Here is a 72089-nt window from a genome sequence, read left to right as displayed (position 1 = left end):
CAAGTTAGGTACAAACTACCAATTTTAAGGCACTTAAATAAGATTCAACCCTTGGCTAAGCGCTACACTTCTAGCGTCTATCGTTTTCAGGTGTAAAAGCACTAAGGGTTTTTCTTCTTTGACCATTAATCCTAACCTAAAAAAAACAAAAAAAAACTACCTATACCGGTTCAAGCTAAACCCTTGGAAAAAGAACCGTGGGTCCAAAGAAATCAAGGGGGAGTTACTACGCTACCTAAAAAAATAAAAAATCTTTTTGGTATTTTCTCTAGACTAAACTTCCCTCAAGAAAATTGTCTAAAGGATCCGTCATCAGGAAGAGTCTCTATATTCATAATAATTCTTTTTTCTCGACTTAGTCCCTCAAGAACCCGTCGAAAGGAGATCCGTCGTCGGGACAAATCACTTACTATTTCTACTTACTAATGAACTACTATTCTTAACACAAAACAATCAAAGCAAACAGTTAATTGTTACAATTACAAACATATAATGAAGTATCCCCCACCCCAACTTAAAATAAAGAATGTTCCCCATGGCTTCAAATGTAAAGAGCAGTGAGGTAAAGGAACTTTCCTGAGGCTCACTCTTGTCCAGTGAAACTGTGTCTGGGTTTCACGTGGCGCGCGACCCGAGCTCTCAACCACCCATGAATTTCTTTTCGACTTCACCCTGTCGGTATCAGGACCACACATAATAGGCTGGAGCTAATACTGATCACAAAATGTTCAGCGACGGAGGGTCCGCAAACACCGTCATCTCCTGCTTCCCACAGCTGCCATGCGAGTGTCCCGGCGTGGCTGTGATGGTCCTTCTCGTCGCCTCTCGAGGAGCTGTGATTTTCTCAGCAGCTGCCCTACAGGCAATCATCATCAGACTCATCAGCAGAGTCATCACTGTCCGGCACTGAGCTTCTCTCCCTCAAAGTCCATTTTTCTTTGCCCGAAATGGGGCCTTCAGAGGTAAACTTCCCATCAACTCGAAAGAATTCTCAGGGACCTTAGCAAGGCGGGCACAGTCGGTGTGAACTAAGCGAAGGGTAAAAGTAAGTGGACCCCTTGATTAGCTCAGCAGATCTAATGAACATTTCATCTGGAGGACGCGGCCCCCCGACCACAAACCCTTGGTGAGTCATAAAGCAGTAGATCATAGCTGCCCGTGGCCCCATTCACATCGGTGGTATTGCTGGAGTGGTAGCAAGACGGGTGTTGATGATCGTGATCCATACTTTTGCCTCAGTAAGAGACAATGTGAGTGTAGAGTCGCGCTATGCTACACATTTGGGCATCTGCCAGGGTATACAGATTACCTCCTTAAAATTCTAATCCTAGTTCAACCTCGGGCGATGAGACATGATGTAAGGATCGTCACCCCGTGAATGTTGAGGCGATACGCTCTGCGGATAACCTCTATAGAAGCATTAACCTGGGTGTTGCGCAGCAGTCACAACCCCATTCTCGTTTTCTTGGCAAAGTTTTGCAAGAAATTCTCTCACAGCTGAATATTGGCCTCCCTGGAACCTCAAAGAAGATGTCCACCTGACACATGGCACTGCCTTCACCAAATGCGTTCCCGATCGCTATGGACTCTCATCGAGCAACTTCTTTGTAGCTTTTCTGATTGTACTTGTTCTCCGCTGATTGAGATTACGACCGAGTGTTATCGAACTGAGTGCAGCTGGCTTGGCCCCTAGCTCGTGCAGGAAGCCTCCTGGAACATTAGCAGAGAACCCGGTGTTCGTCTTCTTACGAGATGAACTCATAGTACTGTAAAAACAGAGAAACGCTTATTAGGACGGGGCCCAAAATGTGTGACTATGGGGTGGTTACTCAGACTTTCAGCCAACAACCATGTCACAACATTTTCACCTTATATCTCATTGAGGAAATATCCCAAACACATTGTGGGCAGCAATACTTATCTCATATACATGGCCCATGGATCAAGAAAACTACCACCAATTCACATATTTCCACTACAACCCACACACCCCTCACACTTGCTACAAACAATCACCCACCAACAACACACTCTCAACATCCTTAACCAACATATGCCAACAAAAAAACAAAATTACACTAGAAAATAAGAAGAAAAAGCTAAACAAGATATCTTATCAAATAATACTACTTATAACATAGGAACTACATAAACAACAAAAAATATAGAAAGAAAGAGAAAGGGGAGGGGTCGGAACTCATACCTTAGGGGAAGAAGGTTAGGGGTCTTGTGGGGTTGAAGAAGGAGAAAAGGAAGAGTATGGAGGGGAGAGTTTAGGGTTTAGAGAGGGAGGAGATTGGGGATTTTGGGGAAGGGGCGGGTGTTTTGGTTAGGGGGGGGGGGTTTGATTGTCTTTAAAAATTAAAAGAAGAAGAAAAGAAAGGGAAGAAAAAATGAAAAAAAATACAATACCTGGTACCCCTCCCCCCCGCGGTCCCACCGCGGCCGCGGGGGCTTTTTAACATTTCGAGACAGTGTGTCCCGCGGTTACCGCGGGCGCGGGGAATTTTTTACACCCCTAAGTGATTTCTGCGGTTCACCGCGGTCCTCTTTAATGCCTGAAACAGTTGTGTCCGCGGTTGACCGAGCGGTCGCGGGGCCTCCCCCTGGCCACTTTTTTTTTAATGAAATTACAAGAACAAACTTACAAAACAATTCGTGGTTGCCTCCCACGCAGCGCCTGATTTAACGTCCGCAGCAACGACGCATGATAAGCGCAATTTAAAGGCCTCACTTGACCTCTGAGGTTCCGTCAGATTGTTTTCAGATAACTACCTTTGGCTCTTTCATGCTATGTATAACTTCATCTCTTGCCCTTGACTCTAAAATGTGGCTGAGTCTTCTCGAGGCAAATCTCCACGCTACTCTGAGGGGAAAACTTCTTAACCACTCGAAATGGAGCAGACCATCTAGACTTAAGCTTGCCCGGAAACAACCGAATCTTGAGTTAATAAAGCATACCATATCCCCAAGGTTTTTGAAATGTCGGCTCAACAATGTTCTGGTCGTGCAACCTCTTCATTCTCTCCCTTATACAATTTTTGTGCTTTCAAAGCAGATATCTTCTGGACTTCATTTCCAAAAAGTCCCTCTTTATTTTCAAGATGGAGTTAAGCTCCTCAATGAGGTTTCTTTCAAAGATTGCATTGAGGGGTGCTGGTGGATAAGAAGGAGGATTTCTGAATCCCGCTGCTATCCTTGCTAGCAACTTCTTTTTTTTTGTGGTGGAAGATGTTCCGCAAAGGTATGCCTATTCCAATTGAGGGCATTTAACCTTGAACAGTTGGTGGATAGGGATTAAGAGTAAGAGTCCAGGCTTGAAAGAGTCCCTAACTAGGTTTTGAAACTGGGGTGGCTACACCACATTATTCAAACTAAAGTGTTTATTGAGGGGACTAGGACTGGTTATTGCTTAAAATTGACAAGCCATGGGGCAGTGATCAGACTGGTTCCTAGGAAGGTGAGTGATATTTGCTTCAAGGGTACTCATTTAATCCAAGTGGTTATCTGAAAATATCTGTCAATCTCTTTTCAGTATTAGATAGGTCTGTTTTGTAGCCTCTTGTTTAGACCAAATTGTACTTGGTGCTTTAAACCCTAGGTCTATAAGCAGGTTGTTAATAAATTCAGAAAGAAGTTGCTTCTGTTGGTGTTTATAGGGTTTTCCCGCAAATTTGTCTTCTGTTTTAAGGACTTCATTGAAAGGTCCCACCTACAAACAACTTCCTTTGTGTGTTTTGAATTATCAACAAGCACTATCCATAGGCCCTCTTCTCTCCTCAATGTGGTTACTGGCATAGATTACACGGAAAAACCAAGGGGTGAGTTTAAAGGGTAATACCTTGACCATGGCATGGTACCCTGCAGAGTTGACAGCTACCTCATCCAAACTTGGAGGGAATTATCCCTCGGATGTTTAAATAAATATGGTGGAATGTTGGCTGACAAAACGATGATCTTGAAGTTTAATGTAATTGTATTAAAAGTGCTTAGGGAGGCTAGTCACTATATCCAAATATATCCTACCCGTCCCTTAGCCTACATTACAACCAAATAAAGTCCTATTGATCTTACTGAGTGGGGCTCGATTAGTTGAGTACTACACTACGGGCAAGCCTATGGTGCATCTTTGTGGCATGTGAATGTTCTTTTTGAGAGTGAGCGAATTTTGTCTATTTTAGTTCCTAATTGTTATCACTATCATTATATATGGAACTACTCTCTTGTATGATGTGAGGGCATGTGATTCACAAAGGAAAGGTACGTCTTGACTCTTGTGTAGAGTGGTTTGAGTAAGTGCAAATGTTACGGGGTATGAAAGATTTGATTCTTGAGGTAAAGTTTGCTCACTACTAGGTGTAACTTCTGTAAAATGTTCATGGTGTGAGTCGTTGAGGGAAAAGCTTAGGGAAGGAAGTTTGATGGAGTGTGGTGAATTGCTCGAGGACTAGCAATAATCTAAGTGTGGGGTGTTGATAGTAGGCTATATAGTTGATATTTACACCTTAATTGCTCATGCTTTGTTGTTGTTTTATAAGGTAAATTGCCAACTAAATGCTTTAAATAGTTATATTTGGTTTCGCGGGGAATATTATATGTGAGGAAGCAACATGAAGCGTTTGGAGGCAATAATGTGAAGAAAACACCCACTCAAGAAGTACCGAACACAAAGAGCAAAAGAAAATGACTGGACAAAAGTCCACCGCGGCCGTGGTGGACCGCGGTGCAGAGCGCGGAGACAAAACGAAGAAAATAAACGAGGTAGTGTTCACCGCAGTCTACGCCGCGGCCGCTGTGAACTGTTCACGTATCTGAAAATTGGGGGGCCAAAGTGTCAATTCGGTGAAACTTTTGTAAAACCCTTATAAGCTATAGAAACTCGCCCAAAATAGTTTAAGCTTGTTTTGAGATTACTTTTGGAGGAAGAACAAGTGTGAGAGATCACCCAAAACATCATATTTCTTTTATCTCTTTTATTTTCTTGCAATTTTTGCATTATGAATAATCTAGTAGTTTTCTCTTACGTTGTTATGAGTAGCTAAATCCTTTGTCTAGGGTTTTGATGGAACCTATTGAAGGATGAACTTCTTGATTATGTTAATATAGATTGCCAGTTTAATCTCTATTTGTTCAACTACGTGTTTGTTGTAGTTAATTGACAGGATCCTCAATTAGCTGTGCCTATTTAGTGTGCATAACTCGGGAGAGAGTGCATATTTAGGTAGTTGTTGAACAACATCACTCCCAAAGTATAACAGGGATCTATAACTGCGGGTTTAAAGGCGGGATTAGGGATAACGAAGCCTTGGGTGCAATTTAACGTGAGTTGTAATAAACTAAGCTAGCTAGTGTATCTCGGGAGAGTGCTTTTAGTAAATTATTGTGATTACTCAGGAGAGATTCACAGTAAATAGAGTGCTCATGATTGATAGAGATATGTTGGTTAATTTATACGAAACATAACCGGAAGTGATTCCATCAATAGGGGAAATCATAGCCTTAGAACCTTCTCATAATTGTTTACAACTCAAGCATATTTAGTTTCAGCTGTCTATTTACTTTTAGTCTTAGCTATTAGTAATCCCATCAACTGTGATTTATAAAGTTTGGGGAAGTTGATTCCATAGAATTGAGTACATCCAAAGACAGTAATTGATAGGTTAATTCCCTGTGGGTTCGACTCTGGGCCTAAATACCCAGACTATATTTGCAACGTCTGCGTGTCTTTTTATAAGGCATAGTTGGGCGTGATCAGTCATCAACTAATTTATAACCACTCATGCATTTTCGCATAGCACAATTGTTATCTATTCAATGACATGTAAATGTTAAGTATCATAGCCATTAATACTACGACCTATGTCAGAAGTGTAGAAACTCTACAATTTAAGTGGAAAAAAATAATGTATATATTATTGATATTCACTTTAAAATTAAAAAATATCATTTCTAACAATTGTTGTAGGAAAATCTTGAAAAGCAAAATTATACGTTTTCTTATATAACGAATAAACTCGTTAGATGACGAAAAACTAAAAGGTAAACCCTCTATAACAACCATTTTTGTTATATTTTTCCTAAGTTATCATTCTCTTCTCCTTCATCCTCGCTCAAGTTTTCATAATTACCATATTGTACTTGTATTACTTTCGTGATCTAGTGATTGATGATTAATGCAAACATCATGATAAATATACATTTCATCTATGTGAGTGAAATCATCAATAGGCTTAGGATTACTAGAACTAACATTACCCTTAGTCAATTTATTAAACACGTTTTTACAAATTTAGAAGTCATTTCTCAAAAAAATAAAAAAATAATAAAAACAAATAGCAATACAACCCAATATAAATACGAAAATTAGTAAAAATTGAAACAAGTGTACCAAACGCCTACGTATAATTGATGTTGATGAAAGAAAATTGCTTCAACTAGTAGTGATGTGGCGCCGTAAAAATATGTTACCGTATACTTGACGTTGATATTTGAAAAATAATATCAAGATAATAGAGCGCTATAACATTAATTGCAATTGGAGATAAAGAGAGAAAGAGAATTGGAGAGATAATAGTATGTATGTGTGAAAAAATGAATGTCACGACCCAAAAACCGACTGTCATGATGGCGCCTATCGTGGAACTAGGCAAGCCACTACTCAACATCTCAACACAGTAGAAGCATTGAAAATAAAGGCGGAAGCAATTAATATTTAAGAAAACATTTTTGAAACAGAAATAAATTCTCAACAAGGTACAATCTATCCCAAAACCGGGGTGTCACCGAGTACATGAACATCTATTCCAGAATACAGTCTACTACAATGTCTAGGGAATAAGAACTGAAATATAGATAAAGATGATGAAGGAGAGTCAAGGCGTACGAACGCGATGCAGCTACCTCGATAGTCTCCAAATCATGACTCCTCAATCAGCATCTGTCGTGACCGGAAGCACCTGGATCTGCACACGAGGTGCAAGGTCTAGCGTGAGTACAACCAACTCAATAAGTAACAAATCAACCATTTGGACTGAAAGGCAGTGACGATCTCAACCGACACAGTTCAATATAGAAATAATAGTGCAGAATCGCAGGCATGCTTTCAAGTTCAACAGATAACTCAAAACAGTAAAATAGATCTGGATGATATGACGAATATAACTCCTCGACTTCTACATGCCAATGCATATACTGTATGCGATGCACCATGCTGACAGCCTCATGTGCTCATAATCTCGAATGCTCAATCACTCGGTACTGTATATGGCCCATACGGCCCATAGAAGATCCATACTAGAATAAATACATCACTGACAATTAGTCACCCAGTACCGAGTATGGCCAATCCAGCCCGTGGAGAAGATCCATCTCCAGGTATATAATGCTTCGGACAAGATCCATGTCCAGGGAAGATCCATCCCTCAATAATATCAACCATGCTCACTGGGGTGTGCACAGAATCCGGAGGGGCTCCTTCAGCCCAAGCGCTATCATAAATTAGTATAACTGTTGCGGCGTGCAGTCCGATCCCATAAATGTCACTCATAATTGTCACACCTCCTTTTTTACACACCCGAAGGTAGTATAAGGGGGTTTTTCCAATTTAAGTGACATTATCCGAAATGGGATTATTTATCCATTTTTTGTTCAGAGTCGCCACTTAGGATGGTTTGTTTTCTGGCGTCCCAAGTCACCGATTTATTTTAAATCCCAAATCGAGGAAAATTTCGACTTTCCTTTTGAAGTCTGCGAACGAGAAATTCCGAATAAGGAATTCTGTTAACCCGAGGGAAGGTGTTAGGCACCCCCGGATTCTGTGGTTCTAGCACGGTCGCTTAAACTATCATAATTGGCCTATTATCTGATTTTAATACATGTTTTAACCTATGATGCCATTTTAGACTTATTAGCCGCTTTTGATTATTTTAAAGAAGATTTAACGTCGTCTAAAACATGTCTTTGGATCGCGCCACATGAAATGCACCCGCAATCCGAAACACATTTTATTGAACGTTGTTGAGATTTGGATTTGGGTCACATGAAATGCACACCCGAGTTTAGGAAGGTAACGTTATTAAAATACATGCCTAAAGCAACTCCGCGTTTTTAACTTTGCGAGGGCCATGAAAATTTGCTAAATGGCACGCCTCGAATTCTAAGTATTTTAAAAGAAATAATTAAATGAGGGCCACGCATTTGAGATTTTATTTGGTGTGGCGCACCTCGATTCCATTTTAAAAGGGTAAAGGTATTCAAACTAAAGCTCGGAGGGCCATAAACTACTTGTTTTATCTAATATGGTTCCCCTCCATTGGTTAATGGGCTTAATGAAATGCTTAAAGGCCAAGAAATGTTCTTCTCAAACTAACTAAAGGCTTATGGGAAAGAGTTAATTATTTTAAGCAAAGGGGCCGATCCAGCCCAAATAAACCACTGGCCCAATGAGAAGAAAGTAATCCGAGTCCCATTTGAAAGAGACTGTCACGCTTGGGCCCAAGAGTGAGCCCAAACTCATAAACTCGCTGATTCTGAGTGAAAGACTCAGTGTTGATTCTCCACAATGCACAAGCTGAAAGCAATCAGATGCCAAACGCATGCCAAATGAGAATTAAACCATTGCAAAATTTGGGGACTCAAAGCAGACCCATTTCTGATAAGGTGCTCGAGTCGAGTGTTGAGTGGGTTGCGGATCGAACCCATGTGACAACAAAGGCCCACAAGATTTAGAATGTGGCCAACAGGATAACACTACTGACCAACTGAGCAAACGAAGAAGAAAACATTAACTAACGCAGCAAAACAAAACTGAGATAAGCCTAGAAAATGCGAATGTAAACAAAAGAGTAAGGGGGGTTTTATATATTGCAAACCATTAAGCTATTGGGAGTACTTGACACAACAAACTAAAATGTTCATTTGATTGACCACTTCTAGAAATTGTTACATGATTACTCCACTCGCAGATTGAGATAATTCATCACAGATCAACAAATGCTTCTTTACAACTCATTTTCATGTTTTGAATTTTTATTCCAAATGATTCTAAAAAAACGAAATGTAACTTGCCAAGTAACAAAGAGGTTTAAATTAATACATCTCAATACCATCATGCTTAAAAGAAACTCTTCAAGACTCTACATCTACCATATTCTTTCAGTGACAAACTCCCAACAGTCCAGAGTTCAACTTCAACACAAAAACTTAGCTAATCAAACTGAAAATAACTAATCTACATTGAATCAAGTGACCAAGCGTATAAACATCGTGAAAAAAATGTAAATAAACAACACAAATTCGAGGCCATGTTTCAAACTTTCACTTTATCTTCATTGTGAAACATACATCCAGCAGAATTCAAGAGAATGTACCTGGAATTTGAAAACAAAAGCAGAAAATGAGGTATCAGCAGAGCAGTATCAAGAGTCAGCACCAGCAGAACCCAGAAAAGTGATTTGAAACAATTCAAAACCAAACCAATCGAACAGTAAACCAAGCTAACTTTAACACCAAGCTTTCAAGACCAAATTCAAACCATTTTAGCCCCAAATGAACCAGAAAATTCTTCCGGATTAGAAAACTTCAAGAAATCACCAAAGAAAAACCAATGGAACAGTGTTTTTGCTGGAAATTTTCAGCCGCCTTGCTTTTTGGATTTTTTAGCTCCCCAAAATCTGAATTGAGTCTCAAGTAACAATGCCTTCATAGGCAAGTTACTAGGGCAGCAGATATAAGCTAGGTTTTGCACTTTTAGACCTTTCTTAATCTTCCTTTTTGCTACTTAGTCCCTGAATTACTGACTTGCTTGCCAAGCAAGTCTGTTTTGCAGCTTCTAAGAAGCTTCCTTAGCAGTTACTTGAGAGATTCCCCAAGTATATTACCCAAAATACCCCTTAGTGCCATGTTTTTACTGTAGCGTACCACATGGGTCAAGTTGACCCAGGGTCCAGCCCCAAACCAGACTGAATTTCCCTTTTCTTTGGGCTTTTAAACTAACCGGAACCTAAAACAATTCAGTAATTCCCCACAGACCCAACCCGAAATTCAAAACAAAAGGAGTTGCAAACCAAGCCAGTCCATCATAGGCAAAAATGAAAACAGTTGCATACTTTCAGAACATGTATCAAATTAACATGCTAGGTTGATATATTAAAATTAAACTAAGAATTCGACACCAACCTACCTAAACTATCAGAAAATTTCATAGCCTAAGATAAAAAATCACATAAATATATGAAAATATTGACTAAAAGAAAGAAAAATTGGAAAGATGTAAAAGAAACAAACACACACACACATACCGACAACTGCCTTAGAGGGGGAGGGGGAAATGAATTCAAAATATGGAGATAGAACAGGAGAACCAGACGAAGCAAAATGAATAAAAATGTGAAGAAAGAAAAGGAAACTTACTAGTTTGGACTTGAAAACAACGGGTAATTCTGTTTAAATCTCGAAATGGTATAAATCGTCGATTCTTTGTCAGGAACGGACGAAGAACATCATCTCGAGATGAAACAGACTCTGAACAAATGGGGAACTTGGAGGGGTGACCTCACATGGAGATTCTGACTTCGAACCCTAGAACTCGAAACTTAGATTTAAGATTCGAGAGGCTTTGGGGGGATTTGAAAGAAATTGAATGGGGATTTGAGATGAGGGGAGTGAGGTGGTTGTAGGGTGTGATTTTGGTGTGGAAAGGGAGTGGCGCCGCCATGGTTTTGGGTGGTGGAGAAGAGGGCGGCTAGGGTTCTTTTGGGGGTCTCTGAAAGGGGTTTGTGGAGACGAAGCTAAGGGGGTAGTGGGGTGTCATTAGGACATATATATATATATATTATTAAGCTCCCCAGTTCCGGACTGTTGGATTAGTGAGATCCAACGGTTGTGATTGAACATGCCCAATACTGGGTCGTTTGGGTTATGGGGGTTCTCGATCGGGTTGGAATGATTGGGCCGGGTGTGGAGGTGGATTTGGACGGGTATTTCATGGATTTGGCCCAACGTTGGTCTTTAATAAACCTCATTTTTCTTTTCATTCTCTTTTCTTTTTCTTTTTGATTTTCAAATTTTTTGTTAAATACAAATTAAACTAGAAAGACCTGATTTAATTCCAAAACTAAACTAGTTATTTTTCAAAAATTAATTAAGTCCTAAATTAAGAGGAAACTATAATAAATTCGAAAAATTAAAAAGTCAAAAATGCAAAATGAACTATTTTTGTTATTTTCTTTCATTTTTGTAACACTAATTAACTAATAAACCTAAAAATATAAAATAAGGCCCTAAATACAAATGCAACATATTTTTGTATTTTTATGAACTAAATAAATTAAACATGCACACAAAATGCAAACAAACACAAAAATCATGCAATAATTCCTAAAAATCAAATAATTAAAAGAAAAATCCTAATTTTGGGAATTCTGTAGGAGTAATTCATGCGAGCGTGCTCACAATAATTAGGCTCTCGGCCTCACTCATTTATCAATCTCTCCAGTCTCACTAACGGGCTCACAATGTCATGAAACTAGCCCGAACATGATGAAATGATGTATCAATAAATAACAACAGAGACTGAGATATGATATGAAATGAATGAACATGACAGAATACGAAATAGCAATGAGATCAGTAAGTCAACAGCAAGAAACAGCCACTATGGGTCCCAACAGTACCAGCATATAGCCTAAACATGATCTCTAGCATGATTAACAGTTCAATTATCTTATCACATGGTGAAAATACGGATATCAACAAGATAGGACCACTTTACAGTGCCATGGAATCAACCAGGCCCCAATTTACACGGTGTACGCCCGCACGCCCGTCACTTGGCATGTGCGTCACCTCAATACCAATCACATAACACATAATTCGGGGTTTCGAACCCTCAAAACCAAGATTGAAAGTGTTACTTACCTCAATCCAGGCAAAACTCCACTCCAACACGCCTTTTCCTCTCAAATCGGTCTCCAAACGTTCCGAATCTAGCCACAAGCAGTACAATACAATCAATATAGGCTAATGGAATCAATTCCATAAGAAATATACGAATTATAAGCCAAAATCCAAAATCGGCTCAAACCCGCCCCCTGGCCCACACCTTGAAATCCAACAAAATTACAAAACCCGAAAGCCCATTCACTCACGAGTCCAACCAAACAATTTTTATCAAAGTCCCCCAAATCTACTCTCCAAATCCCTAGCCTCAAACCCCAAAATTTTACCTCAAAACCACACAATCTAGGTGGGAAAAACAATGGGGAAACAAGATTAATGATAAAAAACGAGTACAAAAGCTTACCTCAAGAATCCCCTCGAAAATCCTCTCTAAAAATCGCCTAAGACCGAGTTCAAAATGTTGAAATGAAGCCAGAATCGCGAACCCTCGTTTTTAAACATTCTGCCCAGGCTTTTTGCACTTGCGGCCACTTATCCGCACATGCGGAACCGCTTCTGCGGAATTCACTTAACCAGCTGACTCCGCTTCTGCCAGCACTAACCGCATCTACGCATATCGCAGGTGCAGAAAATGCCATCGCACCTGCAGATCCAGCCCACATCTGCGCCCTTCTGCCCGCTTCTGTGACCACGTAGGTGCGGAAAAATCTTCGCACCTACGACCTCTGCTCACCTCTCCCTTGGCCGCTTTTGCGGATCTTGCCCGCTTCTGCGGGCTCGCACCTACGGTTCCCACTCCGCAGGTGCGATTACACCAGCAACAACAAAACTTTAGCTGCTTCTCAAATCAAACTCCAAGTCCGTTAACCACCCGAAATTAACCCGAGGCCCCCGGGACCTCAACTAAACATACCATCAAGACCCAAAACATCATACGAACTTAGTCGAACCCTAAAATCACCTCAAACAACATCAAAACACGAATTTCACACGGATTCAAGCCTAATGAACTTTGAAATTTCCAAGTTCTACAAAATGACGTCAAAACCTATCAAATAATGCCCGATTGACCTCAAATTTGGCACACAAGTCACAAATGACCCCACGAACCTACTCCAACTTCCGAAAATCCAATCCGCCCCCCATATCAAAAAGTCCACTCCCAATCAAACTTTCCAAAATTCCAACTTCCTCCATTTCAAGCCTAATTCTACTATGGACCTCCAAATCACAATCCGGACACGCTCCTAAGTCCAAAATTACCTAACGGAGTTAACAGAACCATCAAAATTCAAATCCGAGGTCGTATTCACATGAGTCAACATCCACTCAACTTTTCCAACTTAAGCTTTCCATCAAGAGACTATGTGTCTCAATTCACTCTAAAATCTCTCAGGACCCAAACCAACTAACCCGGTAAGTCATATAACAGCTGTAGAACACAAAATGAGCAGTAAATGAGGGAACGGGGCTACAACTCTCAAAACCACCAGCCGGGTCATTACATCCTCCCCATCTTAAACAAACGTTCGTCCTTGAACGAGTCTAGAAACATACTCGGAGTCACAAATAGGCATGGATATCTGCTCCGCATCTCCCGCTCGGTCTCCCAAGTAGCCTCTTCGACGGGATGACCTCTCCACTGCACCTTCACTGAAGCTATATCCTTTGACCTCAACTTTCGAACTTGCCGATCCAAAATGGCCACCGAATCCACATCATAAGTCAAATCACCATCCAACTGAACCGTGCCGAAACCCAAAACATGAGACGGATCGCTGATGTCCTTCCGGAGCATACAAACATGAAATACTGGATGCACACTCGACAAACTAGGTGGCAAGGCAAGCTTGTATGCCACCTCCCCAACCCTCTGAAGTACCTCAAAAGGCCCAATGAAGTGAGGGCTCAACTTTCCCTTCTTCCCAAACCTCATAACACCCTTCATGGGTGAAAACTTCAGCAGAACCTTCTCCCCAACCATGTAAGACACATCACGGACCTTCCTGTCGGCATAACTCTTCTATCTAGACTGCACTGTGCGAAGCCGCTCCTGAATCAATTTAACCTTGTCCAAAGCATCCTGAACCAAGTTAGTACCCAATAGCCTAGCCTCACCCGGCTCAAACCAACCCACCGGAATCTGCACCGCCTCCCATATAAAGCCTCATACGGAGCCATCTGAATGCTCGATTGATAACTGTTGTTGTAAGCAAACTCCATGAGCAGCAGAAACTGGTCCAATGAACCCCTGAAATTAATGACATAAGCGCGTAGCATGTCCTCCAATATCTGAATAGTGCGCTCGGACTGTCTGTCCGTCTGAGGGTGAAATGCTGTACTCAACTCCACCTGAGTGCATAACTCTTGCTGCGGCTCTCCAAAACTGCGATGTAAACTGCGTGCCTCTATCTGAAACGATGGAAACTGGCACACCATAAAGGCGAACAAACTCTCTGATGTAAATCTCAGCCAACGTATATGAAGAATAAGTAGTACCCACTGGAATGAAGTGCACAGACTTGGTCAGCCAATCCACAATCACCCAAATAACATCAAACTTCCTCGAAGTCCGTGGGATCCCAATTACGAAATCCATGGCGATCCGCTCCCACTTCCATTCTGGAATCTCTATCCTCTAAAGCAATCCACCCGGTCTCTGATGCTCATATTTTACCTGCTGACAGTTGAGACACCAAGCTACAAACCCAACTATATCCTTCTTCATTCTCCTCCACCAATAGTGCTTCCTCAGGTACTGGTACATCTTCGTGGCACCCGGATGGATGGAATACCGCTAGCTGTGGGACTCCTAAAAAATTAACTCCCATAGCCCATCTACGGCCCTGCATTCTCAACACCCCATCATCTCCTATAGTAACATCTCTGGCATCATCGTGTTGAACCTTGTCCTCGAGGACAAACAAATGAGGGTCATCATATTGGCGCTCTCTAATGCGATCAAATAAGGAAGACCGAGAAACCACACAGGCTAGAACCCGACTGGGCTCCGAAACATCTAATCTCACGAACTGGTAGGCCAAGGCATGAACATCAACTGCAAAAGGTCTCTCACCAACAGGAATGAATGCAAGACTACCCATACTCACTGCCTTCCTACTCAAAGGCATCAGCCACCACATTGGCCTTCCCTGGATGATACAGAATAGTAATATCATAGTCTTTTAGCAGCTCCAACCATCTCCTTTCCCTCAAATTAAGATCCTTCTGTTTGAACAAGTGTTGGAGGCTCCGATGATTTATAAATACCTCACAAGACACACCATAGAGATAGTGCCTCCAAATCTTCAACGCATGAACAATGGCAGCCAACTACAAATCATGAACATGGTAGTTCTTCTCATGGGGATTCAACTGGCGCGAAGCATAAGCAATCACTCTACCCTCCTGCATCAAAACACACCTAATACCGATCCGAGAAACATCACAATATATGGTATAAGAACCCGAAGCTGATGGTAAAACTAGAACTGGAGTTGTGGTCAAGGCAGTCTTAAGCTTCTGAAAGCTCTCCTCGCACTTATCTGACCACCTGAAAGGAGCACCCTTTTGGGTCAATTTGGTCAAGGGTGATGCAATAGACGAGAAACCCTGCACGAAGCGATAGTAATAACCAGCCAACCCTAGAAAGCTCCGAATCTCCATAGCTGAGGACAGTCTGGGCCAACTCTGAACCGCCTCTATCTTTTTCGGATCCACCTGAATACCCTCACTGGACACCACGTGCCCCAAGAACGACATTGAACTGAGCTAAAACTCACACTTGGAGAACTCGGAATAAAGCTTCTTCTCCCTCAACCACTGCAACACAACCCTCAAATGTTGAGCATGCTCCTCATAGGTACGAGAGTACACCAGGATAGCATCAATGAACACAATAACAAACGAGTCGAGATAAGGCTGAAACGCACTTTTCATCAGATGCATGAACGTTGATGGGGCGTTGGTCAACCCAAAAGACATCACAAGGAACTCATAATGACCATAACGGGTCCTGAAAGCTGTCTTAAGAATATCCGAGTCCCGAATCTTCAACTGGTGATACCCTGACCTCAAATCAATATTAGAGAACACCCTTGCTCCTTGAAGCTGGTCAAACAGATCATCAATACGCGGCAAAGGGTACTTGTTCTTGATTGTGACTTTGTTCAAATGCCTATAATCAATGCACATTCTCATAGTGCCATCCTTCTTCTTCACAAACAAAACCGGTGCACCCCAAGGTGACACACTAGGCCTAATAAACCCCTTCTCAAGGAGTTTCTGAAGCTACTCCTTCAACTCAGTCGGTGTCATAAGGTACGGAAGGTTAGAAATGGGTTGAGTGGCCGGCACCAAGTCAATATTCCTGTCGGGCGGCATGCTTGGCAGGTCTGCAGGAAACACATCCAAAAAATCTCGCACCACTGGAACAGAATCAATATAGGGGTATCAGCACCAATATCCCTCGCAAAAGGCAAGTAAGATAAACAACCCTCCCCAACCATCCGTTGGGCCTTTAAGTATGAAATCACTCTATTGGGAACATAGTCTAAAGAACCTCGCCACTCAATCCGTGGAAACCCCAGCATCGCCAACGTCACAGTCTTAGCGTGACAATCCAAAATAGCATGACATGGAGACAACGAATCCATACCCAAGATCACGTTAAAATCAACCATACTAAGCAGCAAGAGATCAACTCTAATCTCCAATCCCCCAATAGTCACTGCTCACAACCAGTACACACGGTCCACAATAATAGTATCGCCCACCGGCATAGATACATGAATAGATGAAGCTAAAGACTCACGGGGCATATCCATATAATGAGCAAAATACGATGATACATATGAATAGGTGGAACCAGGATCAAATAATATAGAAGCATCTCGGTGACATACTAAGACAATACCTGTGATCATTATGTTTGAAGCAATAGCATATGGTCTGGCAGGGAGTGCATAGAATCAGTCCTGGATACCACCCGATCGACCTCCCCCTTTAGTGCGATCCCTAGCTGATTGAGATCCACCACGAGCTGGTTGGGCGGATGGAGAAGTAACGGGTGCTGAAGTCGTAGGCTGAATCCTCTGCTAAGCTGAACCTCCCGAAAGGCGGTGACAATGCCTCTTGATATGATCCAAATCTCCACACTCAAAGCAACCTCTCCCTGCGAACGGCGGTGGGGACTGAAGGGAGCCCCGAGCACTGAGATAACTGCTAGAAGGACCCGACATAGATGAACTCTGAGGTGATATTGCATGAGATGAACTCTAAGCTGGAAGGGCATTAAGAGATGAGTGACCCTGCTGCGAACTGTGTGAACCATGGATAGATGATGCACCATGGTGAACTGGACGAGCCTTCTGAGCATGCCTATAGGGACGACCCCTGTCATGGTAGAACTGACCTCCATAAGGAACACCACTAAAATCACTTGATCCACGAGACCTCTTGGCCTCTCTCTTAACCCGCTCCTAGCTGCGGACCAGCTCTATTTGCCGAGCAATGTCAACAACCTCATCGAAAGTAGCACCAGATACCCTCTCTCTAGTCATAAGCACCCGCAGCTGAAATGTGAGGCCATCAATGAACCTCATGATCCTCTCCTTATCAATGGGGACCAACCAAACTGCATGACGGGCCAACTCAGAAAACCTCATCTCGTACTGTGTCACAGTCATATCATCGTGATGTAATTGCTCAAACTGTCTGCGCAGCTCCTCTTTGTGAGACTGCGGCACATACTTCTCCAAAATGAGAATGGAGAACTCCTGCCATGTAAGTGGCACTGCACCGACCGGCCTACGCCTCTTATAAGCCTCCCACCAATTGAAGGCAGCTCTAGTAAACTGAAAAGTAGTGAACGAGACCCCACTAGTCTCCAGAATACCTCTTGTATAGAGAATCCTCTGACATCTGTCCAAGAAACCCTGAGCATCCTCCGATTTCATCCCGCTGAAAGATGGAGGCTGGAGTCTGCCAAACATCTCTAGTCTCCTCTGCTCATCATCAGTCATAACAGGAGCCACATGGGCCTGAGCAGCTGCTACCGGCTAGGGCTGGTAGTGTCCCTGGTGTCTGGAGTCCCTGCATCACCTTCTCGGGTGTACGAGCGGCGGGAGTCTAAGTACCTCCCCCGACCTGAGAAGTGGCTGCTGCGGCTGGAATAGAGACCGCCTGAGCAAGACTGGTGCATGCGGTCAGAATCTGAGCTAAGGCCTCCTGAATGCCTGGGATCACGATGGGCACAGCTGGTGCCTGAGCTGGCCCCACTGGCGCATCTACAACTAGGACTTGCTCCTGAACTAAGACAACTGGTGGATCTGCACGTGTTGCCCTAGCTGTTGTACGAGCTGCACCTCTACCCCTACCGCGACCTCGGCCATTCGTAGCCCTGCCTGGTGGTACTGGTGGTTGTCCATCCTGCCCAGTAGTACGTGTCCTCACCATCTGTGAGAGAATATAATAATAGAAGTTTAGTTACCAGAATCAACAGATTCGCACAAAAAGAATTCAAGAATGTGAAGTTTCCTAAGGGTTCGGCAACCTCTCGAAGATAAGTACAGACGTCTCCGTACCGATCCACAAAACTCTACTAAACCTGCTCATGACTCGTGAGACCTATGTAACCTAGGATCTGATACAAACTTGTCACTACCCAATAGCCTACTGTCGTGATGACACCTATCATGGAACTAGGCAAGCCACTACTCAACATCTCAACACAGTAAAAGCTTTGAAAATAAAGACGGAAAACCTTTTTGAAACATAAATAAATCCTCAACACAATACAATCTATCCCAAAATCGGAGTGTCACCGAGTACATGAGCATATATTCCATAATACAGTCTACTACAATCTCTAGGAAATAAGAACTGAAATGCAGATAAAGATAATGAAGGAGAGTCGAGGCCTGCGAATGCCATGTAGCTACCTCGATAGTCTCCGAGTCCTGACTCCTCAATCAGCAGCCGCCGTGACCGGAAGCATCTGGATCTGCATACGAGGTGCAGGGTGTACTGTGAGTACAACCAACTCAATAAGTAACAAATCCAACCTTTGGAATGAAAGGTTGTGATGATCTCAACCGACACAGTTCAATATAGAAATAACAGTGCAGAATTATAGGCATGCTTTCAAGTTCAACAGATAACTCAAAACAATAATATTGATCAAATCTGAATGATATGACAAATATAACTCCTCTACTTCTGCATGCCAATGCACATGCTGTATGCGATGCACCATGCTGACAGCCTCATGTGCTCACAATCTCAAATGATCAATCACTCGGTACTGTATATGGCCCATACCGCCCAGGGAAGATCCATTCCGAAATATATACATCACTGACCATCAATCACCCAGTACCGAGTAGGGTCAATCCAGCCCGTGAAGAAGATCTATCTCCAGGTATATAATGCTTCGGACAAGATCCATGTCCAGGGAAGATCCATCCCTCAATAATATCAACCGCGCTCACTAGGGTGTGTGCAGACTCCGAAGGAGTTCCTTCAGCCCAAGCGCTATCATAAATCAGTATAACCGCTGCAGCGTGCAGTCCGATCCCATAAATGTCACTCATAATCAGGCTCTCGGTCTCACTCAGTCATCAACCTCTCCAGTCTCACTCACGGGCTCACAATGTCATGAAACTAGCCCCGAACATGATGATATGATGTATCAATAAATAACAACGGAGACTAAGATATAATATGAAATGAATGAACATGACTGAATACGAAATAACAATGAGATCAGTAAGTCAACAGCAAGAAACGGCCACTATGGGTCCCAACAATACCAGCATATAGCCTAAACATGATCTCTAGCATGATTGACATTCAATTATCTTATCACATGGTAAAAACACGGATATCAACAAGATAGGACCACTTTACAGTGTCATGGAATCAACCAGGCCCCAATTCACACGGTGCGCGCCTGCACGCCCGTCACTTGGCATGTGCGTCACCTCAATATCAATCACATAACACATAAGTCGGGGTTTCGAACCCTCAGAACCAAGTTTGAAAGTGTTGATTACCTCAATCCGGGCAAAATTCTACTCCAACATGCCTTTGCCTCTCAAATCGGTCTCCAAACGTCCCGAATCTAGCCACAAGCAGTACAATACAATCAATATAGGCTAAAGGAATCAATTCCATAAGAAAAATACGAATTATAAGCCAAAACCCGAAATCGGCTCAAACCCGGCCCCAGGCCCACGTCTCGAAATCCAACAAGAATCACAAAACCCGAAAGCCCATTCACTCACGAGTCCAACCATATAATTTTTATCAAAATCCAACACCAAATCGTCACCTAAAACCCCTAAATCCAGTCTCCAAATCCTTAGCCTCAAACCCCCAAATTTCACCTCAAAACCGCACAATCTAGGTGGGAAAAACAATGGGGAAACAAGATTAATGATAAAAACCGAGTACAAGAAGCTTACCTCAAGAATTCCCTCGAAAATCCTCTCTAAAAATCGCCTAAGACCGAGTTCAAAATGTTGAAATGAATCCAGAATCGCGAACCCTCGTTTTTAAACATTCTGCCCAGGCTTTTCGCACCTGCGGCCACTTATCCACACATGCGGATGCGCTTCTATAGAATTCACTTAACCAGCTGACTCCGCTTCTGCGCACTGGACCGCATCTACGCATATCGCATGTGCAGAAAATGCCATCGCACCTGCAGATCCAGCCCGCATCTGCGCCCTTCTGCCCGCTTCTGTGACCACGTAGGTGCGGAAAAATCTTCGCACCTACGATCTCTGCTCACCTATCCAAGCGGCTCTTGCCCACTTCTGCGGGCTCGGACCTGTGGTTCCCACTCCGCAGGTGCGATTACACCAGCAACAGCAAAACTTCAGTTGCTTCTCAAATCAAACTCCAAGTCCGTTAACCACCCGAAATCAACCCGAGGCCCCCGAGACCTCAACCAAACATATCATCAAGACCCAAGACATCATACAAACTTAGTCGAACCCTCAAATCACCTCAAACAACATCAAAACATAAATTGCACGTGGATTCAAGCCTAATGAACTTTGTAATTTCCAAATTCTACAAATGACGTCAAAACCTATCAAATCATGCCCGATTGACCTCAAATTTTGCACACAAGTGACAAATGACCCCACGAACTTACTCCAACTTCTGAAAATCCAATCCGACCCTGATATCAAAAAGTCCACTCCTGATCAAACTTTCCAAAATTCCAACTTACGCCATTTCAAGCTTAATTCTACTATGGACCTCCAAATCACAATCCGGACGCGCTCCTAAGTCCAAAATTACCTAACGGAGCTAACAGAACCATCAAAATTCAAATCCGAGGTCGTTTTACACATAAGTCAACATCCGGTCAACTTTCCCAACTTAAGCTTTCCATCAAGAGACTAAGTGTCTTAATTAACTTTGAAATCTCTCCGGACCCGAACCAACTAACCCGGTAAGTCATATAATAGCTGTAGAACACAAACGGAGCAGTAAATAGGAGAATGGGGCTACAAATTTCAAAACGACCGGCCGGATCGTTACAATAAAAGAATGAAATGTGGTATTTTATAGTTTCTAAATAGGGTCAAAGTATAATATAACAAACTTAGGGGTTAAAATATAAATTAGAGGTGGGGGTGTTAGGGGGATAAGGATGCAAAATAACCGTTTCTGGCTGTTGCCAAACAGCTATTTTTTAAAAAATAACGTTGGCTAACGGCAAAAAAATGGCTACTTTAAAAAAATATATTAAGGGTACCAGTTCAAAAACTTAAGGGTACCAACCAAACCGGTTCTATCGGTACTTTGACCAGTCCCCTCCCACTCCCCTTCCCCTTATCCCCCAATCCTTCACCCCTACCCTCCAACTGAAACGAGGCGGAGCGATAGCGGTAGCGGTACAGACCGAACAAATTCCGGGTACTCCCTCTTTGACAACCCTAGATACAACCCATCCGATCCAACCCGCCTTATAAACCCTGCTCGCCTCAAAATCTTTAATTAAATCCGCACCCTCCTCTCGACCCTTCTTCTTCTTTATCTCACAAAAATTTCACCAACCACGCCACCAAAACCCGCTAAGATCTCTAAATCCAAATTGTCATAAACTCCTTCTAAGTTTTCTATTTTCTTTCTCTTATCAGTTTTATTCTATTTCTCTCTTCTCCTTTTTTCCTTTTTTCTTTTTCAAATGGCTCTATACTAAAGTGTTCGGACAAATTCGTCAAGTCACAAAGACAGAAAACGCGGCGAGAGACCAAAATTGTGGTCCGAAAAATAAACAGCGAACATCATAAGAAAACAAGAGACAAACAAGATTTTCAATCAGATTCCGACTAAGTATGGCTGTTAAATTTCAGTAACAATCTTCATTTCTCTCAGATATGAGAGATTAACGAGAAAAATATGTCAAAACAAAAATGATACTCATCAAAAAATATTTATGATCAAATTTGAAAAGTACTAGAAATTGGGCAGGGGAAGAAAGAGGTTTGTCGCCGCTCGCGAGAAAATATCTTCATATGGTTTTTCTAATAAAAACTTTGATGGTTGTGGGATAGTTAAGCCGTTGCTCCTCAGGTAGTCTTTGAGGAAGAAGACGACTGAAATGTTAAAGGTTCTCCATTTTTTTTTTAACAAACTCGGGTTATAGTATAGTTGAGGCAAGTCAAATAATATGACTAGTATATGGTGCGGGTTTCGGACATTTCGATTGTTATTAGCAGTAGTCTTGTATTCTAATATTGTAGATTTCTATCTTCATGTTGTTTCTTTCGCCTTATTTTCTTTTATTTTGTTCTCGTTATTTCTTATTGCTACTGCTCTTTTTTCATTTTTTATCGTGTTGAAGGTCTACTGGAAACAACCTCCCTACATTCTGTAGGGGTAAGGTCTGTGTACTATTTACCCTCCTCAGATCCCACTTGTGGGATTATACTGGATTTATTGTTTGTTGTTGTAGTATATTAAATCCGAATATAAAAAATAAAATAAGGAGTTACGTGACTCAATAATAAGTTGCCAACACACATACTCCATTTTTAGCAAGAGGGGTGGTTTTAAGCTAAAAAATAATTGTGGGGTAATTACGGACCAAAAAGTGGACGGACAATAAATTTAAGTAATTTCTTACATGATATGGATATTTTTGGCCATTCTTCGCTAACTAAACAGATAAATCTTATATTTGCTTTTCATATACGTAGTCTGTATAAAAGACTATGAATTGTTATCATTAATCATTTTAATTTTTATTACATCATGTTATTTTATAAGTTTTTTTAATGTTACACGTAAATAAATAAAATTGAATGATTTTTTCTTTTTACGTTGCGTCCAAATTATTTAAATACATTATTATGCGTTACAAAAAAAGTGCTCGATATACTGCTGATTAGCGGAAGCCTTTCACAGTAAAAATCAATTTTCCTTACAATGGTGTTTCCAATATATTTTTAAAAAGTAAAGAAAATTTTGAAAGCTCAATCAAATGGCTGAGGTCGGCACCTGAGTCTAAAACCGGGTCCGAACTTGGATCTAGCCCGTCTGTCATGTCTATTTTAGGGGTGAATATTTTACCCTAAGGTAAAGCAATTAGGCGGGAAAGTTAAAGCCCTCAAAACATCATTTTTCTGCAAATTTTCTCTCAAAATCCGATTTTCCTCATCAACTTATCGGCGACCAGCGGTTTATGACGAAGGAGAAAACGATTTCGACATGGAAATAGTAGATTCAGCGCCGGAGTTGACGTCGGAAATGGAACTCGTACGTTGTAAGCTACGTCAACGGTGGGAGTTAGCCTCTGTTTTAAACTTTCTCAACGTAAGATTTTAGCATTTTCAGAAGTTAATATTTTTGTTCTTCCAGAACTGCATAGTTGACTTATTTGCTTGCTATATACACAAAACAACTTTATATATCCACCTAATGAGCGTGGATGAATTGTACATGTTACACGCAAGGTTAAATGTGGTTAAGATGCCACTCGGTTCGATTTCTTTTCGTACTTGTACATGTACATCTATACACGTATATGTTTAAGGTATTTGAGGGTTTTGTGGAATGTAGATATATTTTTGTGGTTAATAAGTTTTGAGTTTCTGGGTGTGGGTGCTTCAGTCCATATGTACCCATATGGGCCTGACAATGGTGATGTGTTGTTATGATGGTTGTATGGCCTGCTAAATGAGTAGTATAATCGTTTGTTCCCTTTGTATTGTATAATGTTGGGATGATTTTTTTGATAACCGTAGTATTTGGGCCATCTTGCGCCCACGTGTACTAATCTCACTGGTACCTGCTACTTCCCATTAGCACAGGTACCGGGTAACTCTGTTCATAATATTGGGATGGATTTAAGTTATATACACTGACACTGTAAAGAATTTTACACCATCATTTCAATTTAAGTGGATATAGTAGGTTATATCTTTTTTAGACAATGTACTGCTACTTCAGGTTAACCATATCAAGCTTGCTATAAAGATTTACCTGTTGTTGTACGCTAACTTGGTATGATAGTATAATTTTTTTATATACATACAATGCAACAATAACAACAACTACGCCTTAGTCCCAACTCCCAAACAAGTTTGAGTGGGCTATATGAATCTTCACTTCTCTATTTAAGCTCTACTCATTCTCTATACATTGACAGTGGACAAAACTTAAAACTCTGTTGCGATTACTGCAATTTTTAAACGTATACTTGTATAAACAGTGAATGTACATTTTGAAGGTACTTGAAGGTTTTGACCTGCAACTAACAATTAATGAAATTATTTATTATTGCTATGTAAGATCACAATGACTGTTGAATGTTGACCTGGCAGTGGATATAGTTTGGTGTTGAGTGTAAAATTGCATGTGCATTTGAAACTTGCATACTGGGTTATACGAGCTTGCCTTTTTCCTTTTGATACTTGTACTTGTACTATAAGGGCACTCTGCTATTTATACCTGTGTACATCATATAAATGTGTTGAATGTTTAGCTTGAAGGTACTTGAAGTTCTTTTTAAATGTTGATAGGTTTTTGAGCCGGTGCTCGAAATCAAATTGAAAATTTCAGCCGAGGAGATAGAAACAGCCCTCATTGAGCCAAATGATACTCTTGCTCAGCTGCATATCATGCTTCTGAAGGTTTGGCTCGCACGTTATCTTTATTACTATTTGTGTGCATACAACTATGTGTTTGCACTTTAATTTCCACCATCTTTTTGATCTAGTAGTACCTTTAGTTCTGTAATACTACTTCAAGGTGGCTTTAAAGGAGAGAATGCACATAGAGGATGTCAACTGTCTTTTCTTACACTAACCTCAAGATTCTGAATATCCATGCCAAAAATAACTTCAGAATTCATGAGCAGCCCGGCACAGAAAGAAACTAGACAAGGTTACTTCCCATATCTGGTACACCATTCTAGCAGGCATTTTATAGAGTATAGACTATTTGGAGGGAAAGGAACCATAAAATCTTTTATGGCAAATATGAAAATGTAATTTGCCTTAAGCAAAGGTTGTTATCTTTTTGCCCTTTGGTGCAATATGGCTTTTGCGACTGATGTAGATGCCATGCTTGATTTCCTCAGCTCACTATTCTTCTTGTGAGGTAAATCCTAAGATGTAAACGCACCAACAACACCTCTCAATGCTGGTACACAACAATAATTTTTAAATAAAAATAAAAATGAGAGAATGACAAAGCTGTGAGTTTAACTGTGATAGAAGTGAGTAGTTAGAATTGTAAAGTTGTCCATGTATGTCAGAAGAAAGTATTGCTGCTGGATTTGAAGTTCAGCTACAGGCATTAACTTGGGCGTGCTAAGATCAACTATACTCTTTCTTTTCTTTAAGGTTGCTTCCCATGTTGACTACCTTATGATTCTTAGTTAAGTTTGTTGCTTTCTATAAATTTTAGCTGCAACTAGCAACCAACAAAATCCTTTTAAGTTTTGGAAATGTTCATATGTTAAGCTTATAATAGCCATGAAATCCTGGGCTGATATCAGACTGAGTTATGATGGTGGTTATATTTTCTAGTGTCTCTTTATGCTATGTGCATTCAGCGTAGATCTGTATATTTTCTTCTCCATGCATGCATTTCTGATCATCTTGATAATTGGTCTGTTCCAAAAAAGAAAGAATAATCTGATTTTTGATAAAAATTGCCGCAGTGATCTTGTTCCCGGAGGTATGATAAAGAATCGGTTTATTGGACTTGTTGCTTTTTGACCAACTTGATAGATTTACTTGTCATGGAATTGAAAAAAATTAGTAAAAGTTGGAGCAAGTAATCTTGTCCCTTGAGATATTACAAAGGAAAAATGCATTTTGCTCTTCACTGGATGGGTCTGAATAAAGTGTCATGCATGTTGGGTAGGGGTGGGCATAAAATCCAAAAAAGCGAAAGTAAGACTGGATCGAATTAATCCGGTATGTCGGTATCGGCTCTTCGGTATTAATTCGTTATAGATTTTTCAATAGCTCGGTACGATTCTCGGTATTGGACTTTCGTTACTTCGGTATATACCGAAATACCGAAATATGCAAGTCAGGTAGGATAGAGGTCGATGCTATTAACTTGATGAAATCCTCCACATTTTCAAATCCAAAGGCTATTGTTGATTGGTGGGCTGAGGATTTAACTGTCCTTAGAATTGATTTATTCCAAAGGATTCTAATTGCTATGATGGCTAGGGATTGAAACAGTATGCACCTGGACCAGTATTGATGATCTATTCACAGAAATCCCTTGGAAGTTTCGTGAGTCTTCTTGAATTTGGATTGTTTGGTTAGAGAAAATAACAAAATTAGTGATCTTTTATGTTAATCAAAATTGAACACTTATTGTCACCGTTATATTTAACGAGTGTTGTTGTTGAAACCGTTGTTAGAGCTTCTGCCAAGGGAGAAAAATCCCTTGTCAGTTAGCTTTCTCTCAGTGCTTCTCCGAGCTGCAATATCTAGAAACCACTGTTGCTTGTAGGGTAGATTTAGATAAACTGATCTTGTATTCTTATATGATTCCTAATGAATTAGAATTTACCACTTTTTTTTTCACAAAGACTTGGTACGATACCGAAACCGTACAGAACCAAACAAGAAAATACCGAACTGCTTTGGTACGGTATTCGGTATGCACAATTGATAAACGGAATACCGAAATACCATACCGAAATTCTTAAATACCGTACCAAAGTACCGAACGCCCACCCCTAGGTGCAAATATTTTGATGACTGGGTTGACAACTATTTTTTTCTAACGTGCAATGTGAGCTCTATACTTTTGAGGCTAAGTTTTTCCTAGGATACACACTACTAAAGAAAAGACATGGAAGTAAAACTTTGTACTCCAAGCTGTTAATTTGATGTGATGAGATGAACACTGCTTGATTCATGCAGACATTGTCGTCGCTGGCTCAGTATTATAGATAGCATAGCATGACTTGGGGACTGTATCATATGGCAGCCTGGATCCTTAAAAAGAGTCAAAGCAGTTTGTAGTTCAGACCGCCAATTTCATGACTTTGCCTGCTGGCATAAGATTTTCATAGACAATAGACAGACTCTTGAAAGAGAAATGATAAATGGGTGCTCTGAGTGATGATGTTGATGGCATTTCTGCCTTTTCAGAAGATACGATTAATTCATGCAATTGTACATATGCTGATTGGTGAAGAAAAGTTGCTTGCAACCATTTGTTTATCATGAGATAAAGCTACATAACAACAGGAACTTCCAAAATAAATAGCTCAGACAAGAGTCTTTAGAAATTTCTAAAAGGGGAATGTACACTAATCACTTTTAAAAAATTTGTAAGTTGTCTTAAGAAGGTGAGCAGTGCATTTTGTGAGTAACTATCCGATAAACTCTTAGTTAATTTTGCTGTTAAAATTTTTTGTCCTACTTTTTTTATTTCGATTGCCCCAAATTGTTGTCCACTTTCCTTAAACCGAACATTCAACTGCTTCAATGCCCACTTTATATCTTTCATCTTTATCCTCTATTATGTTCATTTACTATTGAAAAGTCAAACTATGACTACCCATTTTTCTCAACAAATGCTAAATTTGTGACAAGTCAAAAGTGAGCGAGAAAATTGGGACAGAGGGAGTCCTCGAAAGTTTTATGTCCCAATCCCAAATTTATCTTTAAAAGTTCCCACTCTATTTTCAAGTCAAAAATTCTCATATCTTCCCGGTTGTAGGAGACACTCTGGAATTATAAACTTGCTAACGTATTTATATTTTTTGTCCTGACTTTCTTGTTCTAACATGGTTTGCATATTTCTTCAGGGGATACCTCCTGTGAGTAAACTACTGAAAGATTCTAATGGATGGGTGATAGCATTAAGCAAGAAACTTGAAATGTGGTGGCCATGGGTAGGTGATTCTAGCTTTTGACTGGTATGTGTTTGATGCAAGAAATGAAGATTTCATTCATTCCTTTTGGCATTTCATTGCAGGTTGCTGAAGGGACTTTTCCATTGACTGCAAAAAAGGGGTACCATATTTCTCTCCGTCTTCCTTCCCTTCCCAAGAAATGTAACTGCTCTAAAGATTAGGTTTACTTTGATGAGAGATGTCTCTCATTCAGCTTCTGTTTCTATTTTTCAGAGAGGAGATGTCCACATACAAGGCGCTCGACCCGGCAGTTCGCCTGCTTATTCTTAAAGCACTTTGTGAATTTCGAGCTGATGTATTGCATCTGTGTTTCCCTCTCCTTGAATTCTGTGGTTTTTTTGTAGTGCTCACTCTTCTGCATCAACATGCAGCAATAGCAATCAAAAGTTGGATGAAACCGTATATGCTGTTGATTTCTCTTTAACATTGAATGTTGCTTTTAATGATGTTCGCATTTATCGTTTGTCTTTGCAGCAAGATGACGCCATATCTTACATTAACCATGAAACTAAAAGTAGAACTGATGCTTCCGCTTTCCGTAAGGAGAAGCTTGGGGGCAATGGAGATGAAGTTTCATTCTGGTAAGTTCTGAATGTGTAACATTACGCTATGCGAGTATGCCTTTGACAGCTCGACATTTCATGACAGGTATGATGGGAATGAAACTATTGGTCATAGATTATACAAGGAAGTTTGTCAAATTGAATCCATGTCAAAGGTAAAGGACAAGAAAAGCATATCAGCTATCACTTCTCAGTGGGAGACACTTGCTACTACGTTCGAAGAATTTCAAAATTTTGTGGTAAGGCAACAATTCTCTTTCCTTCTAAACGATTCAACTTTTCAGTAGTCGTCACATTCCTATTGCTATCAATGATAGGAAGAGTTTTCATCAAGTCAAGTTAAATGGGAAGCTGATGTGGGCAAGGCTGTTGAAGCTCATGCCATTCCTGCTCTTCAGAAAATTCAGAGGGTTAGTTTCTTTCAGACTGTTTATACGAGTTGTCTTTTTTCTTTTGGTTCTATAAGCTGAGGATTCCAAGGAAATTTATGCAGAAATATTTCTGCTATCATCATGAGCTCTTGATGCATATAGGTGTTTTCCTTTTACAGAAGAAAGATATGGCTCTGAAGCGACAGCAAAGAGAGCAAAGACTCGTAGAAGGCTTAAGAAACCTTGCAGTTCCTCGTTCTTGCAGGATGCGTAGGCCAGTCAATTACAGATGCGGTATATATGAATTTGTTTTGTTAATCAATCTTTTCTGATTGTATCATTGATTCCCTCATTGATTCCATACCTTAAGACAAATAAAGTTTATCTTGGGCCTGAAATTTCTGTGACATATTTGAAATTTTAGGGAATTTTATTTCTGGAAATTTTAGTTACACTTTTACAGAAAACGTGAACAGCTTTATCATTGGAGGTTCTTATATTAGTTCATCCTATTTCCGTAAGTTTAAAGCATGGTTTTAGCACATGGGATTGCCTATTTATGAGATGTAAGCCTCAAATCATGTTAGAAGATATCAATGAGACTTTTGTATGAGCATGGCACATAGGTAAAGCATGGAGACCTTGGGAAATATTTGCAGCATAATTAGATAGTATATAAGTCCAAATAATTTTCTGTTAGTGTTCCAAACTGTGGGTGCTTATGCAAGTGCAAATTCATATGCAGATGATTTTGATAGAGCAATCAATGAGGCCATACAAGTAACAAAGTAAGTCTTACTAGTATCTCATTGCTTCTTCATATGTTGGGTGATATCATAGGCATTGTCACAGTTTTTCCATGTCACTCAATCAACTACACTCATCCAACACAAAGGCTCTGTTTTTCTCTCTAGTTTGAAAATATCTATCATAGTTGGTATTTGGTAAGTTCTTGAAAGCTGTTAAAATGAGGTCCTGCTGAATGATTGGGCCATGGAGGTAACCAGGTGATTAGGTTGGAAACTTCCAAAAATTACTAGGATTAATTGCTGAATCTGCAAGCCTGTCCCGCTTGAAATGTGAATCTAATCACACTGCCTTACACCATGTGATGCCTTGTCATTTGTGGAACATATTCTGACACTAATTATGATCAGATCATTTGCATTGCCCCAAAATTTGATGAACTCCTACTGAAGCCACCTCAGGATCAATGCCTAGTTTCATGCTCCCTTTTGCCGCTACTATGCAAACCTACTTTACTAATGTACCCCCCTTAACTGCTTGTATCTCAATTGGTGGTATCCACCCACATATGAACTCTTGTCAACAAGAATGAGCTTTGCTTGTATGGTGCTTTTGCATGATCTGAGTATAAACTATCTTCTAAAGCATATTTTGAACACTATGAAACCACCTGCAGTTGCAGTAATGGTTCAGAGTTACCATTTTGTTTTGTTTTTTCTTTTAATTGTTTTTCATGTCAAAGCCTGTTTTGAGTTTTGACTTGAATCATTTCATCTACATCCCAAGGCTAGTTTTTCTTCCATTCATGACACAACTATTTTTATCCATTTTGGATCATAACCTTGGCTTACTGGCAAATAATTTGTGGTTTAGCAAACGGAAGGCAATTGAAGAACCAGCAAATGAAACTCAACTCAATGAGCATGTGCCTAGGAATGGAACCAATTCCCTGGATTCCTCTCCAGCATCCAACTCCATAAGCAGTGATGCCACAGACAGTGAAACTGAGAGTGATGAGCCTCAAGGAAGCAATGATGATGTTGATGATACCAGTGATGAAGTTGATGAAGCTGATCTTGATGAAGATGATACTGACTCAATGAAGGAATTTAACATAGCTGGCAATAGAAAGCAGTCAATGAAGGAGAATAGTCGCTTGGACTATAGGCCAAGCAGTTGTCGCTACAGTAAGCGGCTAGCTGGAGTTGATGGCTTTGCTGTTCCAGAAACAACTCATATGGGTGCGAAAAATAGGTTGAGGCAAAGACCCACTGTTAATACTGCTGCCGAGTCTGTTGTCGTTCCTGATTCAGAAGATGAAAACTGATCAGGATGCACTTGCAGCAGGAGGACATGCCATTAGAACCGATCTCTATTTTGGTACAGTTCGTTGATTATTCTTCCGAGCCAAATGAATACGGCTTTTGGAAAAGCAAATCGGTTGTTACCACCTTAGTCATAATTTTGCATATATAGTAATAGTGTCTGTGAACTTGGGCAAGGCAGAAAGTGTAGTTGTTTTGGTTCAAACAGTAACGTAGTTAATGCTTCATTACTTTTCTGTAAAAGCAAATCAGTTGTCGCCACCTTAGTCATAATTTTGGGTATACGGTTATCTAGCAACATGGCTTCAGAAAATTGTCTCCGAACTCATGGAAGGCTGTTAGTGTAGTTAATGCTTTCATTAGTTTTTGTAAAGCCATGTGCTTTTTTGCATTGTTGGTTGCTGGTTATCTGCGGAAAGAGTGTTTCCTGAGCTTAGGCTTGTTGCTGAATTTGCCTTGCACACACTGTTAAGGAGGCAAAAAATAAAAGGAAAATGATTCCATTCCACCAGTAAACAATTATCCCATTCAAGTAGTTCTTTGAAAACTCGTCAAAACGTAGGGAGTTATTCGGAATATGTACCTTGAAATGAAACAACACTGATTTTGCAAATTTAGATAATTAATTATGCTCACTATTGTTTATTCTCTTTTTTTCCCGTCAATAGGACTACTTTGATTTGGAAAAGAGACGTTGAAAGACTATTTTGATTCAAAGCTTGAAATTTAAAGGGAATCTTATCGGCCTTTCTCTTCAATATATATATATTTTTAACAAATTCAACTTTTATATAGTAAATCAATTATTTTTAATTAGCCCCAGGGCTATCAATAAGAAAAATATCTCCTCCAATTCCATGCAAGGAACTAGATGATTACCCAAAGAAATGAGCAGATCAATGCATAGTAATGACTTCTCTGAATAGCTTATAAATTTATCGCTTAATCTACTTAAGAACGCAATAAAATAGCATCTCACTTCATATAAGTGAAGTTCCAAACATTTTTTTTTTTCAAATACTAAAAGAATTTTTATCTTCCAAAAATGCTAAAAAGGCTAGGCCCAGTACTAGGTTGGGCTAGATTTGGGTTTTAGTGATTAAGGCCCAATTAGATCCCAACAGACCCTAGCCCATCCAGTATAAGATGGGAAATAGAAGCAAAGAATTAGGTGTTAGGGTTCATCAGACGCCAGCAACAATACAATGAGACCCCTGGACGAGGAAGAAACGACACACGTCTTCGAAAAGCTACACAAATTCGTGGGAAACAATCTGAAGAACATAGTCGAGAACCCATCTCACGAAGGACCCGACAACACTCCCGGTCGCTACTGCTTCCGTCTTCAGAGAAACAGAGTCTACTACGTATCAGAATCGCTGGTCAAACGAGCCACGAATATAAAGCGAGACAACTTAATTGCACTTGGAACCCAAATAGGCAAATTCACAAAAGGAGGTAAATTTCACCTGACTGTACAGTGCTTGGGTTTATTGGCAGGTCACGCGAAGCACAAAGTTTGGTTAAAACCCACATCTGAGATGAGTTTTTTGTATGGTAATAATGTATTGAAAGGTGGGGTAGGGAGGATTACTGAGAGTATTAGCGAGCATGATGGGGTGGTGGTGTTTTCAATGTCTGATGTGCCGTTGGGATTTGGAGTTGCGGCGAAGAGTACTCAAGATTGTAGGAAGATGGACCCAAATGGAATTGTAGTGCTTCATCAGGCTGATGTTGGAGAGTATTTGAGAATGGAAGATGAGCTCTAAATTAGATTTTTATTTTTTTTAATTTAAGGTTTTTGGACGGTTTATGCTTGTGTAATCCAATTTGGGTGTCGTTGTAGTAAGAGTTTTTGGTTTTGTGTTTTCACAGAACTTCTATATTGAATGAGATAATTGTTTACTGGTTAAATCATTTTTGTTCTGCTTAATTTGTCTTGCCTTAAATTCTGGTATAATAAATAAATAAACGGAGGCAGTCATGGTATGCTTCTGCCAATGTAGGAGCTTGAATTTGAGACACCAATCTACCATGTGATATTGCACATCTAAAGTTATAAGAAACTTAAAGTAAAAATACTCCCACGACTATATTTTCATGAGCCCAATAAATTGGAAAATAGCTTTAAAAATTTAACAAAGAGAGAAAATCAGGTGATATAATAGCATAAAATCTAGAGATTCCAATTCTCTCCTTCCTCTTTCTTCTTCTCTTTTCACCTTTTCTTGAGCCAAGTTTCTATCGAAAACAGCTGGTTACGTTGTTGTTGTTGTTGTTGTTGCTAGAGATTCCAATGTCTAGTCTCTTCCTGTGTAGAAAGGATATGTATGTCTACACATAGCATTGCTCTGTTAGTCTGTAGATCAAGATTCATGTTTATGAGCAATCAGTGGAAGAGTGGAGATTAAGCACCGAGTGCTCCGCATACTTGGTAAACTTTTTTTTTTTGGGTAGCTGAAGCTAAACTGTCTTCTCATTTGAAATTTCTGATAGCCTGTTATGAAATAGAGAGGTGTAAAGGTGGATGTATTGGCTGGAGAGGAATGAAATGGCTAACTGCTTTATGGAAAAGATGGAATGGAACTTTCATTTTAGAAGGAGTTTATGTGATTGGGAAATGGTAGAAGTTGCAGAATTTTTCCAGAAAATGCAGTATGTTGTGTTTAGTTAACAGGGAAGATATTATGGGTGTCTGTATATGAAGTTTTCCGGAGCAAACCGTGCTGAAAATTGTTTCTAAGTAACTGTTATTGCATAAATGACCACTAAATAAGGAGCAGAGCTAAATTATCAAATATTTGTTGTATGAAGATTAATCCTCAACATTGCAGCTTCTGATGAAAAAGATTTACTTGTGATAAAATGCATTGTTAGTCCAAGCCGAGTCATGGTCAACCTATAAAAGGAATTTTTGTTGGCTCAAGGTTTTTGGTCTAGTTGTAAAAGCGCAACATGTGATGTTTGTTAGGGGGGAGTAAACCAGCGGGCTCAATATATATCGAATTTAGAAGTGTGCGCCTATTTTAAAAGATAAAAAAAAGTAAAGGGCTTTTTGTTACTGGCATCAGTTGCCATTGTGTCACAGTTGTAGTGCATTGTGTCACCGTTGCTACTGATACAGTAGTACAGTACAGCTTCATAGCTATAATTTGGACCATGTGACATATGAAGAGTAATTGTAGTTTGATTCGGAAAACTGATACTTTCTTGTGTAACTGTCACTATATTTGAGTGAAGTCCAGTGACAGATAAGGTCAGGATGGCCGAGTGGTCTAAGGCGCCAGACTCAAGTTCTGGTCCTCGTGAGAGGGCGTGGGTTCAAATCCCACTTCTGACATCATTTTGTTGTTAATTTTAACCTTTCTTGTTAGTATTTACTAGTATCTGTACCTGCACGTTATTCATACATTCAAGTCATGAAGGAAAATCTTGTTGTAAATAGCTAGTGAAGACAACATTCGCAAGAAATGCAACCTTAGATGATAGATCATTTTTTTATTGTAAGACATTAATCTGATCAACCAAGTAACTCATTAATTAGTTAACTCCCACAATATAAAGCCTTTGCAGGAGGAGTAAATCGTAATTACGATGGATGTTCCCAACAACTAAGTTATCAATTAGGAGTACAACTTTGTATAGTAACCAAAATTCTGCCTGAGAAATGAGAAGTAATAGTATTAAGGTGTGAGAAATTCCAAAGCTTCATAAGGAACAAAATCACTTTTGTTGAAAAATATAATTATCTTAAATGCAACCTCAAACTGGTGACATGGTACAGTTTCACAATCCGGGTATCTGCATGAAGAGAAGGTCAAATGAATTGCCCGATTTCTCGAACTCAAGCAGGTCAAAATGGATGTGAAAGCAATCTCAGGTTCTTGTCCGAATATGCCTTCTGTTAATGCTCTTTTGTGGGATTACCTTCTGATGAAATATGGGCAGATCCTTGCTTCATGTTTGTAGGACTCTACTGGTGAAATACTTATGGTCTCGGAGTATAGTACAATAGCAATGCACTTCATCACAATTTCAAGGAAATAATGGCTTAGTATTACCAAACATCAGATTTGAAGAGTTTGGTAAGGCCAATCTTTCACATTTTGGAACACCAGAAAAGACTTTGCACAAGCAACATCCTGCAGTAGCAGCCCCCAACTCATATCAAAATTACAATCATTTGCATAATGCCCCTCTGCCAAATGTAAAAGATCACATAAGTAATTACACAGATATCTTGTCATCATATTCTTTTCTGGATAGGACCTCATGAGCAATATAAGCTGAGTCGCAACAGTTGATTTAGGCCTCGAATGCAACAGGGACGACTGCAATTGCAGGACGAAAACTATGAGACTTTCTTAGGGGGATAATAAGTCTATATATATATAAATACCCAGAACATCATTAAATTTTGAGTACTCAAAATCACATTTCTTCAAGCGTGGAGCTGGACTTCCATCAAGAAGGGTATTCTCCAGCTTCAAATCTTTATGGAAGTTTGAAGAAGATTAAGCTCCTTTAAACTAAAAAGATGGCACTTGGAATAAAATTTATACACATAAATCCAGGCTTAAGATGTATCTAAATTTCTATTCATATGTTCACACATAAAGAAAGTTTTTTTTTGTTGGTAAATTCTTCTAAGTTTCACCATTCTGTGACAGTAGTGGACTCCTTAAATAAGCTGCTGGAAAAAGTACATGGCCTAAAATGACAGCAGCAAGAAACCCGAAGAGAGAAGCATTAAAAATAGTGAGCCAAGGCTCTTAAAATCACAGCAATTTGACCTTTTAAAATCACAGACATCATTACATTTCTTTATTCTTAAGAATCCTTCTATATGGTAGTCTATGTGAGAGAGTGATTATTGACAAAGTTAAAATTTTAAAATATACATCATCTTCGCTAAACCTTCATGCATTATGAGTGCACTCAAACAATTCTCTACCAGCTGTATATTTCATAACAATGGCAAGTTAAGTGGGTGTCACTAACACCTGTATCTCACAAAACAAATGCACAACAATTAGGCCAACTATTCCTTAGCTTTTCTTGCCATTTTCAAAACAAACCAATATTATCAAAACATCATTGCAGAATAATAAAACATAAGCACGCAAACTTGCCTCCTTGAAGCGAATTATGTTTGGATGTCGAAGTGATTTATGATTAATGATATCCCTTGCTACATTCTCATCAATCTACAATAAAAGGTGACATCTCAAGTTCATAGAACATTACATGATATTGCTAATTGCATACAGGATCAGTAGTTTCCTCAACTATTGCCCTCTGCGTAAATGTCAGCCTCAAATTGTGTGTCATAGTCTTTAATTTTAAATTATTTGGTCCGACAACAAAATAGTGTTGGACTTTAAGCCATTGGGCTTTAAAGTAGAAGAAGTGTGAATTGGAAATGGAGGGAAATAAAATGGAGGGAAATTGAAAATTTGAAGAAGTGAACTTTTGTCTTGCACTTTGTCCCTCATTGGTGAGGGACAACCACATTTGTGTGCTTATATATAGAATCACTTCTTAAAGCTCTTAAAAGGAGTTGAAGAGAATGAACCCTCGCGATTTGGATTTGGATTTGGATTTGTCAAATGATCGATCGATAAGATTATTTTTGGACAAAATTTATTTAATTATTTAATAATTAATTAAATGCCAAATCACTGCTGAAAATACGCCAGAACCCTGCTGAAGGTTCAGAGGGCCTCTCTGGCCGCGGTTCTGCCGCGACAGCGGTAGAACCGCGGCAGGCAGGTTCAGAAAGCCTCTCTGACCGCGGTTCTGCCGCGACCGCGGTAGAACCGCGGCAGGCAGCGTATTCTTCTGAAAAGGCACCTTTTCCAGACACCTCTTCTGATAATTGCCTATAAATTCTGAGGTAAGGCTCCATTTTCTACACACGAAAAACACTCCAGAACTTCTTTCTTTTGAATATACTGCATCCTAATTCGCAGTCTCTCTCTCTCAAATTCGTAAGTGTGATTTTGCTCCGTTCTTTAAGTTCGTTGGTATCCTGTAGTTTGTATTGCCACTGTTGCAGGAAGGTTTATTCCGTTTTATCCTGGGAGGATTTAATCCATTACCTTGGCAACGTGTGAGGGGGTTAAAATTCCTTAAGGACACACAAGAAAATTGTGGACTCGGAATATTTCTTAAACTCTTCTGTTTTTCCAGTTTCTTTTATTTTTCTAACAGTTTTTCCTGATTTTTGGTTTAACACGGTAACGNACTTCAAGTAGGTAGTTTCATATTTTTGAGGATTGCTGGAAACTAATAAACAAATGGAAAAATAACGTTTGAAACAGAAGGAGCAATAAGGGTACTATGCAAATAGTTTCACGTAGAAATTTTCATCATTTTGAAAATTTTGGAAATTTTATGAATCATAACAGTAGAGAAAAGGAAGAAAAAAGTGAAAGCAATTAAAAATATGTTACCTTTGCATCTTGTAATACCAACTCTATCGAATAAGGTATTTGAGGCTTGTAGCGATCCAGGATTTCCCACATTCGAACTACTGTAACTTTTAAATTCTATTGCATGGAGTTGCTTGAAATTTGTCTGATGTCATGAAGTTTTGTAGCCATATTTGCAAAGTTCTTATTCTGACCAAAGCAAAAAGAGAATAGAAAAGGAATTAAAAAGAGCCGCATAAAACTGTTGATGTAGTTATGGAGAAAGTGGATAAGTTATGGATTAGGTTAGGATACCCACGTTTGGGAAGATGATCGTTGTTTTAAAAAAAATTGTTTCTTCCGGTTTATTTTTGAAATCTGTCTATATTGCAAAACGGCAAATTTCAAATGCGGGAGTCAACTCCAGACATGGATTAAAGTAATTTTTCTTTTTTGAATTTTCAGGCTTAACAAATTAAAAAAAAGATACCAACAAACTTGGGAGTCAAAGTAGATGTACACTAAATTGGAAGTTTTAAAGTTTGTTTTTATTTCTATTTTGACACTTGGCACAATAATATGATTTTGCTTCTCCTATTCTATATAGATAGATATAGATAGATTTTCCAACATGAGAAATTTCATTAGTATATAAAACACATTTTATTAATTAGTTAGAAAAGTAGTTTATTTTGTCTTAACAATGTCAGTTGGCTTTTTGTGGTTAAAACACTTGTCTTAATGTAGTTTGAGTTCTATTTATTAACTAAATTTTCTTACACGAGAAAGTAAATTAGTATATGTATTTTTACGATATCAATTGATTCCTTTTATTATTCTTCATTTATGACTATTTGTTTATTTTGATTTTAGTTATGTGTATATATACAACTTTTCTCATAATAATTCTAATTTATTTTTATAATTCTTATACTACATATATATATATATATAAATAATATTGTTAAATTGATGTATGAATTATTAATAAATTTCCAATTTAGTATAACATCTTTTTGTATTTTTTTTTACTGATAATTATAAGATATCTATATTTATTAATTCAAGTAGTGTAACCAATTAATTCAAAATTTAAAATTCAAAAAAAAAATTTGTTAGAAAAGTAGTTTATTTTGTCTTAACAATGCCACTTGGCTTTTTGTGGTTAAGACACTTATCTTAATGTAGTGCTTTTGCTTCTCCTATTTTATATAGATAGATTTCATACGTTTAATTTTAACCTTTCTTGTTAGTACTTATTCCATACGTTTCCTTTTGTCTGTTGTTGTTATATTTTATTAGAGGTTGATGATTCAGCCTAAGCTACAACCTTCTCTTGTTGATAACAAAATTACGGCTGTGCATGGATCGACTTGGATCAGATTTAGCTCATTTCAGATTCGGATTTTGGATTTTGGATTTCGGACTCTAAAAAATGCAATCCGAATCCTATCAGAATTAATATCGGGTCGGATCGGATTTTAAAGTGTGGATCGGATCGGATTTTCGGATTTCGGATAAGATTATTATGTCTCAAAGTTGCAAACTCATATGTATATTTTCTTTGTAAAGAGACAATACAATAAGAAAAATTCATGTTTCTGCAATTACGAGAATACTATGGTGCCAATATAGCTAAATCCATCAATTGTAAAGGTAATAACTTGGAGAAAAATGCAAAGGAAGTATTAACTATCCGAAATTAAAGTTTAGTATTTATATATGCCCTAACAATTTCGAATTTCGGATCGGATCGGATTAAAATTATACCAATCCGAATCCGAAATTTTAATAAACACAATCCGAATCCGATTTAATCTGAAATCCGAAATTCGAAATTGGACGGATCGGTTCGAATTTCGAATATCCGATCCAAATGAACAACCCTAAACAAAACTCCATTTTGTCAAAAGAAATACTCGTTCGTGTTAGAAGTTTATTTCAAACATATATACTTATAGAACTCAACTAGCATAGTAGCAAAGTCCTTTTGTCCTCAAAATCCATTCGGTTCTGGGTTAATTGAATCCGTTATTGGTAGATGGTTCTAAATATCCATTCGGTTCTGGGTTAATTGAATCCAGCAAATCTGTAAGTTGCAACATATCTTTTTGGTTTCTCATCCGGTGTTCGGTTCCTGCATTGGAGTTTCAACTAATTCGTTTTCGTGCTGCCTTGGACTTATTAAAGGGGAAAACGCTCTCTATCGGAATTTTTTTCCATTCCCAGAGCTCGAACCCAGAGCTTGAACTTGAGACTCTGATTAAAGTGAAGCGATCTTATCCATCCAATGCTCTAAGTGATACAACTTCACATGATCTTTTACTTATTGACCGATCAAGTTCCTTCTTTCTATAAAGAACTTCTTCCATTAAGGAACTGAAGACCATACAATTTGTAGTTAATTTGGTGCCAAATTCTGCATTTGTAGAAAATCCAGTGGCCATATTTCATTTTACTCAAATTTCAAAGCATTTTGGAGATTGCATTTTTGGTCCCCGAGACACTAATAGTATACAACTAAAACATTTATCTTGTGATTAATTGAATCAAATGTTTCTGGCCCTTATACATAGGACAATACCAAGTATGATGTATAACTAATACAAGTATATTAGTTATACACAAGTTGAAAAAATGTTCAAAACAAGGTATTAGTAGTGCATAGAGCTAATGCTTGCATTATTTTTTCTAATACCTCCTACCAAACGACCCCATACTGCAAATGCGGAGCTAGAGTGCTGAGAGCGGGTTCGGCTGAACCCAGTAGCTTTAGTTCGAACCTTGTATTTGTCTTAAAAAGTCATGGAATATGCATAAATTACTAATTTAGAACCAATAACTTAAAACGATTAAAATCTCGAGCCCATAAGCTTGAAATCATGGCTCCGCCTTTGCCATATTGTACTAAGGAGGAGGAGAATGAATAATACGGTGTACAAGAGAGTAATAATGGATAAGGCTAGACAAATTGGAAAAATTATAAGATAAGGGGTAATATCAAATATCAATTTCTTGCCTATTTGGTGCAAAACGTGTAATAAGACAGAAAGATGAAGGTTAAAATAGGAAAACTAATGAAAATGCATCTGAATAAGAAAAGAACTCGTCCCTCGACGATCCTTCAATTCTTTTATCCCACGAACGAATAATAATGGCGACGAACGGCAGAGAAACCCGACGGCGCCGTATTGTGGAACGAGGGAATGACCGATTAGCCCTTATCACCGGCAGGATCCCAACTCTATCATCGGAAACGGAATCGGGATCGGGACCGGGATCGGAATCTCGGCATTCTCACACCGCCTCTTGCCCTCCATGGATTTCTCGCGATCACCTCCCTTCCAATCAATCGTCTCCCGGTACGCACGCTTATATTCACATCAATTGTTTTGCGAATTGTTTGCTTGGTTTCATTTTTTAGTTGATTTTGTAAATATTCGATTGTAAAGAGATAATTCAATTTAAATTACTTTTTTGTCTGTTTTGCTATCAAAAGTTTCTTACTAAGAAAAACATCTACATCTTCTTTACATTGCCTGCACAATATCTGTTTTTTGGCCAAGTTTCTTGGCATGTTAGGCGGATTTAGGGACAACGGAACACATATCAAAGCTTCTTCCTCTTTCTTGATGAGCTTTTACTATCCAAGTTAATACCAGAAGTACCATAATAATAGAAAGTGACAACATAGATGACCATAGTATTCGTGCTGAAATTCTAAATGACCTGCATTGGTGCTGTACAATGTTGGAAAATGCTTGTTTTGCTGTGGAGCACTGAGTTAGGCTCAATAAATCAGGGAATATTTCTATCAAGTCTTGAATAGATCCAGTGTAACCGAATAACACCACAGATGAGGCATAAAATGGGAACGAATTATTTGTAGTTAATTGGTGTATTGTGTCCAAAAAAAATAGTAATTAGGATTTTGTGAGTTTTTCAATTAGAACGCCTAATCCACCGGGGGTACCTACTACTTCCTCCCAGCACGAGTAGCGAGTAATTCTGCCGAGCTTAGGCATTTGCCTCCACTGATAGAATTTTTTGAGTTTATGGAAGCTTCTAGAAGATTACAATTGAAGGAAGAACTAGAAATCGATGCTCAGTAAAACTAGCAATGTTGGTGTGTGTGTGTGTGTGTATATATACATATATATATGTGGCACCTGGAAAATGGTCCGATAGATTCTTAGGTCAAGGTGGGTCTCAAGTTCGTATCATTGAAGTATAGTAACATGATAAACTTTTTTTTTTCTTTTTTGAGAAATGAAATCATTTTATTGCATATCCGGTGAAACGGTGTTAACATTACTTAGTTTATATCCAATTTATGTTGATAGTATGTAAATATTGAAACTATACTCCGGCCACGGATTGGATTGAAATGGGTCGGTGTCATTAAGAGACATCGCTTAAAGCGATGAAACTATTTTAAGCGAGGAGTTATCAATTTATGAGTGAATCGATGCGCTTTCAAAAAAATGACACGCAAAAAATTGTTGGTTCTTTAAATCTCAATTTTGAAGAGTTGGATTCATATCTGCATTTTTGTATGCAGGATAATGAAATTAGTTATTTTAGTTACAATTTGATTATTGTAGGACTAAATTCATTTGTGTTCGATATTTTCTATTTTCTGTAATTGGAGCATTTCATCTCAAAGAAGCTTACTTCTTGCATTTTTCTTCCTCCCATGGACGTCGCCACTATTTTGTAGTTTTCTCTGGACAATTCATAGCATTTCATCTCAAAGAAGCGCGCACCTTTACTTCTTGCTCTTTTTGCTTCCTCCCATGGACCTCGCCCTCTTTTTGTGCTTTTCTCTTTTGAAAAGCTGGTTTTTGTTGTATGCTCTTATCTATTGACATAAGAAGAATCCCAGTAATTACTCCAATATTCTACGAGATAGTGCTAAGACGAGGGCTTTACAAGAGGAAGGTAATATTTATAAACAAGAAATAGAATGTATGCTGTGGTTTACAGGTGCAGAATATTGCATGAATCATGTTATTATTGTTATATGCTTCATCCTTCCCAGATCACCTGATTTGCCAAGGCTCAATTTTTAAAATTTTGGTGCTTATTTACTTTTCTTTTTTTAGAAGTTTGGATAATGGATACCGAATACTCCCTCCATCCCAATTTATATTTCATACTTTCCTTTTTAGTCTATTCTAAAAAGAATGTCATACTTTCCTTATTTAGAAACAATTTAACTTTAAAATGCCTATTGTACCCTTAAGGAGATGATTGAAAGTCACACAAACAATTATGACTTGTTTTGGACCACAAGTTTTAAAAGTTTTCCTTTCTTAATTTTCGTGTCTAGTCAAACACCGCCACATAAATGGGATGTAGGGGGTAAGTAACAATATATAGATTCTTTCACAGCAAAAATACTAAAGATATGTGTAAAAAACTATGGTCTGAGATAAATAGGTTTTATAATTGAGAAGCTAAAGAAGACATTCAATTAGTTCTCGTGTTGCATCCCTATTTTTGTATTTTTACTGTATCAGCTTGATACTGTTTTTGATAAAATCTTCACCTTATAAAAAAAAAAAGCGAGCACTGATGGTGAGGTTTCCTGTTATAGTACCTTTAATGCTGGATATTTGAAGAACTATTGGAAATGCATCTATGGAAAATATCCTTGATTCACAACTAGACTTAGAAACAAGTATAAATATTTGGAGGTAATGAAAGTCAGTACCCAGACTTCTAAATTAGACAAATTATGGCATGGATAAAATTATGACAATTGGACCAGTCTCTTCTGTGATTTCTTGCCAATAACTTTTCGGTTTAAAATTCTGATTTTGTCCAATTGGAAGGAATGAGTATGTGAGCTTGGTGAGAGTTATGTTGTGATGCTGTGGGCTAGTGCTTGTGTTATTAGTATTTACTTTCTTTTTCGATAAAGGATAGTGCTCATTATACTTGTCACTCATTTATTGCTACTTCACAGTTTCTGTTAGTGGGAGTGAGGCTTCTGGACCATTTTTGCCCGATAATGACCGTGGAATTGAGCCTGGTGAGCATAATGAATCTGATGGCAAAAGCAGAACAACTCCATTCATGCGAAAATGTGAGTCGAACATTGAAACCTCAAGTGCACCTGCCTTGGATCTTGATGGCAAAGAGCAGTTATTTCCGGATTCATCTCCTGTGAATCCTCCATGCCTTTCTGCTTCTGAGGGTGGTCAATTTTTTAAACTGAAGAGCAACTATCACAATATTTTCGCCCCAAATAAAATTAGTTCTGCAATTGCAGCTTCTGAGAGTATTCGCCTCAACTTTTCTCTTGTGGCTGCCATTTTGGTTCTTGTGTCCTATAACAGCCACTTCTTCAACGTGGTCATATTCTTTAGACCTCTTCTGCTGCTGTTGTTGACCAACATATCGATTGTTATTGCACGCCTTCTCGTAGAAGAAGAAGCAGGGTCCCAAAGGAATCAAAAAGCGGCAAACAGTATCCCTACTGCTGGTATGGTTGATCAAATTGGGAAGGCTCTGGAGCTGGGATTGTTATTGCAAAACGTTATGAATGCACTGTTCATGGATTGTAGTATCTACTCAATAACAGTCGTATGTGGCCTTTCAATAATCCAAAAGCTTGGCTGGTAAAGTTTTTTTCCTGGCTGGAGGATCTAAGAGGTGTATCATCTTAACAAGTTTGTTTTGTCTGTTTTTACGTTTTGTTGCTAACTTATTTTGAGAAACATTTTGCTGCTTGTCATTCCTAATATTCGGCCTCCTACAGCCCTACCCCAAAAAAGACGGTGATAGAAGTTGTCTTCATATCCAATTTTGTAGCTTCACCAGACAGAAAAAATCGACTTATGTGGATGTTTCCGAGTTTAAAGTATTTTTGTGAGATTGTGCCACATTATAGCAAAAGACTTCCTGCATCCTTTTCTTATGGGTTCATAGGAGTTTTGTCAAAATGCAATCATCAAAATAGCAGGGGATTTGTCACAAATGCGGAGAATGTTTGTCCTTAACATTGAATTTTCAGACAACTTATCATTCACACGTAATTGAAGCCATTTACACCTTGACATTAATACTGAATAATTTTGGGATGTTTGCTACAAACACACCCGAAAAAAGGACACATCCCAAAAGGTGAATGCTTTCCTAGGCATGTGTCGTGTATACATTTATCACTTGAAAAATGCACATGTAGAAGTACAGATCCAAATAGCTGAATAATTTCTCAAGGAAGTGGAATGTCCTAACGGAAAAAAAGAAGTTACGAATCATACTAAACCTTAAGCAAGAATAAGAAGATATGGCTCATAGCCTCATATTGACAGCTTTCTTTCATAGACAAAATTGCATTTTAATACTGTGTTCCAAGTCAACGACATAAGTTGTCAGCTAATGTATCAACTACACCGTTTGCGTTGTTTTGATGTAAAGGCCTAGAGGTCTTGTCACCTACTGAACTTCATCTGAGAATGGATTTGAATCATCAACATGAAAAAAATCTTGGCCACATTATTGAATTCTCTATGTTGCCAGGGTTACACTTTGGAAAGTTTTGTAGTATGATAATAGACAAAATATGTAGGAGCTTTAACTTGTCTTTGTTTACCCCTTAGTTTTCATTTGGGAAAGCTTCCAGTTAAAAGGTGAAATTCCAGCCATTATTTCAAGATGATTTTTTTTTTAGTATGTTGCTCTTATTTTATTATTCTATATTTGGTTTTGCCTGACAATCTTTATCAACCATTTATGTAACACTGGCCTCCAAGTAAAGAAAAACTGGAAAGCAGCTGGGAAAATTATATAAGAAAATCAGATCATTCGGAAAGGCTCACATAAGGAAGAATGTAAAGCAATTCATTAAACAAATAATTGCATCATCTCGTCATCTAACTCAACTCATCTCTAAGTAACTTGATTCATAACGTAGGATATTGAAATTATAATTCTTCTCTGTCCCTCAAACGAATTATAAGTATCAATGAATATGATAAAGATTGGATATCCGAAGAAATCGGAAGAGCAACTCCTAGTAGAAATTTCTTTTAAGAGAATTTATTTTTTGCTACTTTCTATTGTACATGTTTGCACGTATATCTCTGAGTCAATCACACCACTTAACAAAAGTATTGAAATAGTTGTAGCATTTCTCGTTATTATATCAAGAATAGCACCTTTACTAGGCCTGCTATCAAGGTAGAGAAGTTTACACAAAGCCAGATGCAAGCAAAATTCATGTTACTCAAGCTAGCCAGGAATACAAAACATTCTAGGACCAAAAAAGAAGCCCTTCACTATCAGGAAGCAGCTCAGAAACCTACAACATTTTGTCGCCCGAATGCTTTCAAGCATTGGCAACCATCCCTTCATGGAAATCAGATTGTAGGTTCCCTTCTCCATCAGTTCCTTCAGAATCTGCTTTTAGCTCGGATTTGGGTGACCAACCATACATCTTTCTCCTGGCTTCCCTACGGGCTGCTCGTTCTTCCAACTTTACTTCCCTAAATTGCTCTTCAAGTTTTGCTTCATCTTCAGGTGTAAAGAATACTACCTCCATTTTTCCAAGCTCCTCATACAACTTCTCAATCTTAGCTTTCCAGAAGAGGCCTAATTCAGTGTCCATCTCGTGGTAAGGTGTCTTCAGTAGGTACTCATCAATACCACCTGCCTTGTCAATACATCGAAGGGCATGAGTTGTCACCTTCACACGAATATGTCGATCTAGGATATAGCTGAAAAGCCGTTTCTCTTGCACATTAGGCTTCCAATTCCTCCTCGACCTGTTCATAAGCAATCACAGTTGTATTTTTTAGAAAAGTAAACAATAGCAGTTTGTTATGATTCACCACATAAGATCGGAATCAAACTGCAGATAAAAATTGACTTATGTTTTCTATCTATGGGACCTAGAGAAGCTAGAAACAACAATGATCCAAAGGCAGCAGACACTACACATTTACCAGAGCATCTGCAAGCCAACTAAAATCTTTAGAACTATAGGTAATTATATTTGAATTTGATGATAACCAGGTTAAATTTCCCTAAAGAAATCGAACACTCGTTATCTCCCTTGCTAAACCAATTCTCCACAATATCCTTTTGTTCAGGAATTTTTTGTTTTTTTTGATAAAGCAGTCTAGGAAAAATATCATCAGAATATAAGAAGGAAAAACATTTGTACAGATAAAATACAGACACTGAATGCCAACAAAGCATTGCTATTAAGACAGAACCCAGAGCTAAATAAGCAACAATGACACTTCAATTCCAAGGGGTCAGCTATATGAATCTTCACTATCCATGCCGCTCCATTTAGACCTGTCTTAATCCAATATTCAATAATTTAGGTTGGAGGCTAGAGGTGTTCCTGTGGTTTACACTAGGTGATTAAGGACATGTATGATGGAGCTAAGACCCGGGCGAGGACAGTGTGAAGAGACTCGGAAGACTTTCCAATTGTGATGGGATCACATCACGAATCAGCCCTTAGCCCGTTTTTATTTTCCTTGACGATGGACGCGCTGACGCGTCACATTCCAGGAGAGATGGTGCATGTTATTTGCATATGACATTGTACTAATTGACGAGAAGCGAGGCGGTGTTAACACGAGGTGGGAGGTTTGGATACAGACCCTGGAATCTAAAGGTTTCAAGTTGAGCAGGACCAAGACAGAATACTTAGACTTAATTCATGAAGTGGATGTGGACGTGAGGCTTGATACACAAGCCATCCCGAAGAAAGAAAGTTTCAAGTACCTTAGTAATCCAAAGAAATGGAGAGATTGACGAGGATGTCACACGTCATATTGGAGCGAGATGAATGAAATGGAGGCTCGCATCCGATGTTCTATGTGATAAGAATGTGCCATCTAAACTTAAAGGTAGGCTCTATAGAGCGGTAGTTAGACGGGGCAGAGTACTCCCACGTCCAAAAGATGAAGGCAGCAGAAATGAGGATGTTGAGATAGATGTATGGTCATACTAGGACGGATAAGATTAGGAATGAAGATATTCGGGACAAGGTGGGTGTGGGTGTGGCCTCCTGTAGAGGACAAGATGCGGAAAGCGAGGCATAGATGGTTCTGAAGAGGGAAGACACAGATGCCCTAGTACGGAGGTGTGAAAGATTGGCCTTGGTGGGTCTGAGGAGAGGTAGAGGCAGGCCAAAGCAGTATTAGGAAGAGGTGATTAGGTAGGACATGACGGTGCTTCATCCTACCGAGGACATGACCCTTGATAGGGGGTGCGGAGGTCAAGAACTAGGGCAGAAGGTTAGTAAGTAGTCGTCCATTTTCCTTGTCCTTACTAGTAGTTTTAGTGTTTTCCTTGTACTTTCTTGTTCTTTAGATTTCTATTACTACCCGTTGTTTCTTTCAGTGTTGTCGAAGGCTCATATAAGGCGCGCTTAAACCTTGAAGTTCAGAAAAGCTCAGGGAGGGAGCTTCGCCTTGCTTAAGTTGCGGTTCACTGTAGGCAAGGCACTAAGGCGTGTACCTCATTACCCCTGAGTGATATCTTGAATCAAGCGGTACTAAACTATAAATATAATAGGAAAAGAATATATTAATCACTAAGGAAAACATCATAAATGAATCTGTTACTTCTTTCTTGCATTACATATATATTTTTTACTTTTTTTTAATTGATTGCGCCCTTTTTAACTAAAGCCTACACTTGAACTGCGCCTTGCGCATAAAGTCCCCATAGACCTAGAGCGCTCTTTAGAGCTTTTTGCCTTTGACGAGACGTTTTCTTGTTATCTTGCTGATGTTACTACATGTTGCTACTGCTTCGTTTTTCGCTTTTCCTTGAGCCGAGGGTCTACAACCTCTTTACATTCTCAAGGTAGGGGTAAGTCTGCGTACATACTACTCTCCCCATACCCCAATTATGGGATTTACACTGAATAAGTTGTTGCAGTTTTTGATAGTTGGTATTCATTCTAAGGCTATCGAAGACAAACAACTTTTTTTTTAAAAAAAAATTAGGAACAAAGGTATGCAAAGGCAGAGAAGAGAAGTAATTATATGACTGAAGCACCAATTTGCTCAAACAATTACTTTTTAGAGTTTTGGCTATGTCCAGGTATATACGAGAATTCCAAAAATTGGACAGATGGATACTAGGTTGGATTTTGTCAATTATCTAATGAACGGGGTAAAACGAACCGGGAGTAAAATTTCTCTTCCGGGAATGTGTTTCACCTGCAAAGGGTAAAAACAAGGTAGAAACTAAAATAAAGATCAACAACAACAACAATAGCATACCCAGTATAATCCCACAAGTGGGGTCTGGGGAGGGTAGTGTGTACGCAGACCTTACCCCTACTTGGCGAGGTAGAGACTGTTTCCAATAGATTCTCGGCTCAAGAAAAGGTGAAAATTGAAACTAAAATAAAGATCATTGCTAAAATTGGAAGGTGCATACGGTAGCTAGAACCATTTACATGCTGATTTGATCATGCAAATAGAATACTTCATTTGACAAGTAACCATAATCATTGAATCCTATGACATTCTAAACAAAACAGGGATGATATCATTTACGCAACTCAGAAAAGCTAATTGCAGTCTCTTGTTTTTAGTCTTCCAGAAATTGGGAAACTCGTTTCAAGAGGAACATCATTTTTATAAGCTTGAGAGAAGTTACCCCACAAATTGTGGTGATCTTTTGAAAATGGGGAATCAATACGTAGTTTCCAGATATATTCCCGAGTGCTGACGACAAATTAAACAAGGCACTGCTGCACTCCAATGAGGGTAGCCCTTTGAATACGATCAAATCATCTTTTCTCTCCAGGGAAACCTGTTCTTGCATACATAATAACCCAAAAACATATACTCCCTCAATTTCATTTATATAATGGACTTACGGTGTTTGATTAGGCACGAAAACTAAAAAAAAGGAAGATTTTTGACACATAAGTAAATATTATATTACACATATAAAAGTAACTCATCATGCCAAGTTATTCCTATAGGAGCATGACACTAAACACCAAGGACAAAATGGGGATGTTAAAATTAAACCATTTCCAAATAAAAGTGGCAAAATGGAATGTGTATTAGGAAGGAACCCTTCTTTTTGTTTTTGGAGGGGTATCTTTGTGCATTGCCGTTTACATTTATAATATCTTTACTTACCAATTCAAAAAATAAAATGAATCCTTTTGAATGAACGAAAAACGGATCAGCAGTGTCATATAATGAAGCAAAGGGAATGTCAAACTTCGTGAGAATCTCTCTCCTCTATCTCTAGTTCTCTGTAGCTCGCAAGATGTAATCAATCCACCAAATCTTAACCCAGATCTAGTGCAATTTATTCAGCAAGTTAAAATGATTCGCGATGGCAGGAGGAGGTTGAAACTTGTACTGCAAGAAGAAGAGTGGGAAGAGATGTTTGCAATTTCTCTATCCTTACCTTATCCATCCTTCCACTCCCTACAAAGTTTACTCATTTTTTGTAGAAAGCTTCACAGTTTTATCTAAACTAACGTTTGAAAATGAGAAAAAGCAAAATTGGAGAATAGAGCACAACAATCAAAGGAGTTAGCGTTATAAGCAACTGAATGCAAAATTATTGTTGCAAACTAGTGTAGGAAACCCCACCCCTCCCCACACCATTTTCTCCCAAAAAAGAATCTTTCCAAATGACATACTCTAACAGCAACTTCTTTTCCAAGTTTTTTTCTTTTGGGGCTTCGCTGGGAGAAAAAGGAGGGGGTTGTGTTATTTTCTTCCAATTTAAAAATGGACCTCTTAAGAGTATGTAGGCCAAAATTGGTGCTCATCACATTGCCTACAATTCTTGCTTGAACATAAAAATAAGAACAGAAACCTAAAGTAACATTTAGAGAGTACTATTTTAAGAAATTCTTATCTAGAGGTTTCACCTTCCCAAAACATGGAAGCACCATTCAGAATCATACTACTCTCAAAGAAAGAATACTTGACAGTAGTTCAACAAACCAAACTGAGAAGTGTCAAAGAGCAGGATAGAGTTCTTGAAATAGAAAGAGATAGTCTGCTGCTAGGTCTTGCCTAATTGCATTATTCTCAAACTTTGTTCACAAAATTCGTATGTACTCACCTCAAGAAACTGATGTCTAGAACATAAATTTTGGTGATACACCAAAATTCTGATTTGAGAATTATCCTCAGAAGCCAGAAAACCAGAAACAGGAGAAGGATGTTTTAACTGCTGACGTGTACTTCAACCAAAATTTCAAAGGAAACAGACAAATTTAATAAGAACTAATAGGATCCAGTATTTTCATGTTCACTGCTCTTTTCATTTACTGGAACAGTCAAAACGAAGGGGATTCTTGAATCAGGCAATACAAGCAAACTGAAAGCGCAAAATGCACTTCTCAGATAGCCAAATGCAGCTCAAAATGAATACCCTTCCAAATTGTTATTACACATTAACCAAAAATTACAAAATTCTCATATGCGTCAGTTTCGGGTTACAGAAGCGCAACAGGCTCGTGAAGAACAAGGCATAAAACCATTTCAGGAACATTAAATTGTATTTTTTTTCTTTGAAGTGTTTGACGTTATAAATCTAAAAGATGATTTTTCATATCGACACAGTAACACAGAAGACGCGTTATGGTAACTTTTAGCCAATTACGAATTTTTGCTCAGTGTATCTGCAAAAGAACTTCTCAACATCTCACAATTAGCCAATAAATTCGTGGTCATAAACCCCCCCCCCCCCCCACCGCCGAAAAGAAAAATTGCAATTAAATTGAGGATACTAATAAGAAGAAGAAGAAGGAATGACTCACGTATTTCCACCCTTTTCACTAACACGATTGCCAAACTGAATGTGGCGGCCAGCGAAGAGGCCACGCTGAGCCCGACCCATCACGACTTTACTCTTTGGCACGCATTTCTCGAGCTGTTGTTTAACTCCAGATGCCAAGTTCTGCTCTCCGCCTATATTCTTCACTAGCTTTTTCATTATTTCTCTTGATCTGAACGCCATTTTCTACCTTCCCCTTCACAGTTCGCTTTCGAGGTATAAATCGTTTATGATCTTCTCGCTAAATCCGAATGAAAGGGAGAATTTTTGATAGAATTGGAAATGGGGTTGTGCTTTAGGGTTTTAGAGTTGAGACCAGAAAACTCATACTAGTAGTTTAATCACAAGATTAAGGTTTGCATTTGGCCAACCTTTTAAAATTAGCTCATTTTGAATATTTTTATTTTTTTCAAAAAGTGGTTTAAAAAAATACTTTTGTTAAGAAGCAATTTATGTTTGACTAAATAATTTAAAAAATATTTTTAATCAGTAATTAGTATTTGGTCTGAGTATTTTTTTTAAAAGTGTTTTTCAAAAAAATTATCTCTTGAGAATAACCTACTTTTTTCTATTTCTCTCAAAAGCATTAAAAAAATCGTAAAATTAGCATAGACTAGTCAGTTTTCGGACTTATAATTGAAAAATAGCTAGCGTTTTTAAAATTATTAAAAAATAACCACTATTTTGCTGCAACACGGAAAGTTTCAGCATAATATACTGGAGATTGGCGCACCTGTGTATGAACTTCCAGCATATTATGCTGGAACTCCAGCACATGGAAAGTTCTAGCATAATATAATAGAGATTGGAGCACTTGTGTATGAACTTCCTGCATATAATGCTGGACCAATATATTATGCTGGACCAATATATTATGCTGGAATATTTTTCAAATTTTGAACAGTTTTCGTTTAGATTTATCTTTACATGAAAAATGGCCAAATTTCGATTACTTTTGAAACTGTGACTATTTTTCAATTACCACTTGTAAATCTGTCTATTTTTTAATTTCACCCTAAAAAATCACGTTTAGGAGAAGAATATTTATGTCATTTCATTTGAAAACGCTTAACATATAAATAAATTATTAAATTTGTTTGCAGAGTTCCACATAACCAAGATACAATATGCTACAATATGAACGGTTGTCTTTCGGTACAACATAACACATCTGACAATAACATTGTTTACCTGTAAAATGGTACAGTTGAATTTATAACGTGGTTTAAAGATAACTGAATCGATTTGATCCCAAAAATAATAAATAAATTAAAAAAATGCAAGACTTAGCGTTGAAATCGAGATAAAACAGCAGATAGCTTGGTTATAGGAGCAACACTCCTGAATGCGGTGATACAATTATTAGTAGACAAGAAATAAAGTGTTATTGAGCTTTTGAATAGTATATATCACAAGTTAGTCACAAAGTTCGCCTCCTTACAATGGTTGTTGAAATCACTATTTAAAGTTACACCTAGGGAACAAGGTCCTAGGATCAAGCCCTCTTAAATGACAGTTGTGGGGGATCATTGAAGAACGTGTAACGGCAAGCTATGAATGCCAAAATTCTCTATAACGGACTGCGTATTTAATACTGCAGAATATTCTTCATTGAATGCTATCGGGTGACAGGCATTCGTTTGTCTTTATTAGCAATATTTCCTTCGGGGGCTTCCCGGTGGCAACCGAAGCTACTGCCCACGGTCTCGGTTTCCACCTGTCTCACTTTCTGTCTGTCTCTGATTCCACTTGTCACTCCATTATACAAGTATTTAATATGAACTGATTTTACCCTATACAGATAGTCCCCCTTCTTTCCGGTGGCACATCCTTGTGTTATCGGAAAGTTGGTGAAGATACCTTTCTTGGCGGAAAATTTTCTGATCCCCTCTGAAAAGTTTCTAACGCTTGATTATATGCACGTCTCTCCGCATTTAATGCCCCGAACACGCGTCATTCCACGATTTAGCAACACTTTCGCCGGTTCTCGAGGTAATCATAGCCACGATTATACCGCATATTCCTTTACTTATACGCCTCATTCTTCTTCTTTTACACTTCATAGTTTTTCAAAACTCTCTCAACTTCTTTGCATTCAACTCTTCCTTGTTTTCACTCCTCATTAACCTTCTTCTTCGAAGAGTTCTTACTTCCTTCTACTAACCATGACCTCTTCTTTCAAGAACTTAAGCTCTTCAAAAAAATAAAGAAAGCACCGATGATACTGCCCCTCCTACGGTGAGAACCTTTATTCTCAAAAGGCTTAGTACAACCAAGGACTTTGAAGAGAAGTTTTCTTCCGCTAACTCCCGCACATGGGCCGTTGGTGTGTACCCTTCTTCGATTTGTCCTTCTAGCGTTCCTGCTGTGAAGGAAGACTGTGGTTGCCATGTTTGAACATCATCGCTCCCGATTTGGCGGAGCGAGTAACCTTCACTAAGAAGGGTTTTACGTATGTTTACACGTTCCCCTTCACTTCGGACCCATTCTCATTGAGCGGGGGACTTGACCCCGTAATCTTGGAGTTTTGCTTCCGTTATCTAGTCTGCCTGGCACAGGAGAGCCCTTCTGTGTGGTGGACAGTAGCTTGTCTTCGGCGGCTATGCCAGGAGAAAGGGGAAGAGCTTTCCCTGGCTCGAATGATAAACCTATACTCGCCCAAGATTTTTCGTGGGAAGTGATAAGCTTTAGCAAATGTGGTCACGATTCTTTTCTCACCAGCACGGATGATGACAACGACCGTGGATGGATGGAGCGGTTCGTTGTAGTTTCCACCAGGGATATTATCCCGGCTACAACTCCATCCTTCCAGGAGTCATGGACTCGTACACATAAGTTCAACGTCTGCATTTTCTCTTGTTTCATGTTGTTACTAATCCTTCTCTCTTTATTATTTCAGCAACTCGGTGGACACCACTAAAGGTTGAAGGCTTGGACCACAAGGTCCAGAAGATTTCGGGTATTACCACGCCTGAGACCCGCTGGTGGAAAGAACTGGTCCTCAAATACGGGTGGAAGGCAATCATGGTAAGTTGATTCTCGAACTAATTTGTTTTTTACCTCGCGTATAAGAAAATTAACTAACTTCTCTTTTCATTAAATTCAGGTCTTCCGCAGGGCTCTGTTACCGTCCCCGAGGAGGACGCTTTGGCTGAACCCACAGATGCGGCGAGGTTGCTGCAGGAGGCTTTCACCCGATCGAGTGCCATTGGACCTGCTTTCGGTGCAAGTGCTTCCACTCGGAGAACAAGCAACAAAAAAGGCGACGTTCTTTTACGGCCGAGGGTAAAAATAAAAGGGAGAAGAACGTCGCGCCCGAGCCAGTCGCAGCCACTGTGGTGATCGATGATGATCGGGGAGCCAGTGATGAAGGGGCTTCTCTATAAAGGAGACGACGACCTTCATTATCTCAACAGAATGCTCAATCTGAAGAGCTAATAACACCAATCGAGGATGACGTCCAAGCGCTCTGGGGAGAGTGTGATATAGTGGAAGATGCCAATTCTCTCTTGTGAACCCCAGTCGCTGCTCCCAGTATTGTGAGGCTGGGTACCGGGCCTCTTCCATCTTCGGTTGTTGAGCAACCAAAAACTGGCACTGTTTTTGCCGCTGCTTCTTCTTAACCTACAATGCCATCAGCTTCCTCTTCTTCTTCGCTATTCATGCCTTCAGCACCAGCAACTGCTACATCATTCCCACCGACCGCAGACACCCGAGAGGAGGATGTTCCCCCTCCCCAGTCCTCGGACCATGGGAATTTGGGGCATAACTATTCGCCGCCCTCCGTGGATCCTCAAAGGAGGAGACATATCTCCCTCTCAATTTCTACCGAGCGCCATCTGCTTTCCTGGCCAGTGGAACTTGCTAATTACCTGAAGCTGCTGGCTTCAGTGAAGGATAAGAACAAAATACACTATCTTTTGGGGGAGTGTATGGTAAACAACGCCATGCACAACGCAGCAGCGGTATGATATTTGATCCTTTTATTGCTTCTTCTTGTCTTGTTATTATAGGGTTTGTGATTTGAGATTTTCCTTTGCAGGCTAACTTCCTTGCTTCTGAGGGCCTTCAGAAGTTGATCCTCAATAAAGAAATGCTCACATCCGAGCGGGATCAACTGTTGGCCGAGCGAGATCAAATTGCTGCTCGCCTCCCAGCACTGGAAGCACAAGCTGCCGAAGCTGGTGCATTGGAGGCTCGGCTGCAGCAGAGTGAGAAAGAGGTGATGACCCTCAGCCAAGAGGCCGCCCTGTTAAGGGTACAATTTCAAGAGGCCAAGGCAAAGTGGTCCGAGGTCCAAAATGATGTTCTTGCTGCTGCCGAGAGCGAGGCTGCCTCTACTGAAAGACTAAAAAATTAGGAGGCAGCCTTGAACTCCAAAGCTGAGGAGAAGCGTGCCTAGATGGAAGAGAAGTATAAGAGGATCATGGAGCACAATAAAGTTTATAACTCCACTATTCATGACCTTGATGTCAGCCTTCAGGCTGCAAGATCGAGGTTGATCACTTAAGACAAAGCTTCAGCGCCGAGCAAATTCCCTCATTGTTGAAAAAACATATTCAATGTATAGCATGAGGAGAAAAATCTTGGAAGAGGCCAAAAATGGGCGTCATTGATTTTGATGCCGAGATCGCCAAGGCCAGTGAGGTGGAGTCAACTGCCCGAAGGGGCCTCCCGGTTCAGCCTGATGCAACTGACTCTTCTGGTTCTGGTTCCACATTCTCGGGAACTGAGGAGGAACTTGAAGAGGATGATGAAGAAGGCCAAGGTTCCGAGCCAGTGGCAAATCCGCCTACTTCTCCCGGGGCGCATACGCTTCTCTTCCCCCAAGTTCTGGGGACGCATTAGTTTAGTTTTTGAAAGCTTGAGTAGAAAATTATTCTTCTATTCAATAATCAAATCTGTACAAGAGTCATGAATTTATACAAAGAAGAGTTCTACAAAAGATGGTAACAATCCCTTGACTCAAGGAGATTCCAGATTTCAAGGGATTTTCTATTTAAACATTTTCCCAAAATATCTACATCTATATCTCCTAAAGATCATACAAATCTGATAAAATCAAAATCTTTTATCTTTTTCCTTTAATCTCTACACTCCCCCTCAAGTTGGTGCATATATATCAATCATGCCCAACTTGCTAACTAGAGATTCAAACTGTGGCTTGAATAGCCCCTTAGTGAGAATATCATCTATTTGTTGAGAAGTCTGAACAAACGGCATGCAGATTACTCTATCTTCAACTTTTTCTTTAATGAAATGTCTATCTATCTCAACATGTTTTGTTCTATCATGTTGTACTGGATTGTGAGCAATGCTGATTGCTGCTTTGTTGTCACAATATAGTCTCATAGGCATTGTAACAGGTCTTCTCAGATCCTCTAAAATTCTCCTGAGCCAAATTATCTCACATACTCCATTGGCCATAGCACGAAATTCTGCTTCTGCACTACTCCTGGCCACCACATTCTGTTTTTTGCTCCTCCAGGTCACAAGATTACCCCATACATAGGTACAATATCCAGAGGTAGACCTTCTATCTGAGATCGAGCCTGCCCAATCAGCGTCTGTATAAGCTTCAATCCTTTGATGTTCACTTTTTCCAAAGAATAATCCTTTCCCTGGTGAACCTTTAAGGTATCTTAATAGCCTATGAACTGCCTCCAATTGTTCATCACGAGGAGAATGCATAAATTGGCTTACCAAACTTACCGCGAAAGCTATATCTGGCCTTGTATGTGATAAATAGATAAGCTTTCCAACTAGTCTTTGATATTGTCCTACGTCCACCGGTTTTCCCTCCTTCATTCCATTTTTTATTTGGATCTATTGGAGTTTCTGCTGGGTGACATCCGCTCATCCCAGTTTTATCAAGTAAGTCAAGCACATACTTACGTTGAGAAACTACAAGTCCTCTTTTTGATCTAGCTACCTCCATGCCCAGGAAGTATTTCAATAGTCCGAGATCTTTGATTTCAAATTCTGAGGCAAGTTTCTTCTTCAAGGCTTCCATCTCTGTTGAGTCATCTCCTGTTAGAATTATGTCGTCTACGTACACTATTAAAACTGCTATCTTCCCTTCTTTTGAGTGCTTTGTGAACATTGTATGGTCTGCTTGTCCCTGAGCATATCCTTGCTTCCTTACAAACTCGGTGAATCCGTCAAACCATGCTCTCGGAGACTGCTTTAGCCCATATAAAGATTTTCTCAATTTACAAACTCTCGAGCCATACCTATTTTCAAATCCTGGAGGAGGGTCCATGCAGACTTCTTCCAATAAGTCGCCATTAAGAAATGCATTCTTTACATCAAGTTGTTGAAGAGGCTAGTCCAAGTTCACTGCAATACTCAGAAGAACTCGAATAGTATTTAGTTTTGCCACCGGCGCAAATGTCTCGAGATAGTCAATTTCGTAGGTTTGTGTGAAAGATTTGGCCACCAGACGTGGCTTATATCTCTCTAAGGACCCATCTGATCTAAACTTTACTGTGAATACCCATTTGCAACCAACAATCTTCTTTTCCTTTGGCAAATCTACTACCTCCCACGTTTTTTTTTCAAGAGCCATCATTTCCTCAAGAATTGCTTCTTTCCATTCGGGAACTTTTAGAGCATCCTGCACATTTCTTGGAATTTCCACACTAGATAATTGTGAGGAGAAAGCAGAGAACTTTTGAGAAAGATTTTTAAAAGACACAAAATTGGATATGGGATACTTTGCACAATGTCTGACACCTTTCCTTAAGGCAATGGAAAGGTCAAGATCACTAGAATCAGACTGGACAGGACTAGACTCAAATAAGCTTATAGGGGAGTTACCTTGAGGATTAGTAGAATCTTGGGGTTCAGATTCTTGATAATGCCGAGTAGTTCCAGTCTCATGTCTTTGATTTTTGCTCCTTCTTGAGTAGACAATAAGCTCTTTTGTACCTGCTTGATCATTTGCTTTATTTGTATTAATGTCATAATTTTTCCTTAAAGATTCAGATTCCAGATTTTCACTATTTAAAACATCTAATTTCGGTGATAAAACACTAAAGTCCTTATCTGAATAAAATCTAGAATCTGATTCTTTCCTAGGTTCAGAAAGATCAAGAAATTGAAGCGAATCTTCTCTTAATTTCTCCCCCTGAAGATGAGACTTAAAATATGGATCAGACTCAAAGAAGGTTATATCCATCGTAGTAAATATCTTTCTCTTATGTGGATCATAACACTTGTACCCCTTCTGATTTGGTGCATATCCCACAAACACACATTTTTTGGCTCTAGGATCTAATTACCCTTGAGTTCGGTTTATGAATAAAAGCAGTGCATCCAAAAACTTTCAAAGGTAAATCATTTATCAACCTATAGGAAGGAAAAGTCTCCTGAAAAACACTTAAAGGTGTCTTGAAATGTAAAACTTTTGAAGGCATTCTGTTGATAAAAAAAATGGCAGTTAGAAGAGCTTCCCCCCAGAGATACTTAGGAACATTACTAGTAAGTAATAAAGCCCTAGTAACCTCTAAGAGATGTCTGTTTTTTCTCTCTGCAACCCCATTTTGTTGGGGAGAATCTGGACATGATCTTTGATGTACTATGCCTTTTTCTAAGAAAAAATTCCCTAATGCTTCATTAAGGTATTCTCTTCCATTGTCACTCCTAAATATTTGTATCTTCACCTAAAATTGTGTTTCAATCATAGTATAAAACATTCTAAAGATCTCTTTGACTTCAGATTTGTCTTTCAATAAGTATACCCAACTAAGTCTCGTATGATCATCAATAAAGCTTACAAACCATATTTTCCCTGTCATGGCAGGAATCCTAGATGGTCCCCAAACATCACTGTGAATTAGGAGAAAAGGTTTCGTAGCTTTATATGGCTTAGATGGGAAGGAGGTTCGGTGATGCTTCGCAATTTCACAAACTTCACAATTGAAAAGAGATAGACTTTTATTATTAAATAAACTCGGAAACAGATTTTTTAAATAGAAAAAACTAGGATGTCCCAACCAGTAATGCCAAAGCATAACATTATTACAAATAAAACTAGAGTTCAAACAGGTACTTGGAGATTGAAAACTAAAATTAGATCCATCCTCGAAGACATAAAGACCTTCACTTTCTCTAGCACTGCCAATCGTCCTCCCCGAGATTAGTTCCTGAAATTCACAACGAAAAGGTTCAAAAATGGCACGACAACGAAGGGCACGGACAAGTTTACCTACTGATAATAAATTACATGATAACTTAGGAACATCAAGAACATCATGTAGGACAAGACGGGGTGAAATTTTAACTGTTCCCATCCCAGCTACTGCCGAGAGTGAACCATCTGCCACCTGAATCTTTTTATATCCTGCAGATGGGACATATGTGGAAAAGGATTGGGAACAACTAGTCATATGATCAGTTGCTCCGGAATAAGCAACCAAGGGAATTTTCGTGGGGCACTACTACTAAGAAAGACCAAGGGTAGGATACCTCTTTGGACAAATGAGCAAGTTGGTTGGCTTGGAGTGCTTCCACCTCGAATTTGTGGAGATTGCAAAAGATTATGCAGAAACTCTAACTGTTCCTTTGTGAACTGAGGTAAATCTGAAGTAGTCTGTTGGCCCTTGTCATCCCCGAAAACCTACAAGGCTCGATTGTGAAGTGGCTGGCCAAATCGACCATCATTCCCTTTTTTCTTCCAATTTGGAGGTTTCCCGTGTATTTTCCAGCATGTCTCTTTTGTGTGCCACGGCTTCCTGCAATGTTCACACCAAGGTTTTTTCTCTTTATCCCCTTCAGTTTCATTTCTTACTGCAACTAGTGCAGAGTTCTCTAGCATTTTGAAATCTGAATCTAAATTTGGTTTTAGCATCACCTTCCGCCTACTCTCTTCTCTCCTTATCTCTGAAAAAGCTTCCCTAAGAGTTGGCAATGGTTTCTTTCCTAAAATCCGGGATCTAACCTCATCATACTCCTTATTTAACCCAGACAAAAATAAATACACACGATCATTTTCTTCTCTTTTCATAAACCTAACACTATCAGTTGGACAGTCCCACTCATCATTATAGCATTGATCTAACTCTATCCAAAGAGACATCATCTCATTACAAAAATCAGTAACTTCACGCTCCCCTTGTCTAGACTTCCACAGTTTTGTTTTTACCTCAAAGATTTGTGAGAAATTTTCTAAATCTGAGTAAGTTTCTCTCACAGCCTCCCAAATATCTTTTGTTGTGGGAAGGAAAAGGTAAGGTTTACCTACAGATGGCTCCATGGAATTAATCAGCCATGCGCTGATGAGTGAGTTTTCAGACTTCCACGTGCTGGCTTTTGAATCTTCGGCTTTTGGCCTTTGAGTTTCTCCGGTCAAATACCCCAGTTTTCCTCTTCCATCTATGGCCAGTTTAACGGACTGAGCCCATTCCAGATAATTCCGTTCATTCAGCTTGTGGACAGTTAACTAGAATGAGTAATTTGATGTATCTCCGCTTAGGCTCATGATTGCACGAGTTGAATCTGCAGCACCAGTCTCTTTCACTCTTGGCTCTGATACCATGAAAGCTTGAGTAGAAAATTATTCTTCTATTTAATAATCAAATCTGTACAAGAGTCATGAATTTATACAAAGAAGAATTCTACAAAAGATGGTAACAATCCCTTGACTCAAGGAGATTCCTGATTTCAAGGGATTTTCTGTTTAAACATTTTCCTAAAATATCTACATCTATATCTCCTAAAGATCATACAATCTGATAAAATCAAAATCTTTTATCTTTTTCCTTTAATCTCTACAGTTTTTTGCTTTATTTTGCCTTTGTTCTTCTTTTTCATGCTTTTGTACTTGTGCTGCGTGGCACGATTGTTATATAAAAGTGCTTTTTCATTTAAGCGTTGAGCAAATTTTACTTTTTTGCGTTGAGCTATGCAAGGCTTTGGGTGCATTTTTCCTCGACGGCATTTGGATCCGGGCATAAATTCTTTTGGAACCAACCGTTTACTGTGAGTGTTTCATAAGAGAGGGCCCTTTTATGTTTACAGTGCTCTTGAAGGGGACGTCTCCTATTCATTCCGACACTAGCATTTGAAGTACTTGATTAACTTTCAAATGATAAAATTAATTCATCGTTTGGACAAGAAACAAGATAAAAATAAAAGGACTTTACTTTATTACTTCCATTTTCAAAAGTACATAAGCGTGTGTGCTAAAAATAATTGCCATTACTTGTGGCTAACTTGTAAAACTTGTTTCTACGGGCTGGCTGCGCAGTCCCCGGTCCCGATGATACATCTTTTTTTCGGATTTTGTAGTCCCAGTTTATGTGGCAGTCATGTTGACGTATATCATCCCCCCTCCCCCGTGTTCGAATATGAACTTGAACACAGGAAGTCTTGCTCTTCTGAAGGTCCCACTAGTGAATGGCTGGATAATCTTTGATCTGATAGCAAGCTTCATTTCCTGTTAGGAATTTTACTCCGTCTTGATTTTCTAATTCATATGATCCTTTCCTGGCAACGGCTGAAACCCGGTAGGGGCCTTCCCACGTTGGACCCAACTTTCCTGCGTTGAGCTCCCAGGTGTTTTGAGTTACTTTCCTTAAAACCAGTCTCCTTCTTTGAAATAAAAGAGATTGGCTCTTCGATTGTAGTATCTTTCCATTCTTTGTTTCTGGTCCACCATCCTTATATGTGCCAAGTCCTTATGTTCATCGAGCAGTCTGACCAACAATGCTTCGTTGTTTGCTTCTTCGTTCGCCCGGAAGTATCTCATGGTAGGTTCCCCTACTTCCACCAGGATCAGGGCTTCTGCTCCGCACACGACAGATAAAGGTGTCTCTCTCGTGCTTGACTTGGCCGTCATTCGGTAGCACTCCTGGTAAATCTTCGGCCACTTGCCTTTGGCTGCTTTCAATCTCTTTTTTAGATTTTGAATAATCACTTTGTTTGTTGATTCCGCTTGGCCGTTTGCGCTCGAATGTATAGCGATAATGTGATTCTTTTGATTTTCAAGTCTCTAAGTAATTTTATGGCCTTTGCGCCTATAAATTGTGGCTCGTTGTATGTATCCCGAATCTGCAAATTATGTTCTCCCACAGGAAATCGACCACTTCGCACTCGCTGATTTTTCAGTAAGGACCTGTTTTAACCCACATAGAAAAGTAGTTAGTTAAAATCAAAAGAAATCTTACCTTTCAAGGAGCCGACGACAGCGGACCGACTATGTCCATTCCCCATTTCATGAATGGCCATGGCGATAAAACCGAGTGCAAAAGTTCTGCTGGTTGATGCACCAATGACGCGTAGTGTTGACACTTATCGCATTTCTAAACATATGTCTTAGTGTATTGTCCCATTCAGGGCCAGTAGTATTCTGCCCTAATTAGCTTTTATCCCAAGGAGTATGCACCCGAGTGATTTCCATAGATTCTTTCATGAACTTATCTCATGACGTAATTAGCCTCGGAGGCTCCTAAACATCGGGCCAACGGGCCCTGAAAAGACTTTCTATACAATTGGCGTCCCCTGAAGCAGTAACGGGCTGCTTTAGTGCGTAGCGTCCGGGATGCCTTGGGATCTTCGGGTAATTTTCCGTGCTCGAGATAGTCAATGATCTCATTTCTCCAATCCTAGACCAAATTAGTTGCACTTACCTCATAGTAACCATCCACGTCCAATACGGAATGGATGAGTTGCACAACCATACCGGAGTCTGATACCTTCATCTCTGTGGACAAGCCCAGGTTGGCCAGCACGTTAGCTTCTGCATTTTCTTCTCTCAGGATGTGGGTGATTGACCATTCCCTAAACCGTGACAGCAGAGTCTGGACTTTCACTACATATTGTTGCATGCATTCCTCTTTGGAGTCGTAGATTTCGTATACCTGATTGACTAACAGTTAGGAATCACATTTGACTTCTATGACCTCGGCTTTCAGTCCCGGGCCAGCTCAAGTCTTGCAATCAAAGACTCATACTAGGCTTCATGGTTAGTCAATGGAACAATTCTTATGGCCTGCCTCAGGGTTTCTCTCTAGGGTGTTATTAGTACTACCCCGAATCTGGGCCCTTTCATGTTGGAAGCTCTGTCTGTGAACAAGGTCCAGACTCCCGATATGGATTCCGACACCATCATCGCTTCTTTGGTGGCGAAAGGCAGCAGCCCAAGACTGAAATCGGCCATAAAGTCAGCCAAAACTTGTGACTTGATCGCAGTCATGGGTTTATACTCTATGTCAAATTCACTCATTTCGACTGCCCATTTGGCCAGTCGACCTGAAAGTTTAGGTTTGAGAAGGATATTTCGCAGGGGAAAGGTTGTCACCACCGCTATCAGGTGACATTAAAAATAAGGCCTAAGCTTTCGAGCGGTGACTACGAGAGCTAAGGCCAATATTTTGAGGTGCGGGTAGCGAGTTACCGCTCTCGTTAAAATTTTACTAACAATAAATAGAAGATTGCATACCTTTATTTTCACGGACTAAAATGACACTTATTGCTAACTCCGAGACCGCTAAGTAAATCAACAATTGTTTGCCTTCCTCCTGTTTCGATAGTAATGAAGGGCTGGATAAATATCTTTTCAAATATTTCAAAGCCTCCTGGCATTCTAGAGTCCATTCAAAGTTGTTCTTCTTTTTTAGAAGCGAGAAGAAGTGATGACATTTTTCTAAAGACCAGGAAATGAACCTGCTCAAAGCAACCAGTCTTCCTGTTAACCTTTGAACCTCTTTCACATACGATAGCTGGTCGGGAATGTCCTTGATGGCTTTAATTTTATCAGGATTGACTTTGATCCTTCTTTGTGACACCAGGAACCCAAAAAACTTACTGCAGCTGACTCCGAATGCACATTTTCCAGGGTTAAGCTTCATGTTGTGCTTTTTAGGATGCCAAATATTTCTTGGAGGTGTTTAAGATGATCGCCTGGGTTCTAAGACTTAACCAGCATATCATCTATGTAAACTTCCATTGTTTTCCCTATTTGTTTTTCAAACATTTTGTTCACGAGCCTCTGGTAAGTGACTCTGACGTTCTTAAGCCCGAAAGGCATCACATTATAGCAATATGTGCCAAAGTTCGTTATGAATGACGTTTTTTCCTGATCCTTCGGGTTCATTTTGATTTGATTGTACCGGAATAGGCATCGAGGAAACTCATCAATGCATGCCCGGTCGTGGCATCAATCATTTTGATCAATGTTTAGCAATGGGTATGAGTCTTTTGGGCATGCCTTATTCATATCCTTTTAATATACGCACATGCAAAATTTATTATTCTTTTTTGGAACTACTACTACATTAGCTAGCCAATCAGGATACTTTACCTCCCGGATTGAACCAATATCAAGCAATCGAGTTACCTCTTCTTTGGCAAATTTGTTTTCGACCGCGACAATATGGCGTTTCTTCTGCCTTACTGGAAGGATGTTAGGATCCGGGCTTAACTTGTGCACGACCACCTCTAGCGGAATACTTATCATATCCGCATGCGATCACGTAAAACAGTCAACGTTAAATTTAGAAATTCTATAAATCCTGACCTAAGCTCGGGGTTTAATCCTATCCCCAAGTGAAACTTCCTCTCCAAGAATTTCTCAAACAATGCGACTTGCTTGAGTTCTTCCGTTGTGGATTTGGTTGCATCCGTTTCTTCTGGTACTTGGAAATATCTTGGTACTTGATAGGATTCTGACGACTCCTCCCCCTTGTTGACTTCGTTCGACTTGGGAGCAGGCGTCGGTTCTTGTAATTGCTATGCCACATGCTCCTTCGCTTTGTTACTGGAAACTAAGATCGTGTTCATCTCCCTTTCCGCCGGTTGATCTCCTCTTATTTGTTTAATTCTCTCCGGAGTTGGGAATTTCAGAAGTTGATGGTATGTTGACGGCACAACCTTCGTTCCGTGTAGCCATGGTCTTCCAAGAATAATATTGTAGCCCATATTGCCGTCTACTACTTCAAAAAGGGTTGTCTTTATTACCCCTTCAGCATTTGTGGGCAGCAAAATCTCTCATCGGGTTGTCACGCTTACTAAATTGAACCCGGCGAGGAGCTTTGTGTCAAGAATGATACTTTCGATTAGCTTCGCTTATTCCAGCACTCTCCATTGGATAATATTGGCTTAATTCCCTGGGTCCACCAAACACTTAATTTTTAAATCTAAAACGTTAAGAGAGATTACCAGGGCATTGTTGTGCGGTAGTAGGAGTCCATCTGCGTCCTCCTCCATGAAGGTGATATCGTCCTCGGCGACTTCGCAGAGTCTCTTCCTATGGGTCATTGATACCTTTATCCTTTTCGCTACCGAAAAGGTTACACCAATCCCCCCCCCCCCGAAAATCATGTTGATCGTCAGATGAGGATGATCTTCTCCTGCTTTTGAGGTTTCTGCATTTTCCCGGTTGCGGCCGTAGTTATTCTTTGCCTGGTCGCTTAAGAATTCTTTGAGATGACCGTTTTTCAGCAATGTCGCCACCTCCTCGCACAGATGTTGGCAGTCCCTAGTCCGGTAGCCGTTGGTCCCATGGTACTCGCACCATAGATTATGATCCCTTTGACTGGGTTTGGATCTCATCAGTTTCGGGAACCGTGCTTCCTTAATGTTCCTCATCGCCTATACCAGTTGCACGACATTGACATTGAGGTTATATTTAGAAACTCAGGGGTAGGTGGAATCTCGGGAGCTCGATACCTGGTTGTCCTGCAACAATCTGTTATTCTGGCCACGATCCGCTCTCATATCGGTAGCGAATCTATCCGCCGACCCGAAACCTCTGTCGCGTTCTTCGGCCCTTTTGTAGGGCAAAACCTGACTTCTAAAAGACTGTCGATCTACATCAAAATCATCCTTCAACTTTTCCTTATTCTTTTCTCGGTTCCGACCCTTGGTTGATGTCGGGAAACCGAGTTGGTCATCCTCTATTCTTATCTTTGACTCGTAGCGGTTGTGGACATCTGCCCATGTTGTTGCTTGGAACTCGAGCAGACTTTCTTTCAGTTTTTGGGAAGCGTCTGAACTCCTCGGATTCAGCCCTTTTGTAAATGCCTCAGCTGCCCATTCGTCTAGCACAGTCGGTAGTAGCATCATTTCCTTCTGAAATCTAGTCACGAACTCCTGCAGCAATTCAGACTCTCATTGCACAATTCTGAATATGTCGGCCTTTCGGGCATGTACCTTCCTGGCCTCGGCATGGGCCTTGATAAAAGAATCCACGAGCATCTCGAAGTAATCTATTGAGTGTTCGAATAAAAGTGAATACCATGTTAGGGCCCCTCTCGTGAGGGTCTCCCGGAACTTCTTTAACAAGACTGACTCAATTTCGTGCGGAGCTAAGTCATTTTCTTTCACCGCGGTTATATATGTGGTGATGTGCTCCTGAGGATCCAAAGTCCCATCATATTTTGGCACGTCTGTATTTTGAATCGCTTCGAGATCAACTCCAGTGCCGCTCTTGGTTTGAATGGCAGCTGGTGTATTTCTTTGAGCTCGGTCCTTTCAACACTGGCAGTGCGCCTGAGATTTGATCCATTCGGGTGTTTATTTCCCTCATAAACCGCGTGAGTTTGGTATTAAAGGGATCATTCTCGTTATTGTTACCGTATCCTCTACCGTTCCCCCGGCCCTATCAAAGCCGACCTCACCCCTCGGGGTGTTGTTATCAACCTTTGTGCTATTTGGTTTGCGGGAGCACCGGGAGGAACTGGACCTCTTCCATTCGCGTTGTAGGAAGCACCCGACAATGCCTTCCTCAACTCCGTCATGACCTTATCATATCGCAAGAGATGGTCCATAATAGCCGTTTGTTGTTCCCGCAGGATTCTCACTGTGTCCGCAACGTGCTCGTCTTCAGCATCATCAGGAGTTGCCTCCCGAATGTGTCGTGGATATTGCCCGCCATGGACCAGCGTGGTGTCATCCCCCTCGTTGCGGGTATCACTGATCGAATCTTCATGTTAAGGTTGATTTTCTTGGGCCTTAATGTTGTGCGCGATGTTGACATCGTTATCTGCCTTTTTTTACGATTCTCCGCTAAGAAACAAAGAATTAAACATGTTAGTAATAGATGCAAGGATCAACCAAATTACGCAACTGTCTAAGCCCCACAGTGGGCGCCAAACTGTTTACCCATAAAACGGTACAGTTCAATTTGTAACTGTCACGCCCCAAACCTGGGGAGGCGTGGTTGGCACCCGGTGCCAAACTGTCCCGAGCGAACCACTCTGTAACTCATTCATTCCTTTTGTAACTATCACGGGCCAACATGGCCACAACTCGTAATGTACAATTGTAGTAGGCAAATGTTATATTAATGAACCATCGTTCATAAAACATGAATACATATGGGCCGTCAAGGCCTCTGACATACTGTATATAATAAACCTGGTCTATAAAGCCTCTAAGATTATTTGACATAAAATGGGACAGGGTACCGGCCTACCCATAAGTCTGTAGCAAAATTCTGACACGAAGACTTATAGACATGGTTGCCCTCCGAATGAGGTGGAGTCTTACCGATCCTTTGCTGAATGCTAACCTCGTCTACTATGAGGGCTCGTCAAACTGATTGTCTATACTTGCAGGCATGAATGGAGCAACCCTAACAAAAGGACGTCAGTACGAATAATGTACCGAGTATGTAAGGCGGAACTAAAACATAACAGTAAGTCAATATTTAATTAAGGACATGGAAGAAACATGGGGTAAAGGACTCAACCTGAAAGTCCGGATAGCTCTGTAAATCATGAAATATTTATAATGTCATGCTTATGCATATAAATGTCAGGTGATGCATAGGTCTGTACATACATAACATCATCAAGCCTCTAAGGGCATCCCATCATATCTCGGCTATTGTGGGCAAAATCATCAACGTATACCAGCTGATCAGGTGGTGGTGCGTATATAACGCCATAACCTTTCCCATATCCCATATACATATATATACGTATATAACGCCATCTGGTCATAGGTCAATTTGCATGTATATACATATGAAATATGTTAATAAAATTTTCTCGGAATGCCATAAAAATCCATATGCCTTTCGGATAGACTTTATCAAGTACGTATTTTTGTGAGACCCATGAACAAATGATAGAATAATATGACACATGGGGAATCAAGAACATAAGCATCTCTTGTATTTCTATGACTAGAGTCATTTATGAAAATTGTACAATTTCTAGTTTCGTTTGTATTATTTGGATCATGCCAAAAAGAAAGATGGGATAACCTTAACCTGGAGTAGGAAAAAATTCGTATGATATTCTTGGAAAAGGTTACACCGCTAGTTGTTTGTTCTTCAAATAATAAAACTTTAAACAACCTTAGAAAGCTTAAGATAGAATTTGATATGTAACCAGATCTAATAACAAGTTGCAATAAAAAAACTACAGATTCTCGGGTCCTCTTTAAACCTTTAAGAAAGTTACTTCACTACCATGGAAGGAAGAAAAAACAAATTTGCATCAAGATAGAGAGAAGATCCCATAAAAGGGTGTTTGAGCCACACAGACACTGTGGGAGGGACAAAAATGAATTTAGTAAATGAAGTCGGAATTACTAGGTGAAACTCAGGGTGTGTGACAGTCTGTAAAAGTGAAGAGGGACACGGTGACTTCTAGGAGCATGTACAAATTTAGAGCAAAATGAAAGACCACCTCGTGAGGTAAAAGATACTCACGTTAGTAGGAATTTTGTAAGAAATGAATCATGTTGTAGTGTTTGTTAGAAATGAAAATGTCTTGTAATTGGCATTTTAGGTGCCACCTAATTAAAAAAGGCTTATGAGTCATGAATTATGACTAAGAGTCACTATTAATTCCTTCAATTGCTGCCACGTATTTTTCACTTAAACTTATCTAAATTTTATCTACCAATTTTTTTAATTACATGGTTAATCTTCCATTAAAAATTCACAATTAACCAAATATTTACATAATTAAAAATTATCTCAAGTTACTTAAAATACTACTCACTTTTAATACACATTATATAACTTATTATCATGGTCATGTGGTACCACATAAAATAAATACACACACTATCATTTTTATTAAAATATCCATGTAAAAAATACATATATTTTCTCAACTTATAATTTTCCTAATCTCATATAAAGAGTGAAAATTCTCGTACGATTAATTCTTAAAATGGTAAAAAGGATAACCTTCTTTTCTTGTGAGAAAATAATTTCTATCTTTACAATAAAGAAAATCTCATAAACTTTCTTATATAATGAGTATAATTTACCATATCCGAAAATAGTAATAATGGTAACTATCCAAAATTATACTTATAAAACTTTTGCTAAAATACTCCACTTAAAAGAAAATACCACACTAACATAATATCTAACGGTATCAAGGTTATAAACTTACAGGGTCTCAGAATAATAATGTCTTAAACCCTCTATAACCTCCTAATAGACATAATCCCTTCGTACTCATGTGGATTTACTACAACACATCATAATGCTAAGGTACGAGATGTAACAGTAACGTAGTTTATAGACAAGCGAATTGACTCGATCCCAAATAAGATAAATAAATTAAATAAAATACAAGACCTAGCGTTGAAATCGAGATAAAGCAGCATCTAGCTTGGTTCTGGGAGTAGCGCTTCCGAAGGCGGTAATACAAGTATTGGTAGACAAGAAATAAAGTATTATTGAGCTTTTGAACAGTATATAGCACAAGTTTATCAGCAAATTCGTGTCCTTACAATGGCTGTTGAAATCACTATTTCTAATTGTACCTAGGGAACAAGGTCCTAGGATCAAGCCCCTCTTAAATGACAGTTATGGGGGGGGGGGGGGTCATTGAAGAATGTGTACCGGTAGGCTATCAATGCCAAATTCTCTATAACGGACTGCCGTATTTAATACTGCAGATTATTCTTCATTGAATGCTATCGGTGACAGACATCCGTTTGTCTTTATTAGCAATATTTCCTTCGGGGGCTTCCCGGTGCCAATCGAAGCTACTGCCCATCGGTCTCAGTTTTCACCTGTCTCGCTTTCCGTCTGTCTCCAGTTCCACATGTCGCTTTATTATATGAGTATTTAATATGAACCGATTTTACCCCGTACAAAGATCAATAATAACACACATATTTCATATAGTTAAACTTTCTACGACATCTTTAGGCATATATTGAAATATTCTAACATTAAACATAACATATGAAGGAAAAGCTGATTTTTTTAAAGTTCCTGTAATCGGGCATAACTCCACCCAACAAGTTATAATTGCTCAATACCATCCATCCTAAGTTATAGGGGTTTCGAATTCTCATGTGGCCGTGTTTAGTTTGGTCTGTCTAGCTACGATTTTGTAATGCTTTCACTTGAAGATTAATAAAAAAATGAATTCTCATGTGGCTGAAAATTGTACTAGCATATTAGCCGGTTGTTTAACCCAAAAATAGATTTCTCGGTCAAAGTTAATATCAAGAAGAAATCGAGTTACTGATAACCAAAATTACTTCACTTTCTTGGTAATTTGAAGAATATAAAGAATAATGGAAATAATAGGTAAGGAAAGAAAGCTTAAAGCAGATCGTTAATCTCTCCCAGAGTTGCGATTTGAACACTTTGAATATAGTAAAAGATTGATTGCATATATTGATCAAAATTTAGATGCCTTTACAAATGAAAGTCGGGTCTTTATATAAGGGTACATAATTATAACGGTTTCCCTACTTAATTCTAGCTTGTTAAGACATTAATTGTCTTGATTGCCCGTAACCATATATAATTGTAACGGTGACATTAATGACTGAGGATTCCTCGTAACCACGATCAATGCCGATTTTCCTTCCTTATTTATAACAGATACATGAACCTTCCCCTTTTATGGTATTCAACCATCTTGTACCTTTTTCTTCTTTTCCAGTTGTCAGGACCGGTACCTTCACTGGCGGAACACCGGGGGTATTCTGCTCGTACCTTTTCAATTCTTTTAATTTACTTAATTGAATTTGCCACTTGTCACCTTGCTGATGAACCATGTGTCATGCCTTTTTCCCACCAATAAAGATAGTCCCCCACTTTTTGAATATTCTCAACTGAATATTCAGGAAGTGGTAAATATTTATGGTGAGAATTTCTTGCCGCCTTTTCTCGGTTATCATAATGCCCTCTTCAGAATCGATAAGACATACATCATGTCAATTCAATGCTCAAGACACGTGTCTCATTGTAATTGGCTTTGCAATTAGCAATGCCTTTTTAGGTTTTTTTTGCGGCTGCATCAGTCACGAAGTGACGGTTCCATGATGACAGTTATAATGACCAACTCTGATGAAGATTGTCTTTTCCTATAAATACCTTATCACAACCTTATCACACTTAATATCGAAAGTCCAGTTCTTCTTCCCTGCATTCATCTCCCTAACTTCTCATGTAGTTCTTCATCTTTTCCCTGTATTTAATCTATTAAAGATGTCATCACATTCATCAAATCCTTCTTCGTCATCAAACCCACATAAAGTGGTGATCGTTGATGAACTTCCTCCCTCTACGACCCCTACCATGAGTAAGAGAGGTGGTAGACTACGTAGTTCAAGTTCGTTGT

At 39.4% G+C, this 72089-nt stretch overlaps 4 protein-coding genes and 1 non-coding gene across 5 annotated transcripts; 4 read left to right on the top strand and 1 right to left on the bottom strand.

Moving 5' to 3' along the window:
- The first annotated feature begins 23362 nt into the window (after positions 1–23362).
- LOC109208413 (DDT domain-containing protein DDR4) lies at positions 23363–31739 on the top strand. The gene is made up of 11 exons (XM_019371522.1): positions 23363–23733; positions 24942–25052; positions 28208–28294; positions 28378–28415; positions 28529–28610; positions 28790–28896; positions 28964–29117; positions 29196–29288; positions 29429–29543; positions 29995–30037; positions 30870–31739. The coding sequence occupies exons 1-11, from the start codon at positions 23629–23631 to the stop codon at positions 31321–31323; spliced, it is 1389 nt and encodes a 462-aa protein (XP_019227067.1). The 5' UTR covers positions 23363–23628; the 3' UTR covers positions 31324–31739.
- Positions 31740–32475: 736 nt separating this feature from the next.
- On the top strand, positions 32476–33238 carry LOC109208417 (60S ribosome subunit biogenesis protein NIP7 homolog). The gene has a single exon (XM_019371526.1). The coding sequence runs from the start codon at positions 32527–32529 to the stop codon at positions 33088–33090; it is 564 nt and encodes a 187-aa protein (XP_019227071.1). The 5' UTR covers positions 32476–32526; the 3' UTR covers positions 33091–33238.
- Positions 33239–34577: 1339 nt separating this feature from the next.
- Positions 34578–34661, top strand: TRNAL-CAA. Its single transcript has one exon. It is a non-coding gene; the product is annotated as a tRNA-Leu (tRNA).
- A 6182-nt stretch (positions 34662–40843) lies between these two features.
- On the top strand, positions 40844–44629 carry LOC109208412. The gene is made up of 2 exons (XM_019371521.1): positions 40844–41096; positions 43706–44629. Exons 1-2 carry the CDS (start codon positions 40889–40891, stop codon positions 44362–44364), a joined length of 867 nt encoding a protein of 288 aa, XP_019227066.1. The 5' UTR covers positions 40844–40888; the 3' UTR covers positions 44365–44629.
- Positions 44630–45826: 1197 nt separating this feature from the next.
- On the bottom strand, positions 45827–51892 carry LOC109208411 (54S ribosomal protein L24, mitochondrial). The gene is made up of 2 exons (XM_019371520.1): positions 51518–51892; positions 45827–46508 (listed from the first exon to the last, which is right to left on the bottom strand). The coding sequence occupies exons 1-2, from the start codon at positions 51715–51717 to the stop codon at positions 46073–46075; spliced, it is 636 nt and encodes a 211-aa protein (XP_019227065.1). The 5' UTR covers positions 51718–51892; the 3' UTR covers positions 45827–46072.
- Between the last annotated feature and the right edge of the window lie 20197 nt (positions 51893–72089).

This window comes from Nicotiana attenuata, unplaced genomic scaffold, assembly GCF_001879085.1.
Source record: "Nicotiana attenuata strain UT unplaced genomic scaffold, NIATTr2, whole genome shotgun sequence".
NCBI lineage: Eukaryota > Viridiplantae > Streptophyta > Magnoliopsida > Solanales > Solanaceae > Nicotiana > Nicotiana attenuata.
This window is presented reverse-complemented; position numbering and strand designations above follow the sequence as displayed.

Coding starts and splice junctions, on each gene's coding strand:
- LOC109208413 (XM_019371522.1), top strand. CDS start 23,629: ATGGAAATAGTAGATTCAGCGCCGGAGTTGACGTCGGAAATGGAACTC. Junction 29,289..29,428: donor CTCTTCAGAAAATTCAGAGG/GTTAGTTTCTTT, acceptor TTCCTTTTACAG/AAGAAAGATATGGCTCTGAA. Junction 30,038..30,869: donor GAGGCCATACAAGTAACAAA/GTAAGTCTTACT, acceptor TTTGTGGTTTAG/CAAACGGAAGGCAATTGAAG.
- LOC109208411 (XM_019371520.1), bottom strand. CDS start 51,717: ATGGCGTTCAGATCAAGAGAAATAATGAAAAAGCTAGTGAAGAATATA. Junction 46,509..51,517: donor AGTGAAAAGGGTGGAAATAC/GTGAGTCATTCC, acceptor GCTTATGAACAG/GTCGAGGAGGAATTGGAAGC.
- LOC109208412 (XM_019371521.1), top strand. CDS start 40,889: ATGGCGACGAACGGCAGAGAAACCCGACGGCGCCGTATTGTGGAACGA. Junction 41,097..43,705: donor TTCCAATCAATCGTCTCCCG/GTACGCACGCTT, acceptor GCTACTTCACAG/TTTCTGTTAGTGGGAGTGAG.
- LOC109208417 (XM_019371526.1), top strand. CDS start 32,527: ATGAGACCCCTGGACGAGGAAGAAACGACACACGTCTTCGAAAAGCTA.